The following is a 72,089-nucleotide window of genomic DNA, read 5'->3' as shown; positions in this document are numbered from 1 at the left end:
TGAAAATTTGGAAGGACAAAGCTCCAGGTGTAAGGAAGGCCAAATCACACTTGGAAATGCTTTTTTGGGTTGGTCAGTGCAGATGTGAAAGGTCAGTCTCCATGATCTCTAGGAACCTTGTGCTCTGTTTCTCTCTCCTGCCCCCATGAGCACTTCCCATGCAGCCTGCACACACAACAAACAAAAACTCCCTAATTATTAACCAGTTTGTGATTTTCAGTGCCACATATGCTCACCCATCTCTAGGATTCAGGATTTACTGTCTGCATTTCCTGCAAGTCTTGTCTTGAAGGCAGCCCCAGGGCTGCTGTCAGGAGGCAAGTTAATACAAACATTTTCCCCACAGGAGAGTTCATCTATTTGCTCTTCCCTCATTACTGTCAATTCTGTATTCCTTCATCCTGTGAACAGATCTGTTCAGGTCAAGATGATGAGAAGAATCTGGATTGCAAAGTCCAGTATGGTTGCTTATGTAGTTGCACCATGAAAGCCAATGACTCTACTTTGCAATCCTTTTCCAGAAGGTGCAGCTTCCTTGTCTGTCCTGGAACTGACAGGAACCTTGAGGAAAGTCAGATGATTTTGCCTCCAATAAGACAAAACAGGCTGAAGTCCAGCACAGTGCTACCTCCATGTGATTTAAACAAAAGTTTTGTGGGTTTTTTTCTTTGTCATCTTGTCTGGCATGTGTCCTGTGGGTCAGTTGTGACCTGGAGGATTATTTCTGCCTGTAGTGGAGTTTCTTTCAGGTACACAGAAGATATGAAATGGAGATCACACCAAGTTCATTCAGGTCTCTGGCACTGCAAGGCTGCATTATTGCAACACACTCAACGGAGCTCCAACTTTCAAGACTCTTTTGTCAAGAACGTAGTGAGGCAATCTGCCTTCTGAACAAATCACACCACTTGAGCACATTACACATGAAATACACATCTCACTGCTGATTCACTCCTGTGCATCATTCATCAGGAAAGTCCTTAGCAACAAACTCCAAGAAAGATTTTAGCCTCAGCTATACCAGTACTGATGCAGCTTTCTGTAATATGAGCTGTGCCCATAAGACAGACCCTGCCTCTGGAATTCACCCATACTTTGAAAAATATCTCCCCTCAGTCTTGGCTGAATTTAGAGCAGGATAATTAATGTCTTTCTATTCATTTACAGCTGAATGCAGATTTCTCCTTAACTTTTGAGCAGCCATTTGGGATCTGGAGGCAGCTGCTCCTGTGTCCTCCCCTGCCAAAGAATAAAAACTGGTCCTCTTAGCCACAACAAAACAAACCTCAGCTGTAGGGTGATAGGTGCCTTTCAAGTCCTCCTCACAAAATAACAGATAACACTTGAGACTTAACTTTGCCCTTGGGCTTGATCAACACTCAGTTCAGAGGAGGTGGGAAACACAGAGTGACCCCGATGGCATTTCACATCTTCCCCTTTTCCTCTCCTGTCCAAGCAGCAGCAGCAGCACCTGCACAGGCAGGAGCTGGTGCCTGGCCTGTGTGCCAAGAGGAGCTGCAGCTCCCTGCACTCTCTGGTTCACTGCTAATGCAACAGCCTTGGGTGTGCAGTATTGGTTGTGACAAGCTGGAAGAGTTCCATGAGTCAGATGATGAAGTTGTTCTTGCTACCAGCAGGTACAATTGTCTTTTCTGCTGAACTAGCAGCACACTTTCTTCTCCATTTGCTCTTCACTTTTCCCCCTCTTTGACTACTTTTTAAATATTTCACAGATGCACTCTGGTGGCTAAGCTCTCCTACACATTTCCAGCAGTTTTGCTGAGTGTGCATTTTCAGAGCCTCTGTGGGGGTAGGATCATGGTTAGAACCACTCATGCCAACATGCTTTGAATGCTCTCATGTTCCTGCAGCACAGTATTGACATGCACAGCAAACTCCATGCAGAGAAAATACTGGAAAGGTACAGTCTGAGGGCTGGAAAGCAGCACAGACCTTGGAAGAAAAAAGATTTTTTGTATTTCATCACCTAAGCAGCACATTTTAGCCATCCTGCCTCAGCAAAGCACATGGTGAGAGCACAGATGCTCCAAGTTCACACAGCACCAATGCAGAGGCACCTCCTGGCAATGTCTGGGGTCACACAAGGCCACACAGTTGTGCTCTTTCTCTATACCTGATTAACCGTGTAAGGAATGCTCACACTGCTCCTGACCATGAAAACACTGAATCCAGGGCTGTCCCTTGGGGTGGGAGGTGCTTCTGCTTGGAAGGAAGCAAAAGCAAGGTGATGGGAAATGTTCACCTAAGCAGAATTCAAGGCAGGAGTGGGAAGGATTTGGGAAAAATAAGTGAATGGTGGTGAAAAGAGAAGTTCTGGAAAGATACAGGTGGAAAGGTCCTTCATTGGGTCCCTGGGACTGGAAAGGGTTTTCTGGAGCTCTCTGTGGAGGTTTGAAGAAATGGACAAAAATGTATTTACTAGTGTATTGTGTAGGGGCATGACCATAATTTAGGAATGACCCTCTGGCTGTGTCATTCCTAAAACACTTTGGGCATGCAACTTGCCCTCAGTTTAACCTCTGTAAAGTAAAAAAAACTGTGCTCCATGTGGTAAAAGGATGCTAAAATGATTTCTGTCAAATTAAGTACCTTTTGGAGAGGGTTTTTTTCTTTTTTTCTTTTTTTTTTTTTTTTTTTTTTGTTTTGCTTGGTTGGTTTGGGCTTTCTCTTTCCAGCTATCTCATTTTCTCTTCTTTGAAATCCAGTGCCTCATTTTTCCAGCCCAGTTTGGCAGTGTCATCAGAAACGCAAGTACCTCACTCAGACAACTCAAGAGTACCCAAGGCAAACACAACTCTCAGGGTGATCTCCCATTCTCAGGAAGACACAGGCTCTCCTCCCTGGATTGCTACTCCTCTCCTCCAAAATTATTATTCCCTTTGCCTCAGCTGCTGCAGCCCTTCCTTTGGAGGTTATCTCAGGCCAGCCAAGCTTCCTCAAGGCTGGTTGAAATGGGAGCAACTGCAGAGCTTCCCAGCCCAAGTGGATCAGTCTCCAAGGACTGTCTGACCCTCACTCCAGCCCTGCGATCACTCTGTTGTGACTTCACCCATTCCTTTCTCCTGGAGAAACAAGTGAAGTCTCACAGACAATAAAACCCAGGAGCAGTGTTTGGACAATCAACGCCCTGCCCCCAAATATAACACTTAAAAATCATGGCAAGGAACACAAGGTGTGAACCTCTCCTTTAGCCTAAATCTAAAGACATGTGGTGTTGGTCACAGCACCCAGCAGTAAAATCACATTGTCATCCAAAGATTTCACCTCTGTGATGCTTTTTTTTTTTTGGTCAATTCCAATATAAAATTACTACTATGGTAACAAAGGAGAGACATTCAGATTTTCAAAATATAGACTAGGTCCCTATGAATTATTCACGCATAGAAGTCACTGCTCATCAAAATAGGGTTTTCACAGTCTGTATTTAAGCATTTCAGAAAGAAACTGGCCTTGCAGCCAAGATGTTATTGCCTGGATCAGCATTACATACATGGAGGGGGAAAAAAAAGTAGAAAGCTGTACCAAATGTAAAATGCTGATAGCTGTCAAGAAACCTTGTAAAGCACAACAAACAGCACACAATCACTTCAGCAATTTGAGGCTGTAGAGTGGGAAGGAAGGCCAAACTAGGAGCACCAAACATACACAAAACATAATTTAGGTTGCTAAATAAACCACTGAGAGAAATGTTTATAGGGCTAAAGGGATAATGTTAAGACTCATTATTTTGGCTGCAAGATTCCCAGGCTCATCAGTGCAGGGAAAGGGGAATTCCTAAAAGCCATTCTTCCATTCCATTTCTAACTTGGAATCTTTTGGGTTTCTCATTAGGAGCAGTGGGGAATGACTCACAGCTCACCACATCCCCACATTCCAGTGCTTGGACTGACGTGCTCTGTGTGCACAGAGCAAATCCACAACAGAGCACTAAGAATTCCATGGCCTGTGTGGTGATGGGGACAACAGGGATGTCCCTGCCTCCATCCCCCAGTACTCCACAGGATCCAAATTCCAGCACAAGGCAGAGCATGCTGCTGGCTCAATTTCCCAGTCCTCCCAGTCCTCATCAGTGTGATAAACCAGCTCTCCCAGTGCAGGGGATGGTGTCATGCTGAGCACACCTAGGTCATGCAGTGCACAGCCCCATTAGAGATCCCTGGACCAGCTCCAAATGAGTAAAAGCATCCACAGCAGCACATAACGATAGTAGGTCAGGTCCTAAAAGCAATAAAACCACATTAGCAGCATGTAAAACTATGCTAAGTAGCCTCTCTGGTTTTGCCCTGGAAAAAAAAAAATAGCCTCCTCCAGTAGCTCTTTGCTGCAACTATTTACAGGAGCACCCAGGATTCTTTTTTGGGTGCACAGCAAAAGCCCTCAGGCTTTGGGCTGCCCCTTGGGCACAGTGGGATGGGAAGGATGATATGGACCCTCAACAGCTCATGAAATCAGCCACAGTGAGATACTGCTGCTCTTGTGTGGAGTTTCCTCATGCTTGGGTTGTGACTGCCTGCAAGGTACATGGGGCAAGAGGATTTGGGCTGCTGGAAGAAGTGATGCCTCCCTGGGCTTAAGGGCACTCCTGTGTCTGAGAGCCCAGGAACCTGAGTGCTGCTGAACTGAAGAAGCAGCAAGAATGCAAGAGCAAGACTTAGAAAATCTCCAAACTATAAATACTCAACTTCCCCAAAAAAGTCGGTGAAGCACAGCTTCCCCACCAAGCCACATTTATGACTATTATTAATAATTATCACTGCTGTGATAAATAAGCACATAACAAAGGTAGATGGTCTCTGCAACAAGATTGTTACAAAGAGCCTAAATTATTTTGCATACAATCCATATTTCTTCCAAGGGACACAACCCTACAGCTGATACTGGGATGAAAGGGAACCCAGCAGAGATTGCACTTTTATTACATATTTATCCATCAAGCAACTGATTATAAAGTTTGCATTCCAAGTACAGCTATGCTCTAGGCTTAAGAAAAATCTTCTCATTTGAAAGTCATTTCCCTCCCTCGCATCTGGGACAATCAGTAGAAATAGAAAATATTAATAAATAAATATGCATCAGCCCAGAGTCCATGTTCAGTCACAACCAAGACTTGTGTGTCTTCCTAATGGACCCCAGCATCAGAAGGTCTGAAAGACTGGATTCTGATACTTCCAATAAATTAAAGAAAACCTCACTGCTCTGCAGGGATTCAACTGTGATTTGGGAAGTTATCCTTCCTCCTCACAGACCTTGGTGTTCAGCTCAGTGATCCAGGGCTGTAGCTCACCTCCCAGCCTGGGTTTTCTCACAGAGCAGAGGACTTCTCCCAAAGTCCTGAATGTTTCAGCCCAGCAAGAGTGTGCTCAGGACAGTGTCCCAGTGGTGCTGTTTGGCTGCAGTCTCCAGCTAAGGATGAAGTCAAAGAGCAGCACTTCACTGCTCAGCTGCAGAAGGACAGTGGCCGTAGGATGATAATTCTGGTTTTGACTCTGTGTCATTTTTCTAAGCCCCAGTTATGTGTGAGCTGCCAGCAGAAACACAGAAGACAGTGGCATGATATCACAACCATATTTTGTGGGGGGAAAAGAGGGTATTTTTAGTTGCCATCATATGACATGATGTGGGAACTTGTACCAGACTGTCATGTATCAATATCTGGAGGCTTATAACCCCCTTAGTCTGTCCCTTAATAAAAGGGATGCTGTGAGCTTTGGTGATGTGAAGCAGATCTGTTTTTTGGGGCTTTCTGCAGAGAAAGCTTTTCACCCTGAATGAGATACAGGAGAATTTCCCTTTTCCTGTTTCCCCAGTTCTCTCCAAATATCAGCTTCATCCTTCCAAACCAGTGTTGGCCATGTTGCGCAGAGCCTGTGCAGTTACTTTTCTTGGACCCTGAAAGAGCTCAAAAAAGTTTTTACCTCCTATCCTATGACAACCAAAATGCTGCATACACTCTAGAGTGCAAAATGCTTTCTTAAAAAAAGAAAAAAGAAAGGAAGTCAAGAATAACATGATAACGGGTAACACAGGTGCTTGTGTTAGAATAGAAAGAATCAGTGATGAAACTGCAGCTAGAGAAATTGCTGGCCTTTTTAAGGGCAAAAAGGAACTTTTCAAACCCATAAGGAACAAAACGTATCCTTTAAGTACCATCAGACACAACAGCACAGAAAGGGCAGGAATGTTCAATACCTATTTCTGTTCTCTACTGGGGAAAAATCCATGCAATGGAGCAATAATATGCTGAGATTGGCATTTCACATTTAAGAGCGATAAAGATGTACAAAAGGAGACCAAAATACCCTGGTTTCTTCAGCTAGACTTTCTAAATCAACAAGTTATGACAATTGAACCCAAGAGTTCCTACAGATTTGGCCACCGTGTACTCTGAATGTCACTGCTGCTTTCCAGAGTTCTGGGACACTGTGATGAAGCACCAGAAGAAAACCACAATTGTGGCAGTGTTTTATGTGGATAAACAGAAAGATGTGAGGGACTGAAAACTTTTTTGCTTTCTGGGGGAAAGAGCAGAGGAGCTGATGCAGGGTTTGGTTAATCAGGGCTCAGGGAACAGTGATAGAAACTGATGGGAACATTACCCCATTTTGGTTCTGATGTCCAAAGCACAAGGGTTGTGCTGATAAATTAGAAAGGTTTAGGGAAGTATCATTAAAGACAATTATGGGCTGGAAATCAGGCTCATAGTAAACGCTGCAAGGAGCTTGATCACACCAAAGGAAATGGAAAGGGATTAATTAATCACAGCACCAGCACCCTTGGACAAACACAGCTAAAACATTACAACTCCTCTCCCTATTACAGAGTACTTTGTCAGAATAATATAGGAGAAATCCAGTGGTCAAGAACTGGAACAAAAGAAATATTAATTAGGCATAATGTGCACACTTTAAATAAAATCATTTAACCATGCTTTACCAGAGACTAATAACCTACCAAAGACTGAAGGATGAAAAATTCATCCTGCTCAATTCCTCTTTTCTTGACAGTACATGCTGTAGCTGAAAAAATACTAATTATGAGGAGCCCTCTGCTATTCTAGAGACAGAGTAGATGATCACAGTTTTATTTCATGACTTTATAATCTCTAAACTATGGAGTTGAGCCTAAATTTTCCAGTCTTTTCTTTCTTATCCCACTACAAAAGGAACAGAAAGGCACAAGCCAAAATTATGTACTAGAGCTTCAAAACCCCACACAACACGGTGTGCACAGAGCTCTGTTGTAAACTGTGATGGGAGGGAGGAGGAAGCCATCCAGATAAAAATGAGCAGATGCAACAGCACAAAATAAACATTACTGCAAAAACCTAGACAGGCTCGGGGTCCCTTGGTAGAGGAAGATGTCTCAAAGCCCTGCTCCCTGTCTGCCGGCGGGCTGCATTACAGACAGGCGAGCGTCATCCCGCCACACCACCTAATTGGCACCCGGCCTTCCAGGGAGTGGGAGATAGGCAGCCTAAAAATAGGCTGTCCTCTGTTTTGGCTCTCCCCTCCCTCCATCCCCCCTCAAAGGCACAAGGCTGGCAGTCCAGGGAAAACCATCCAGAAAAGCGTCAGCCTCAGCAGAGCGAGCCGGGAGGTGCTTCTGGAGAGGGAGGGTGAGGATGGGGAGCTGTCAGGGTGATGCCAAGCCCAGCACAGGGGGCCTGGTCCCTGCCTGCCCTCCTGCTTCTGGGAAAGAGTGATTTCCAGCACCTCTAGCACTGGGGATGCAACCCAAGCCCCTGGTCCCCCTGGAGGTGTGGGGACAGCCACACAGACTGTCCCTGCCCTCCAGGATGGTGTCCCCAGCTGACTCACTGCAGGAGCAAAGCAGCTGAGCTTGGCTCTTGCGGCAGTTCCCACAGCAGTTCCTTCATCATTTCCTGCTCACAAACTCTCTTCAGCCACCACTTTACCCTGTGAAAGCCTTTTCTTCAACAATCTATGCAACTTTTGTTTCAAGAAACCAGCATTTGCAGGCAGCAAAGCCTCACAGGACAGTTTTTAACAGGAATTTCATTGACATCGGAGATCCTCACAATACTTTGATGAACCCTTGACCTTTAGTCTGACATTTACGTGCCTAAAACTCTGTATGAAGCCCAAATTAAGAGATCTTACACTCTGCTATTGATGTATTCTCTCATATGCAGCTTTACAAAGCTCCAGAACATCAGTAACATTTCAGAAAGCATTGGTTCTGCTTTTAACTGGATATGACAAGTCAAAATCAATTAGCCATTGATCTCAATACTGGTTTGGTTTTTTTGAAATCTATTTATAGCCTGCCATTCAGTAACCAAAGTGAAGAAACGCAATCAATGAAGCGAACTTGCTTTGCAGGAAAGCTTTTTCCTGGATTATAAGACATTTTGGGAAGTTTCTCAAGCTCCTAAAGAAAACAGAGTAAATAACATTGCTTATTGAATTCTGCAGAGTGCTCTAACAGCAAGACTGATGGGTGGCCTAATACATTGTGTAGTTGCTATAAGCAATGATCTCCCATGCTAATCACAACTTTCACATTCATTAAAGTTGTAGGAGCCTCCTAGAAGAAATCATGTACCAGGGAACCATTCAAACATTTGCAATGCTAACTGTGACTATAAAACTAGGTTTCAAACTGGCATTGTGAAGAAAATATTCAACATATTTGACATCCCTCAGACCCAAATGTGTGAGATGTTGCTTTTGAGTCCTGCCACATGGTCCTGCAAACCAGCATGCGTGTCCAGCTGGCACAATTTAAAATGAGCATTAAGTGATCATGCTCTGCATTTAGAGTAGGACTCTGGACCACTGAAGTGAGAGGAGAAAATTCCCTTGCATTCCTCCAGGTTGTTGCTCAGGTTGTTTCCTGCCTGAGCAGGACTTTGGGTTACTGTAGGGAAGGGGTAACACAACAGGTGCACAGGAGTTAAGGCAGGGTTGATCCCTGGCCACCCCCAGGGACCATCACACCATAAAAACAGAGCAGCTGGCACCAGCCCCACCTTGGAAAACAAACCTCTCAAGCCCAGGGCTGGTTGTTGGCAGCTGTGTGGCTGTGCAGTGCTGCTCAGCACAAAGCTGCTCTGGGCCCAGGGATGAGAAGCTGAAAATCAAGGTGTCCAAAGGGAGTGGATGGGATGAGGGACCTCCCTGAAAGGAGGGCATGTGTTTTGGGGCATGAGGGCTGCTGGAACTGATGGGGACAACACTGATAATCCCTCCAAAATATGTTTTAAACCACCTTCCTCCTGATCCTGGCGAACAAACAGCCCTCAAAAATAACCTCTCTAACAGAAATCAAGCTTCTTACTTGGACCACTGAATGCAAACCAAATCAAGGCATCAGCTTGCCACTCAAATACGCCATTTTCAGTGCTGTGATGCCAATTCCTGTGCTTTCCCTGCCTCCTTGTGACCTTTGAAATTCTAAAATAATGCTGCAAAAGTTCCCTCCTGCTCCTTTCCTCCTAGAGGCAGCTGGGCTGGCAAGGATACTGCAGAGAACTGGGCACAGCTCATTATGTGCCTCTGTACTGGCTCTGCCTGTGACATCCTCATGATGGTTCCAAGCCTCTGCACTGCCTCTGCCTGTGACATCCTCATGATGGTTCCAAGCCCCTGCACTAGATCTGCCTGTGACATCCTCATGATGGTTCCAAGCCCTGCACTGGGCCTGCCTGTGACATCCTCATGATGGTTCCAAGCCTCTACACTGGCTCTGCCTGTGACATCCTCATGATGGTTCCAAGCCTCTGCTCTGCATCTGCCTGTGACATCCTCATGATGGTTCCAAGCCCTGCACTGGATGGACTGCCTGTGACATCCTCATGATGGTTCCAAGCCTCTACACTGGATGGACTTGTGACATCCTCATGATGGTTCCCAGCTTTGCACCACCGTCCTTTATCCTTTGGGGTCAGACCACCCTGTTTCTGCCCATCAAGAAAAAAGGCAGCCAGCACACATCCATGCCACTCCCCAAGCAAGATCCTGAAGACTTTATCCAATTGTCAGCTCTGAAAGCCCACCCTGGACACCAGCACCCTATGCAAGACACAGGGAAAGAAGCACTTTGGTCTGCAGAGGGTGGGTTTGATTTAGCAGGGAAAGCAAAAGCTGCTGCAGAGCGAGGCGAGGAGGAGGGGCCCGAAGGTGGCTCTCAGCCACCTCCATGCTCCTTTGATCCCAGGGCCATGCTGGCTGCAGGCCAGTCCCTGCTGTGGGCTGTGTTAATCTGTGCTGGCCACGGGTGCCTCCCGGGAGGCTCGGTGGCAGCTGGAGATTACCGGGGTCAGGGACACCCTCCATTTTCCCTTCCTCACAGCGATGGGCAGGGCAAGGGCTGGGGGAGAAACAGCCACAGCCTCACTGCATGGGTGCACACAAGGCAGGGGATCCTCAGAGAGACCCCTGCTGCCTCTCATCCTGGTTTGCACCAGCTTCTTGCAATAGCTGGGCACACATGTCCCATCTGACACCACAACAGACAGGCCAGTTCTCAGCAAAATGGACCTGATGGAGCTGGAAATTGCACTTTCAATATTCTTGCTTTATTCCTGATTTTTAAAAATAAATATGTAATTTTTATTATACTTTTTATAATATAAAAGACAAATAAAAGTTGTCTTTTACATATCGTTATTAATCCCTATCTGATGCACATAAGTGGGCAGCAGTGCCGATACAGTGAAACATCCCCCCTGCACAGAGGAAGACTCAGCTGCAAAGTCATGGGGCAGGATTAAAGAAGGAGGGGACATCATCTTTGTCCCTCTGTCACCTCCTCCAGTCTTCCAACAGGAACAGGTTCTCTCACAGCTCAAGGCACCCTTGGTACCCAACCCCTGATACCCACACCTCCTCAGACACAAAGACCTACCCACAACATCCTGAAGCCAATGAAGGTCTTCAGCAGACTTGGATCCAGCACTGAACCCACATGATGGAGCCTTTTCAGATTATTTCAAAATGCACTGAGACCCCAGGGCTTTGTCTGCAAAGCCTTCCCTTTAAAACAATGCAATTACAACCTGCACCTGGCATTACCTGATCTCACTGACTGGGTGGTGGAGGTGAAGAGCCACTGGCCTAACAATGTGACACTAAACATGAAATAGAATATAATATGGAATAGCACAATAAAAATTCTGTAATGTACGTGGCTTGGTCACCACACAGGTACTTTTCTGACACATGATGCTCTTTTGAGCCTCTCTACTCTCAACACAGCAACATCCTTTAACAGCACTTGAAAAAGCCAAGCCTCCCTTAGTCCTGAACCTCTAAATCAAGTTGTCCAGTGGGTTCAAAAGCTACAGAATAAGACAGATGCACACTTGTAAACCAATGGACAAGGCAAGCAACAAAAGATGAGTTTCAATGGCTTGTGCAACTGATAACTAGTTATTAATTATCAGAATTTCCTGTGCAACAAAGGCATTATACTATTATTTCTTATACTTAACAAACCCAAGTACTAAAGGGATACAAAATGCATTACATCTGGCATAAAATAAAAATAGTTAAAATAGTTAATTAAAAACCACCTAGGAGACAGCTTCAGAAAATTCCATAGAGGGAATGATGTTTTGAAATGTAATGTCGGATCTGAAGAAGTTGAAAAGAGCTTTACCTTTGGCTTCATCAGGCTCTGGATCAGGCCCTTAAAATAGTTCTGGAAATGCTCCAGAAGACTTATTTCAGCTACATTTAAGCTCTGTGCTTTGCAGCTATTCAGTAATTTTCTCTGTTAGTGTTAAACTGTCCAGGGGACTTTTCTGCTCGTAAACAAATCCTCCATCTCCCTTCTGTCGCTTTTACATCGACACTGCATCACTGACTTCAATAAACAGTCTCCTGATTCACCCTGTTATGAGACACTGAGCAGAATTAGGCACCAGAGATGTGTCTAAAAGCCTTGGTTTCAGTTCTGAACATCACTTAGACTAATTAATAAAAGAAAACCACAGCCCAGAATATTTCAATGTTTTTGGATCACAGCCTCATATGCAGCCACTTGCCTTTTTCCCAGGAGTCTACAACCATCATTTTGGGGTGTCTTTTTAGTATTATTATTATTTTGAGGGTCTTTTATGCCATTCTCCATACCTGTGTAAGAAAAGGCAATGTGTGACCCAGTGCAGTGTTCCCAGGTTCTTTCTGGCCTGTCCTTAGAAGCAGCTAAAAAGTTTTACTGGGTCCTGACTATTGAGTACACAACACTCAGAGCAAGACCCGCCAGCCTAGCACTGCTCAGGTTTCACAAGACAGGGAAAAACCCAAGAAACTTTTAACAAAAAGAACAATTTTTTCCAGATGTAACAGCTCATGAGGAGCAGAACTGTGTTTCACAACTGCCAGAAAAAGCAAGTTGTTCACATAGGACATCTCTACACCTTGCAGGTGCTTGCTCAGGCACTGTGCAGACGCAACAAAACTTTTGGATGTTGTCAAGTTGAGCAAATTCATAGAAAAGCAAACTCAGTATAACTGAAGCAAAATTTCCACCAAGGGCAAGGGAACTCATGTACCCAGGGATTTTCCTAGGAAAGTTTCTACCCCAATTTCATCCTCCCGTGAAGGATCCAGAGACTCAGTTCAAAACTGCCTGAATCCAGCAGGAACAGGAACATGACGGACCTACAGGAAATTTGTTCTAGAAGCACTTAAGTACTTCTTTAGCTTAAGTACTACTGCAGAGGTATCATAAAATGATGGGGCAAGGGGATGAAGCACAGAAAGGATTTGTTTATTCTTTATCTTCCCTTATAATTATGATAATTCCTTTTTCTTAATTATTCCTTGTAGCTATGACGTATGGTTTCATAACAACTATTTACTTTTCTCCCTTTATCTAACAGCTGTCTGCTGAGAAAGATGGAAAAATAAACCAAACATGTTAAAACCAAGAGAAACTATTCATATGCCATGTATAATTGCAGGCTATATTTAAGTCTTTGTACATTATCTTTCAAATTATATTTAGTTTCAACAGGAGGGGGAAAAATCCCCCTTACTTTCTAAAATTAGCCACAGAATTTGTATATTGTTTTCAAATCCAACTGCTCTTCCTCAGAAACTTTTGCCAGGGAATAATTAATATCTGTAGACAGGGAATCTGCCTAGATCAGATGTATTTTGACATTGGCCCACTGACGGTCACCCAGAGCGGAAAACGGGGGAAGTCCTCGGGGAAAGGGCTGTGTAAATCTGGATTAGCTCTGCTGAAGTCGAACAAATCGATCTGGATTTACGCCGGCAGAGCCGAGGAGAGGACTCATCCCTCCGTTTGATGGACGAGGGGAGGGGAAGAGCTGCGAAAGCCTCGGCAAACCCGGGGAACTTGGGGCGATCTCCCAAGGGACCCAGAGCTCCCCACGGAGCGGCTGAATGGGAACTACACGCGCGCATCGAGCCGGACCAGACCTCCCGACGTGAGCCGCTGTTGAAAAGAGATAAAGAGGGGGGGGAAAGAATAAATTTAAGAAGTTGTTGAGATACTTGCAGTGCTTTGCAGACCCTCTCGCTGCAGACACGGCTGGCTTTTGCCCCTCCGGCAGCACGGGAGCTGCGGGGCACAGTGCGGTGCCGGAGCCTGGGGACCCGGCTGGGGAGCACCGGAGGCGATGCGCGGTGGCGGAGGCGGGGGACAGGGCTGGGGACCGGGCTGGGGACGCACCGGAGGCGATGTGCCGTGTCGGAGGCTGGGGACCGGGCTAGGCAATGCACCCGAGGCGATGTGCTCGGCCCCGGGGAGGGAGAGAGGGCGGCCGCGTCACGCCGCGCTGGCTGGACTAATATGGGGAGCAGCGACAGCCAGAAATGCGTCCGGAGGGAAAGGACAAGCCCTGTAACACGAGAGCGAAACGGGGCACAGGCACACATCCGAGGGGCTTTGGGAGGGTCCAGGGCTTCCAAGGGGATGGCACTGCCCGCTGCATCCGGGGTGAAAGGCACAGGAACAAGTTTGGTGCAGGGGGGTCCCTTCCCCGCAGCACTCAGCTCTATTAAACGCGGCATAATTACCCTGTTATAATCAGGCAGGTATTTTAAAGAGGCTTTAGTGTGATTTTATAATTGTGCATTATGTAACGTGCTAGCAGCGTGTCAGGCCTCAGACAACACTAAGTGCCTGTCTACAGGTCAGGCTGTAACACTTTAATGATGCTCCTTTCTCCTCTCCCCAAAAGCCTCCCACTAATATTGCTCTCCCTAAACCTCTGCCCACTTCTGGTGGCTGCACGACAGGTGAAAACAAAAACTTCTTGACAGAGTTGCTCCTCTTTATGAGCTTTACACCATGAGGAGGGGGCTTTTTTTTTTTTCCTTATCATCACTTTCTTTAAAGTTTGTTTCCCAGGACAGTGTCTGACCTTGCAGCAGGGACGCTCCTCGGAGGGCTGGAATGGGCTGGCAGTGGGGCACAGAATCTGAGCTGGCTCCTACAGGGGGGGAATTTTTTATCTGGAAATAACCAGAAATGATCCCTCTGTGCTGTTCTGTTTTTGTTTCCCAAGACCAAGGTTCTGTTAAACCTCAAGCAAAGCTTGTTAGACCCAACCTGCTGCAATATAGCCAGGAGCACTAGTGGCGTATTCAGTCTCTAACAAAACTGTCCATTTTAGGGGGTAAAAGTTACCATTTCATTATGATAAGGAAAAGAAACATAGAAAGATCACTTTAGAACAAATACAATCTTTAAGAAGGGATTTTGGCTCAAAAAGTTAGTCTCCAATCTATCTTCAGCTATTTGGTTCTTAAAAAAAATTGCCCATGAACAAGTTTTTCTATAACTTTGTATGACACAGATTATTTTGTTTACTCTAAAGACTTAAAATCAGCAGGGAAAAAACCTTCAGGCACAACTCCTACCTTCCAAGACCCCTTGAAAACCCTAAAACCTGGCTTAGTGTTCACAGTCAGCCTTCAAGTGACATGAATATTGAAAAAGACTCATTCCTTCCAACACACCTTAATTGTGCTCATGGTCTGCATTCAGTCACCAACTTTTATACACTTGCAAATAAAATCAGTTAAACTTTTTTAGATATTCAATACTAGAGTTGGATTAAAAACTAACAAAGTGAAAGTTGCAGATATCTTTCAAACAGTAACTTGGATACAGAGAAGTTTTAGTGCCTTAGGAATCCAGAAAGCTTTGAAAAGAATCTACAACCTGTTGGGAGGGCTCTCAGCATTGCAGTAAAAAGCAAAAGTTTAGCAAACTGGGAAAACTCAATTCAAGATGAGAGATGAAATAAATAATCCAATGGAGTATGGACTTATTTTTTTCCACAATATAAAAGTAAACTTCTAATTTATAATTAAATAAAAAGGGTAAAGAGAAAACTTGGAGCTTCGCAGAATTTTTAATTTTTTCTGCATGTTTTGGTACAACAGTATTATTTGATGTGTCAAATCTCTACATTCAAAAAGCTCTTGCAATATGATGATAAAAATGAAACTCAGACCATTCTTGTTATGTAGAACAGTGATTAACAAAGGCTTTGTTCAATACAAAGAGCAGTGAGGCATGTTTTTGCCATGAAAGATAAGGGATCTTTTGACAAAATTTTGCACTTTAATGACTCACAAGGTGACCTCCTGGTTGGAGGCCAAGCTACACCTCCTCAAAGGTGAGAGTGTGAGAAGAGAGGAAAATTTTTGTGGTTTTTTTGCCATCTTCCATGGGAATTTGCCTATGTGAACTGAGACTGATTAGAAACCAGAAAAGAAGGGGTACAAACAGTGGTCATGACAGCTGGTACTGCATGAATTTAACAAAATCACTCTGTCCTGAGCCAGCTGAGGGAGTGGGACAGGGGATAACTGTAATAAATGTGCTCTTATTCTTCTCCCAGGCTGAAATCTGGGATCTCACTCACTGCAAATGGACAGCCTGGAGCTAGTACCACCAGCTCCAGAATGACTGGGAAATAAATAAGGAAACACAATTCTAAGGGAAAGAAGATACATTTATAAAGGTGAGCAGATCACCTGCAGCTGCATTGAAAGGAAGACACCGGGTATGTAACAGAGCAGAAGGATCCTACACAACAAAGTTTCTGAACTACCTGGGTCTCTTCAGTGACACAAAAACTGCCAGAAGGAGAGAGGAGTTAGGGACATTCCACTTCTGGAAAAGTTTTCTTTTCCTCATTATTAGTAACTCTAATTACTTTGAAAGAAGAGCAATGAGATAAATCCTGTAGAGCCAGAAATGTGACCTGATTTCCTTCCTGATTTAGAAACTGTCACTTTGCAAGAGAAACCCAAAGAGACGGAGCCAGGTCAAAGTGGGCTCCTCAGTTTGGTCTGCAGAGTAAATAATAAACCAAGATCAATAGAAACATAACCAGAGTTTCCTTTTGGCAGGTGTTCATAAGGACAATCCTTTTTAAAGGATAAATAAACACATGTTTATCTGAACTGATTGCAATCATGCATGACACCATGGAAGAGAAATTCACTACAAGCAAACAGAAATATACCCAACAGACTTCATGTGTTTTGCTCCAAGTTAGATGGTGAAAGGAGGGAAAAGCAATGACAGAACTCCAGCTATAAATTACTTTATACCATGATTAAGGCCCTACCTCAAGACAATGTGTAAACACAAAGCAGAAATTCAAATGGACATTAAAGAGTGATACTGCTTCTGAGTTACCAAAGTTCTAATTAAGAGAACTGAGAAAATAGTTTTTGTCACCTTTTAACAATCAGAGCTATAATTTTCCAGAGTAAATCATCAGAAACAACTTATGAGGCAGCAATATTCAGGAAGAACTGAGCACCCACCCTCTGAAAACAGCAAGTCCCTTCTATGTTTTTCAAGTTGGGCTTTCAAAAACTAAGGCACTAAAGGTGATAAGAGATACCAACAAGTTCCTTCTGAAAAGCAGGACTAGGATTTCCAAATGACCACCAACATAGTTTAATATGCAACCCAAAATGTTCTTTACTCCCATACACCTTCAAGACACTAAACAGAAAAAGATAATGAGAAGTTAAACTAAGCCCTATCTAGCATCTTAAATAAGATATTTAAAGAAATTAAAAGTAGGTATAGTTCATTAATCTCCCAGTCAGGATGACATTTCCTATCAGTAAATTTTTAAACATAATTTTGACAACGTGTTTACATCAAGAACATAGCAACTACTCAACCTTTTCCTGTCACATGTAAAGGTCCTGGGAGGCAGTAGCTGGTGCCACAGGTGTTAGTCCATCACGGCGAGAACTGAGGCCACTTTCTGGTTCAAGCCAGGAATAAAATGCTCTCAACTCTGTTGCAGTTTTAAAGTCTGTACCCATGAGCTGTCATTCAGAGTCACAAAGTCTCGTGGTCTACATACCCCCTTCATGGTCAAGGTATTTAGGCTACATACCCAATGATGCAACTGAATACCTTTGTGACCTCTGACGAATGATTGAGGGCATGAAACAGGATCCGTTCTGCCACACTGTACAGAGCCCTGGCATGCTTTAAATCTGCAGGGCTCCTTGCAGCACAAACCACTTCTGTGTGAGAACTCTGCCTTTAGAAGCTGACCCTTCATGCTTGTAAAACCCTCAGAGCCTCAGACAGAAGAGCCAAGCTGCTCTATGGATGATTCAGAGTGAGCAGCAAGAGCTGAGAAAAACCCCATTACAACATCCAACTCCAGTCATGAGCAAGTTCAGTAAAATATTAATCTGTGATTATTTCTGGCAATACTGTGATCTACCCCCTACCAAAGTTACATAAACTCCACTACTCAAGGCTGAGAGCTTTTGGCACATTAATCTAAAAATACCACAACTTCCATTGCTTACATGTTGAAACATTTGCCCCAAAAAGACACAACATTTTTTATTAAGGACCCTCTGTCTCTAAAGCTCTCTGTCAACCACATTTACCACTTGAAAAGGCTACACCAGATTAAAAAAATATTAAAAAAACAGTGGACATCACTCCAAATCCAGCTGTACCATTCCCATCCCATTCTGACGCTGGGCTCCCCTCAACTTTTTTGGAACCGTGTCTCATCAAGGCAATGCACCCCAACCAGCAGAAGTAACACATCCAAAACCACCACTTTCTTGGTCCATTCAAATAAGAGGGTTTCACTCCTCACTGCCTCACAGCTCTGACCTTTCCAATTCTCTGCCACCACAAGCTTATGGGATCTGCCGGATCCATCTGCGTCTCCACCTGGTCTGCTTCCCCACGCCAAAAGCAGGGATCAAATATACGTGTCTGAAAACACATCCCTGCTTTTTCTTCATGCCACCCGGGGGAGAACCCTCTCGCCGGTTTAAGACAACAGGAAGCCTCCAAGACCACTTCTGCCAAGCCCCGAAATCCTGGGAAATTGCAGCAAAATGAACTTCAGCACCTTGGACAGGACACACAGACGGAAAATCGCCGAAATCGGCTCATTGGCCCCGAAAATGCTGTGCCTGGACATGACCCTCTAGGACACATCTGCGGGCCTGTTTATTTTTAGTATTGACAAATCCTCTTTGAATCACCGTGTTTATTCCACCATCCACCCCGTGTTTTGGGAAGAGCTGGTCTCCAGCCCGGCAGTGGGAGAAATCGGGGCCACCAACTCGGGATCCAAGGCTCGTCTGCAGGAGCAGCCACTGCCCTGGCTGTGACTGGAAAAGCTGGGCTCAAGCGCTCACAAGGCTCAGCTCACCCTTTGCATGGCAAAACGAGACCTGTTGCCATAGATGTGTCTGGCTCATGTGCTAATTCACTTTTTAGAAGCTCATCTCCACCTCCTCACCCAAATCTCCAAGAAAAATAAAACTGAAAGGTCTGATTTATTCCCATTGCAGCCACACTTCTGTTGCCTAAGTTTTGCTTTAATTTAGCTTTTGTTCTCTCTCACGGTGCTCCCAGTAAGTCACTGTTCCCCTCAGGGCTGCCTTGATAAAATCATGATCACCTTACTAGAGTGCAGCAGAGCTCTCCCCGATTTGCTTTTATTTACATGAGCCAAGTCAAGTTTTTAATTTGTGCCAGGTAAAACTCCAAATTTTTTAAGCCAGGGTGTTCTACAAACAGCTTTGAGGTGCTTGGTGCCATTAAGAAACACACTTTAAAATATGTCAGTTCTTACAACAAGTAACACTAGTAACACCCTTGCCATACAGAAGAACGATACATTTACCCTGCCACCACAGAAATGACCATTCCAGCTCATTTCTTCCCTTCAACACCTGCCACTAGACTTCCACTCCAACACATCTGACACCAGATAACATCAAGTGAACAATTGCAGAGTATTTTCTGCGTTCCTTGTTCTTCCCGGCACTTCTGGGTGCGGAAGCAAGATGGAAACTAAACCGAATCTCTGCCAGAATTACCTTTAAACAGCAATATGCACCTATAGCTATATGAGTCTATATCCTCTGCTTCCACAGCCCAAGCTTTGCTGCGCCAACTTCCCTCTGCTCCAGCCCCCGGTCCCTCTCCGTGCCCTGCTCGGACGGGACGGTCGCGGTGCCGGTGCCGCTCCTCCCGCCTCCAGGGAAACTTTAGGGAAGGGAAAACCCCGGCACTGCTCATTCCTCCTCCGCGACACGCTAGGAACCGGGCATCCTTTCCGCTTCTTTCTTTTTTATTATCGTTTTGTTACCAAGCAAACCAACAAGCGAACAGAATAAAAAGAGAGAAACTTACATTGGTTTATTTAATTTTTCCTGCTAAACCAAGAGTCCCAGAGCCACTTCATTGTATCCACAGAGTTTTAGTCCGCGAGCGGTCCCGTCCCGCGGGGAGGAAGGGCCCGGCTGCCGTGCGCGGAGCGCGCTGCCCGCCCGCCGCCGAGCGCGCATGGCTCGGAGCCGCCGCGCCGTCTGTGCGGCTGCCGCGGGAGCGGAACGGAGCCAGCGCAGCCCCGGCCGGGCGGGCGGGCGGCGGGGGGGAGTGGGGAGGGATGGAGGGAGGGATAGAGGGAAGGAAGGAGGGAGGGATGGAGGGACGGAGGCGCCGCCCGCCCCGCCGAGCGCGACCGGGGCGGGCCCGCAGCGCCCCCTGCCGCCGGTGGGGGCAGGGCGTGAGGGGAAATGGCGGGGAGGCCGCGGGAGCAGGCCGGGCAGCGGAGCAAGGCGGAGGGACCGGCAGGGATAAGCGGCGGGGAAGGAGGAATTATGACAAAACGAGGAGGAAGGAAGGATGAGAAGGGCTGAGAAGAAGGGGATGAAAAATGGTCCTGTGAAACGGGATGATGGACTGCTAGTGCCATAGGCTTGTTTAGTTTGTCAGCGGGAAGCGCGGTGAGGGAGTGATATTGACATAGACTCGTTTAGTTTGGAAAATACCTCCAAGAGCATCGAGTTCAACTCTTAAACCAGCATGGCCAAGTGTGCTACTAAGCCCTGTCTCCAAGTGTCACATCTGGTGCCATGGTCTAGGGAACGATGTGGGATGAACTTAACTGGGGAGAGGAAAGGTGGGGTGGGGAAGGACAGGGGGAAGCTGCAGTGGAAGCTGGGGTGCCATGGGGACCTTGGAGAGAGAAAGGGTTTAATCATTGCTGGGGGGATGGAGGAGAGGCACTGGCAGCAGAACACAGCAAGGGATCGCTCAGCACACACAGGCAGGAGTGAACACTGCCAAAGCTGGACACTGATCACCCCCAACCAAACCCCGAGCCTCCCAAAACCTAATAAATGTGCACATCAGGTGGGAGTGAGCACCTGCCTGACCCAGAGCCCCTGGCCCCAAGGAACAGCTCCCCAGATCATGGTTACAGCACAGCAGTTCTGGTGAGTGAGAGCAGCAGCTTTCACCCAAGATAAGCTGCCCAGCAGTGACTGGGAAGATCATGGATGGATGGATGTAGGTGAAGAGAGGAGTGGTAAGGATTTTCCAGCCAGATGAAGTATTCAGGGAAGTAAAAATGAAAGAAAATTCTGAAAAATTGAAAAAACCCCTCAAATTACTGAGGCAAAACTGGACAAATGGGAGGCTGGCATTGCTTTGCTGTCTCAGTGATGTGTTGGGAAGTGTCTGCTGCTCTCTGGAGAGAGTGTGGAGCTGTAACAAATACTCAGGTGACAGCAGCTCAGGGTGGGGAAAGGTGCTGGGGAAAGACCAGATAATTGAGGGGAAAAAACTGAGGGGCTGCAGTGGCTCTGGGAAGGCAGTTCTTCACTCAAGAAGAGTGGACAGCTGAGCAAGAGCAGGTGTCTGCTCAAGGGAATTGTTGACCAAGGGATTCAAAATGCACAGAGATTTTGGAAATGCAGGAAACGAAGAAGTGTACCATAGGGAAGAACTGGGTGAGGAAGAAGAGAGAAGGAGCTGAGAAGAGGGAGTGGAGGTCAGAGACTGGAAAAAGCTTACAAAGGGAGATGGAGGGGAATGAAGACCAAAAAAGGCAGAAAAGGGTGGACCTGGGGAACAGAGCCTGTGAAAGCTTAGAGCAGCACAGCAAGATTTGTGAGGCAGAAGACAAAGGAAAATAAATCCTCAAATGTTAAAATCCTCAACATGAGGCTGAAGGGTGGATGCTCAAAGGGAAGCAGGTTCTCATGAGGACCCAAAGAGATTATGGGGTGGGCATACCTTCAACCCCATAAAGGCAAGTGGTGAGTCCTTGGCATCTCAGCCACTGTTCCAATACATCTCTGCAGGACACCTCTAAATTGCAAGAGCAGCATCATCTTTTCAATGATATTTAGTGAATTTCCAACATCTTATTTAAATTCAACCAAAAATAGAATTCACACCAGAGTGAGAAAGCTGTGCAAGGATGGCTGCTGGGGTCACTCTGCTCAGCCCAGCACCAGAGCTCTGCTGGAAATCCTCCACACTGGGATGGTCACAGTATTGTCCCACCCTAACAGAGCTCTCTGCACCCAGAAACACTCCCAGTTCTTGGGCAGCAGAACCAGCATCCCTGGTGGGGGATATTCAGACCTTCAGAAACTCCAATCACAGAGCCATGACATCAAAAATGGCATTTCTTGCCCCAAGCAGCTAGAAAATATTATCATGAGTAGTTAGATTTATATAGAGAGATGACACATGAACCTCCTGCTGCTTCCTGTGAAGGAGGAGTAAATGTAATGCTTGGACTCAATGATCTTGGAGGTCTTTTCCAGCCTCAGTGATTCTGTGATTCACAGACTGCAGCACAGTGCTCTGTGCTGATGACACAACAGGTGTTGGTGTGTGTTTTGGGGCTGAATAAAATTCTCTCAATTTTGAGAGAATTTTAATTTTATATAATAATATATTTATATATATTTGTATTATATTTTATGCAGAACATTTTTATTTTATGTTAAATATATTTTATATATTTTTTTTACTATTATATATGAAAATATTTTTATATTCTCTTCCATCCCATTCTTACTCCACTCACAGTTTATGATTGTAAATCCTCTGTCCTCCCTTCTTCCTTCAGAGCTGCAGTAGCAGTGATCTCAAGGTGAAGAGCAAGCAACATCTCAGTGTCACAGATTTAGTAGCACAGCCAGGGAAAGGAGGGAAAAGCCACAAAATTTCACCTAATGTCCCATTTACTAGTCCTGAAAAATTTCTTGTCTTTCTTTTGCCGTCCATAAGAGAATTCTCTAAATTTTTAACTCTACTGCTTTTTCTTTACAGAGGGAGAAAACACTGTTAAAACCTCATTGAAGCACCAGGATGACCCATCTGTTTCATGTGTCTTTACAAATACAGAAATTACTCATAATACTAGAAAATCCTCAATCCTGTGATAATGAAATCAGCTCGGTCTGAACTCAGCTTATAGAAAAAACCAGCAATATTTACAAAGGGAATAAATCAGATTAATGAAAGGTAGGAAGAAGTACAAGAGAAGGAAAGCCACCTCTAAAGTTTCTTCCATGCCAGGAGGAGGACTGATATGGTTCCACCCATTTTTCTAGCCCCCCCCCCCAAAAAGAATCCTTTCCCCCACTTTTCAAGCATTTATGTGCTCTTTGGATTCCTCTTTTTAAATTGCTTCCCCTCAAAAGAGACATAAATGTAACCCAGGAGCCCACAATGAAAGCAGCATCTCCAAATCCCACAGCAAGTGGAGAACACCCTTGGCACAGGAGACCTCCTAGTGAAAACACTAATTATGAAGTAGCCACGCTAATTGGAGCCCCATAGACAAGCTGATCAGAGAGAAAAAAAGTGATTGAACCTGTGCTGCCTCGCCAAAATCTTCCTCTCTGCAAGAAGCAGGCAGGTAGTGTTGGCTTACTGAATGTCTGAAAAAGTTCAGGCAAGTCAGCTGAAACCTAATAAATGTGCATGTCAGGTGGGAGTAAGTACCAGCAGCAAAAAAAAAAAAAAAAAAAAAAAATACTATGGGAGATCAGTTGGTGTCATCTTTCTCATCACTTCTCCCCCCAAAAATACCTTTTTCCCCCACGAAGTGAGCCCTGCATTCTTAAAGGTGTTATAGAAAGCAGTGCTGTTTGCAAAAATCCTTTTGTTCTCCCAAAGATGCTCATAGAGCCTTTCTTTGAGCCCGCTGACATTTGTCACTGCCTTTTCAAGGAAAGAAAGGGTCTGGAAAAAAAAGGCAGTTCATGAAAGCCTGAGCTTGGGAAAAAGTTTTAGTTTAAACTGTAATCTGTATTTTTTTTTTTCCTTAAGCAAAAAAAAAAAAAAAAAAAAAAAAAAAAAAAGTTAAAAGTGCTTTTTTCTTGCAAAATTCAATTTGGAAATAAAAAAAAAAGAGAAGTGTTTTCCTTTTCAATTTGAAAGGTTTCTCCATGCCCTCCCACCTTGCTAGCACTCAGTGAAGTGCTTTTGCTTTCCACAGACCTCAACTTTTCATAAACCCTTTTACTACCTGGGATAAGTGCTGTGAGAAGCTCCTTTAGCCCGAGGTGCCATGAGGCTGTAGTGCATAAAATTCAGTTTAGCCAACACTTCCCTCTACTGGGAAAGAAAAATACTGTCGTTTGTTTTAATTCACTTTGAAGTAAAGGGAGACGGTATCAAGGAGGTTTTCTGCCCAAAGATGGGAGATTTGGGGGCATGTGGGATAAAAAAAGGACAATTACCAGTGCATTGTTTTTTTATTATGCAAACAAAAGAGGTTTGGAGACCCCTATTTGATTTCCCTTCAAGAAGGACACCCACAAATTCCCTTCACTGATGGTTTCCCAGCCCCACTGAGAGGGAATAAACAAACCAGCAGGGCTGGGTCAGCCAGCCCCACCATGTTAGGGAATAAACCCACTTTGCCAAACACCCTGCGTGCATCTCACACTGAGTCACAGCAGGGATGATGTTAAAACGTCATTGTGCAACACGCTCTGGGATCTGGGTTTATTTCTCCCTCTAATGAGAGCCCTGATTCCTCCACATCCCCCCTACTTCACTTCCAATAAGCAAAGAGACCCTGACACAAACCCAGCTGCTGTGTCAGGATACATCTGTATCAATCTTCAGCTTCTGCCTTTTAATTAAGTGTATCATCCTCATGGAGCAGCTCTCATCAAGCATCCACGGGGAAATCCTGTAACGCCTGGATAAATTGCTACATTTGTTCAATCAGACTCAAAGATATAACCCTAAAGTGAGCTTATCTAATTTAATGGGGGGGAAAAAAAAAAACTTACAGGCTGGCAGTGCCTCTGTCAACGACTGTGTCCAAGTGTAAAGAAAGCATTCAATGCTCTGATAGACATAACAGCTCACATCATTAAAGTAAAATTAATTTTCCTCTCCCTGAAATGGCTCACCTCTCAATCCCTCCAAAATTAGGCCACTTTATGTCTAACCAGAAGACAGCTGCATTTTAATTTATAGGGGAAAGAAGGTTATGTTGGGCTGGGCTGAATTATGACCCATTACCATGCTTTTGCCACCTGTGGCCAGCACAAATATTTGGTTATTAGGCAGTTCAGAAAGCAGAGGAACACAGCTTCAATGAGAGGGGAAAAGCATTTACATGGAATTTCCTGATTAGCTTGAGTTTCCAGAAGAGCTTTCTGTGCTTTTTGGAGGAAGAAAAGATATCCAAGTACGCCTTTTCCTACGTCAGATAAAGCCTCCTAAAAGGGGATGGTCACACTTTGAGCCTTTGCAAAATGTAAAGTCAAAATTTATTCCTTCCTTTTTGTGCCAAAAGCATGACTTCAAGACACAATCTTTTTACACCTTCCACCTCTCTAAGAGAACATCAGAACTAAAAACATCTCTGACAGAGTCAGAGTAAGCTGGCTGATTGATTGGTTTCTAACACCTACAACCTGTAGTTAGAAACAAGCCTTGAGAAGCATCTTGAGGCACAGCTAACAAGAAAATCCCCATAAGGACTGCAGGGAAATTCCAAGTGATAATTTTCTGTATTTAATACCCTGAATCCTCTTTTTTCACTGCAGTCCATCATGCCCTCCCTGCTCCATTTTAACACTAATTAAAGGCAAACTTCCTTCCACCACATTTACTTAATATTTTACATGAGTCATGAACCATTTCCTTTTTATTCTTTAATTTGAATCTCCTTATTAATTTCAATGCCTATTAGTTTGTATTCAGGCTCCACCATTTCAGCTTCTGGGAAGTGCTTAGGGTACAAAGACCTAAGCAATAATGACCACAATGTTCTTCAGCACAGAAACAGTCCTGGGGACTTCCTTGGGACTGCTCTAGGCTGTTAATGCTCACATAGGTCAGATCTTGGGCAAATTGTGGTCACAAGTGGTTAAATGACTCAGAATTTCTGAAGTAAACCTGACCAATCTGATGCAAATTAAACTGTGCTCTTCTCCTGTTCCTTTTCTTGTAGAGTTTCCTGTAAGGGCACTGAAGGACAAAGATGATGTAGAAACCTTTCTCCAGTGTTTCTCATCGATCCTTTCATCCTTAAGTTTTAAATCCAGGGTTTTTAGTCTACTCAGCTCTGACTATCCATTTTATTTGGTTGTTTTATTTTCAAAAGTGCCCACAGAGCATAAAGATATGACAATATTTTCTTCTGAAAAGAGGACAGCATGAGGATAGCCAGGGAAATGACCACACTGGGTTAATAGTTGGACTCCATGATCTTAGAGGGCTTTTCCAATATCAGTGGTTCTGTGATTCTACAACTGGATTATCATTATTATTTTTTCAGCATCTTCAAGCTGATCAGCCTAAGGAACTCCAGGTGGACATGAAGCCTGCCCTCGAGCTCTTTTGCTCTGAAACTCAGCTTCATACCACAAAGAATCATTTAGGTAGGAAAAGACCTGCAGGATCATCAAGCCCAGCAGGTATTAACTGCCAGGTAGTACTGCCAGGTCCACCACAAAAACCCTGTCCCTACATGACATATCCACATATTTTTCAAACCCTTCCAAATGATGGTGACCTTCACCACTTCTCTGGGCAATGTATCCCAACCTCTGAATGCCCCTTTTGTGAAGGAATTTCTCCAAATATCCAATCTAAACCTACCCTGATGCAAGTTGAGGCCATTTGCTCTTATGCTTGTTATCAGGGAGAGGAGGGGAAGGGAGCAAGCAAGCAAGCATCACACAGCCACTTGTTCACTCCCCTACCAGTGGCATCAGGGAGAGAATTGGAAGAACAGAAGTGAGAAAGTTCATGGGTTGAGATAAAGACAGTTTAAGGGAAAAATCAAGAGCCACACACACAAGCAGAGCAAAACAAGGAATTAATTCTATACTCCCCATGGGGAGGCAGGTGTTCAGTGATCCCCAGGAAAGCAGGGCTTCATCACACATAATTCACTTGGGAAGACAAAAACCATCCCATTCACTATTCCCCCCCTTATTCTTTATTCCCCCCTCTACTTTATACACTGAGCATGATGTCATATGGTCTGGAACCCCTTGGTCAGTTAGGGTCAACTGTCCTGGCTGTGTCACCTCCCAGTTTTCCCACTCCCCTCACCAGCAAGGCACTGTGAGAAGCAGAAAAGGCCTTGGGTCTGCGCAAGCCCTGCTCAGCAATAACAAAACCACCTCCATATTACAAAATCAGTTTCCAGCACAAATCCAAATAGTTCCATACTAGTTGCCATTAAGAAAATTTACCCCAGGCAAACACAGCACATTCCACTCCTTGTTCCATATCACTGGCATCATAGATGACAAAATATCCAACACAACTTACTTAAGCATGACTTCCCTTCCCATCCTTTAAAGCAATAAACAGATGAGGTATTAAATGACCAGAGCCCAAGAAAAGAGGTCGTGAACTTCCAACCCTTCACACAAAGGGCATGAAACCTGAATGCGTGTGAGAAGGGTGTGTAGGGAGCCAAGCAGAGCCCCCATCATCATACTGGAGCCCTCTGCTGTGAAGAGGCTTCAGTCCCAGCAGTAAAAGCCTCTGGTGGTGGGAATGTGGGCCAGAGAGTCTCATCAGTGGTCAGAGTAGTTTTCTTAACAAGGTCTGCAGCAAAAGGATCTTGGTGTTCATTTAGTCCATGACTTTGGGCTCCATCAGTCACAGTGGCCACTCGGGACTGGAGGAATGGTGTGTTGTGCTGAGTTACTGGGCACCAAACCCATCTCAGGCCAGGTCACTCTGCTCTTTCACTGCTTGTTTTCATGCTTTTCCTCCACTGGTCCATGTGGCTCCTGGTACAGTGATTCCTGTAATGTGCATAGTCCTCCATGGCTGCAGGGAACTGCCCCTCACCATCAACTTCACCACAGGTTTCAGGGGCATCTCTGCTTCCCCTCCTCCAGAGTGGTGTTCCACCCAGGGGAAACAGCTCCCCACAAACTTCTCCAACAGAGATCCTTCCCACAGGCTGCAGTTCTTCACAGGTGTGATGATCTCCACAGGATCACAGCCTCCTTCAGGCATTAACCTGCTCCAGCACGGGCTCATCCACAGTTCACAGCCCCTTTGGCTGGAGTTCACACTTGGAGTCCCAGTCTGTCGAGCTCAGCAGCAGTGATGCCCTGGCCATCTGCCAGCCCAGGCAGGGCTGTTATCATCACCAGGGCTCTTATCAATATGTGCCCAGGCACAGCAGAGTACCTTGACCAGCAATTGTAAAAAGGAGCCACTAATGAGGCTCTAATACACAGCCAGACAAGTGAGCCCCATGGCAAGCACAGGAGCCTGCCAATTAATAGCTAAATGGCAATAGCAGCTATTAAATCAATCTAGCACATTTCAATCAAATCTCTCATTGTCTCTAACCCTTCGAGCTGCACACTGAGCATGACAAGAAGTCTGTTGTCATTTAATCCCAGGCAGTCACTCCCCCACCTGCAGGATCAGGGAGAGAATCAGAAGAGAAAAAGTGAGAAAACTCATGGGTGGAGACAAAGACAGTTTAAAAGACAAAGCAAAAGCCACACACACAAACAGAGCAAAACAATGAATTCATTCAATGCTTCCACAGGTAGGCAGGCATTCAGCCATCTTCAGGAGAGCAGGGCCCAATGACACAGAGTGGTGACTTGGGAAGACAAATGCCACCACCCCAAACACCCCCCCATTTTATTTAGTGAGCATAACATCATGTAGAAAATCTCCTTGGTCTGTGGTGGTCAGATGTCCCAGCTGTGTCTCCTCCCAACTTGTCATGCACCCCAGGCCTCTCAGCAGTGTGGCAGTACAAGAAGCAGGGAAGGCTTTGGTGCTGTGCAGGTGTTGCTCAGCAATATCCAAAACATCTCTTGATTGCCAGCACTGTGTTCAGTACATCTAAAACTAAATCTAAAACTTAGTCCCATACTAGTTACTGTGAAGAGTAAAAATCAGCACAATTCACCAGCTATGTCTTCTGTCAGAGAGGTGAAGAGTCACACATTAACCATCACGTCTTTGGGCTTTCTGCTTCTCTCCTTGGTCTGTTTGCCAGCAGCCTGCAAAACCCTCACCCTCTCCTGCTGACTCCCAACTCCTTTTTTTAAATTTCCATCACATCCCACCACCAATTTCTTCCCCATCTCTATTTATGCAGAAAGTAGTTTTACACTAGGCTAATGAAGCAGACAGGCCCAGTTACCTCCTGAGAAAAATTACATTGAAGTCACAAGGTTCTCCAAACATCCAGAAAGTCAACCTGTTAAAAATGAAGGAGCCTCTCAAGTATTTGTTTTACCTCTTTGGAGAGGATTTTATACAAGCCTGTAACTACTCAAGGCTTTTCATATTTCATCTTTAATGCCACATCCTTCCTCTGACAAACAGAGCCCTTAAGAACCATATGCCCTTGACTGGAAATGTCCCATCAAAGTACATCAATGCCACACTGAGCCACCACAACTTGCTTTTCCAAGCTGATCCCTCTGAGTGCAGGGTCAGACCCTGACTTGGTGTTGAATATGCTCCTCAGCATCAAGCAAGGTCCATTTTTTTTCCTCCTCTGCAATATTTGAGTGCTTTCTCAGAGAGAGAGAGTTGATTTTATTTACTCTTTCATCTATATTCTAGCATTGATTTGGGAGTGGCTGCAAATGGGATAGGATTGGGGCTTCTGCCAGATTTCTGGGGGGAATTGCTCTACTCAGCACAAACACAGCCATCCACAGAAAACAACACAAAATCCTAACATTTGACTCTGGTCTCCAAAACAATTAGGAGACTGCAACAGCCCCCTATTTTCAGGGCATTGTGAAGTCCAACAGCAAGAGTGGAAGCCAGAAAAGGACTTTACTTTTAATTCTCACATACTGCTTTTCCTACCTAATTTTCGCTTCTTAGCCCTTTCTGTACTGATGTTCATATAGAAAAAATACAAAGGACAAACAGAAGCTAATTTCCACATTGTTTAAAGTTAAAGAAAAGTTGAAGAGCAAACATAGGTAAGACACAGGCAGGAACTTCTGAATGCAGTGACAATGGGTCCCATTTTCTTTTACACATAAGGTAACTATTTAACTCCTTTTCTAGTAAAAATGGAAACAGGTAAATCAATCCTGTCAGTCCCACCCCAAAAACATACAACAACTCCAACTGTGTCCTCTCACACCTCAAACAGAATACCAGAGAAAAAGAAAAGTGCAACAACAAAACCCATCCCATAAAACAGTCAAGCAAACAAATGCAGTCATTCCATTAGAAAAAAATGAGAATCAAGGATAAACTCTTCAAATCCACAGACATAGAAAGCCTGGCTTTCAACAATCATAGCAAAAACTTCTCTAAAAATAGAGAAATATACCTATAGCTGCACTGCTACCTTGTTAGATATGAATGCCACTAGTGGTTTAAAGCACAGGTACCAACTAACTCTAGTCCTTACTCCAACAAGAATCAACCAAACAAAACACACCAACCTTCTCTCCCCAAAAAAATAAAAAAACAAACCAAACAACCAGCCCAAAAACAAAACATGAAAAAAAAACCACAAAAACACCCCAAAAATCCCACTAACCCCCCCCAAAAAAAACCCAAACAAACAAAAACTCCCAAACAAAAAATAAAACAAAACACCACTCAAATGCACCCAACCTACCCCCTCCTCTCCTGCCTTATAAATAGTTTGTTTCCTGATTGTTTATCCCTTTCAGCTGTTGCCTGATGGATAAACATGTTAACCCTTTCCTTGGCACATCCAATTAAGCTCCCAGCTGTTGGTTCCTGTTCTTCAGCCCCACCCAAAGAGGTGAATATTGTCTGCATACCATCCTGGCCACAACAACCATGCCAAACTCAGCTGTGTTGTTGGTTTGTCAGATTAGGAAGATGTTGGCAAGAGCCAAAAAGTTGCTTGATTGTTGAGGAAAATGCCTGTGTGAGAGGTTTTAAGAGCTCCTTCCTTTTATTCACATGAAAATAATAAATACAGAGGTGATAGTGAGTAACATTTTCATTAAAGGTGCTAAATAAAATTTTATTGTAGCATTAAAGGTGTATCCAGAACAAGTGACTAAAGTCAAGATAATTTAAATGAAGAGGTAAGCTTTACCTGTGAAGCTGATTAACTGAGAAACAAATTACCAGGTGGAAAACATTCTCCATGATGTCCTCAGGTCAAGAGCTGGAACCCAGCAGAACAAATGATTTTCATCAAAGCCAAACCCACATTTAAGATATTTGTCAGCACTGACCTGCCTTTCCCGTTCCTTTCAGTGAAAACATGGAAAATACCTTCCCACTTTGTGGTGTTACTCTCCCAAAACATATATATATATTTAAAGTCTCAGTAATGGACCATGTCAATCAACTTGATGGGATACAAAAACACATATTGGAGTATTGGATCTTGCTGTTGTGGGGAAACTTGTGCTTTACAACCAACAGGGTACAAATGACAAATTTTCCATGTGCATCTTCCTGTGTGCAAGAGGCCTGGTCCATAGCCACGGGATCATGGCAAGCTTCCACAGGGAAAACTCACCACAAGAAATCTGCAAACTGCACCCTCTTATAGACTTTGGAGGGTGGGTGGTTGATGCAGACTGTTCAAAATAAACCTTGCTCAATACTCTGCTTTAACCCTCACATTTATTCCTTCCTCAGAAATATCACATTTCTCAAATTTCGTTTTGCAGGACTGAAGAAACCAGGATTCCAATTTTCTTTTTAAAGGCTCTCTAATTTCCTGTCTGTTGTACAAACCCTTTAAATCTTGTTTGGTTCATATGAGTCTTCCTTGAGTATCTCATACCAGCATGTGCAGAGGTGCAGCCTCACCAGAGCCTCCTCTTTGCCTCAGCACCACCTGCTCCCCACAGGCTGTGTCTGAGCTGACAGAGCTTCACTTCCATTTCTGTGTTTCAGGATTGCACCACGTTACACATCCCAGTCCTTCTGTTCCAGTAACTGACCCAGGTCTCCACAGGTGTGGAAACCAGGAATACTTTCCTGTCTGTTCTGGGGTGCCCTGACCCCCAGGGAAGCACTGACTTTGGCCCTCGTTCATGGAGAAAGTTTCTCAGACTTCAAGATAGACTGGAACTCACAAAAGTGTGAAATGGATTATAGAGAGCAGTGTAGGTGTGTCACTGGGTGAGAAATTGAGGTTTTGGGATTTTTAGGATGTTGTGGATGGAAGCAAGATGGAGGGCACAGGGTGTCATCCTGGGCTTCTTCTTCATCCTTCTTCTTCCTCCTTCTCCATGGGTTTGGGTGGCATTTTGTAATTGGGCAGAAAAGTCTGCACTGGGGGCTCTGTGGGATCAGTTATTGGGTTAAAAGGGAAATAATCCAGGTGTCAGCTCCTAATTGGATAGTTCAGTCTTAAAAGACCTTGGAACAAGAGATTGTTGGCCATTTTGTGTCTTCTAATGAAAAGCTGCTGAACTCCCAGCAGTGAGAGTGTTTTACTGATAGGAAATAATAAACACCTGAGTGTGAACATGAACTGCTGTGTCAAATGCCTTCAGTCCAGACCCAGAAAAACCAGCTACTGGTACCCCCACACACAGGGATCTGCTGTTCCTTCCCCTGAAAGCACATGTCCCCATTTGGCCCCCAGTAGAGCCCTTCATGCTCTGCTCCCTTACATTCTCTTAGGATGGCAGGGGATAAGATTTGCCACATTCTTATTTCTTATAAAATACATTTCAAACATTTTTAAATTCAATTTTCCACTTTCCTTCAAATCTTTGATTGTTTCCTCTCCAAAATGTGCCCCAGAGCCCTGCAATATACTTAGTTCAGATCAGCAAGTCTCTGCTTGAGGTGCTTGTTACCTCCTTTTCTAATGCAAGTATTACATTTACGTTGGATTTTGTGGATTTTTTCCTCTCCTGCAACCTTTCCTGATTTGACAGGTTCTCACAAAATCCTTAGAGAGAGATCTGCAGGTTTACGTGCCAGTTCTCAACAGGATTTTTGCAAAGAGGTTGTTCTGGACCCCAGCTCCATTGTTTTAATTCCCTTCTGTGTCCATCCATGGATTTACTCACATTTCCATTCAAACAATTCTTGTTTGCCAAGGAAAATATAATCCCATATTGACAATAGTCTTCACCAAAATTTAAGGAGATTATGTACTGATATTTATATATAAACTTTAAAGCTATCCAAACCTCATCCCTGACCCATTTTAAACCAAGATCACATCTTTACTTTTTCTTCTTTCTTATGTAGCCAATGATTTACTTATTACTGTTTCAGCTTTCTATCCATGATCTCATTCTCTTTTACACTGGAAATTCTCACTCATTTTGTTTTCTTACCTTTAAACTGCAGCTTTCTTTAAGCACAACCCTCCTCCCCCTCCCTCTAAGCTCTCTACTTCCTGCTAATACTTTTTCAGTATTAACAGTTGTTTATTTGTTCAGGTTTCACTCTCTATACTTCAGGCAGAGGCCCCACTTTTCTTTTTTTTTTTTTAACATTGAAAATGTCATTTTGATCGAAAACCACTAGGAGGAAGCATTCAACAAGTTTCCCTGTCCAGATGTAGATCCCAGTCTTAATTTTATTAAATTCAGATAGTTTTGAGCAGGAGCTAAGGGGCCTGCTGGATCACAGACCCCCTTGAAATTGCTGTGGCACATAACACCTTGAAAACACGTGTAACTATTTACCTTCCAGTCAAACTGGCTTCTCTGCTTCTGCTAAAATAAAGTTTTTGCTAAAATCATCAATCCTCTAAAGAACAGAAACCACCTCAAATTTACCAGTTAATTTTCCCCTGACTATTCAGTTTGTCTTTTAAACATTTTTCTCCTTTCCTCATATTGTCCCACCTGCTTTCTTTACTGAGAGTTACGATGCGTCCTCTCAGCTGTTATTTCTAGGCTGAAAACACTAAACTTCTCATATCACACATTATCATTCATCCTAGCATTGCTTCCCAGCACATGATCTAGTTTTAATTCACAACTGTTGAATTGCAAAGATCTCTGGTGAACAGAAGGAAAAAATGTTGTCTTTCTTTCAAGCACAGGTGGAGTTTCATGCAGCTCCATCAATCTGCCCAAGAGCTGAGAAACACTGAACTAAATTATTCCATTAATGATAGTCTTGATGATAAAGTCAGTTTAGCCTTTGCTACAGATCCTGAAGAAAATATTGCTGAGGAGCTTTTTATTCATTAGTTTCTTTTTTTTTCCCCTACCCCCCTAACACTTTTGACTGGTTTGCAATTATTCAAGGTTTTCCCATTACTTTAATTTCCTATGTGAAAAATATGTGTGTTTTAGGTGGTAAAATGAAGCCCACTACAGAGAGGTACAGATGTTCTTGAGTTCTCATGTCATTCATTCATATATTTATTGCTCCACATCACTATCAAAGGAACAAACTGATACATCATATTGTTGAGCTTGTGTTTCTTGTGGGTTGACAAAGGGAAAAGCTCTCAGGCCTCAATTTCTTTTTTTGTCTGTATTATTAATCTCTTTAAAAAGGCAATAATTTGGAGTAAAATTTTAAGTGATATATAGTTTATGGAAGATGTAACTGTTGAAGAGACCAAGCTGATAATGCAGCCTGGGTTAAATAATGACTAAAATCAAATGAAATATTGCTCTGAATGACCAAAAAAGGAAAGCAATTAATCTGGAAATAAGGCTGTATATCACACTGCCACGACAGAAAAGCACGATGTTTGTAAGGACTTCAGTAGAATCCAAAATTAAGAGGCTCAGAGGTGAACCAGCAGGATTTGGAAGTTTATTTATTTCTAAGAGCACATTTTCTAACTGCCATGCTTATATTCAGAATTTTATCTCCCAAATGGTTGGGGCCTCCTTGTGGCTTAGAAGATTTTCTTGTGGCCTTTCATTACATAAAGAGGGTTTATAAGAAAGATGGGGGGAGACTTTTTATCAGGGTTTTAGACTGGAAGAGGGTAGGTTCATCTTTGACATAAGATGTTTTTCTAACAGGATGGTGATTCCCTGGCACAGGGTGCCCAGAGCAGCAGTGGCTGCTCCATCCCTGGAAGTGTCCAAGGCCAGGTTGGACAGGGCTTGGAGCATCCTGGGATAGTGGAAGGTGTCCCTGCCCATGGCAGGGGGTGGGACAGGATGGTCTTTAGGTCCCTTCCAAGCCAACCCATTCTTTGATTCTGTGACTAAAGAACATGGCAAGGAAACTGTCTCCCCTAAAATAGTATCACCTTTACTCAGAGTTTCTGCAGAAGGTAAAATTCACTCTAGATGGTGTTTATCATTTCTTACACCAACAGACAATTCACTTAGGGTACCAAATGAACTTTGGCATCTGATCTCCTGCATTGGTGGAGCTCTGGCTCTGTTTCAGGGTGGCCTTTCCAGAGAGAAGGACGTCAATGATGCTTGTATTTATTGTGACCATCAATCAAATGCCCTTACAATAAAAAAATACTTCTTCCTGGTACACAAACTGGCAAAGATGAGTCACACCACATTTATGTATGGATGTGTTTAATACAGTCTCCTGGGAGGATGTGATACCAGGGCTGATTTCAGTGCACACCCAAATCCATGAGAATGATGCATGTGGCTCATAACTGCTCCTCAATGCATCCTGCACATCTTGGGAATCCAAAGATTCCCAAAATCCATGAGAATGATGCATGTGGCTCATTACTGCTCCTCAATGCATCCTGCACATCTTGGGAAGCTCACACTGAACAGGCTGGAGCTGGGAAACACCATCCCACCAGTGCCATGGAGTCAGCTCCTCAGCTGGGGTTGTTTATATAATGTGAAAGTGGTTAAAAATAATTTTAGCCAAATAAATACATTTATTTTCATTAATTCTTTCATAGTTGTTAGATTTATTTTTTATTTGAAGGACTACAGCCCCTGGGGCCGAAAGGCACAGAGCTGTTGACTTTTTTGGTGCACTGTGCATCTACATTAAAATCTGAGGGAGTATTAGTCAAAACTAATTAAAGGTGCTACCATTTCAGGAATGGCTAGGGAGAAGTTAAGGGAATGCCACAGATGAAACTAAAAGGTACTATAAATATTATTTATTTGCATCAGTCTTCAGACAATATTACCTGAAAACAAACTCTCGTTATTAGAAGTAATTTACCATCCGTAGTAGAAGAGAATTTCTGCCCAAAAAGCTCACAATCTGAAGAGTTGGAAAGGACAGAAGAAGAAAGCAACACAAGACATAAGAGAGAAGGGGCATTCAAGAGAGAAGAAAACTTGCTGCAAGTTGCAAACAAGTGCATAGCAGGTCCCACTCAATCACTGGGTTCTTTTCTGGCTGAAATCAGTGTGGAGGGAAAAGCTCACCTGAGCCTTGCCAGAACCTGCCAAACCCAACAGTGATCACAGAGCTTCAACCCTGCAACTAAGAAAAATAAAAAGCATCCTAAAGATGTTAGTGTACATAAGAAATTAACATGTCTGGGGTAATTTGTGACTACACCTAGTACGTGACAAAGGGAAACACAACAGTCCTTAGACAGCAAAGTGCATCAGCTGGATCTCCAAAGTAAATGCACAAAGGACAAAAGAGTAAGTAGTGTTTGGGCATGTGTTTTTCTGAGAAGTATAAGGACATGAAGATAAAGGACTTCATAAGGAAAATGTGGTGAGATGAGAAACCACGAGAGCCCATCTGCACACGTAGTTCCATGAGAAGTGAAATTTTAGAATTTGTGATTACATCCTTAGGTTTGTTAACCCCAGACCCAAGTACGTCAACCCAGATTTCCTAATTGCCTATATTACCCATAATTTGGTTTATTCTAGCCTTTGCAGGAGAAAGAAAGCTGGTTCTCCCATCAGGGAAACACAGGCAGGAGGGAGAAAGGCTCCTACCTCCAAAGGGACACATCCATGGCCATGGATGATGTTCATCACCACAACCAAGGACACCTCTGATGGGTCCCATGTGGAGCTCACCAGCCTTGGTTTCTGGTGTCCAAGGGAGTGGCTGAAGTGATATTACCAATTTCCATTCAATGTTATTTGTGTTTCTCTTCTCTGCCACATTGTCAAGAATGGCATGATTTTGTGTGAACACAAAACTCAGCTGTTAGGAGAAGTGTGAGGAAAGTATTCAATAAACACAAATTTTTATGGGGTGATTGATGGTACAGCTGCCTTCACCTCACTGCCAGAGGAAACTGGGTTAAAAAAAATAATCCTCACAGGCACAACATAAAGAAGGTTTTTCTCTGCTCAATATGACTTCTGTAATACTAAGAGTTGTATTTATTATTTCATTTAACTTCAGTAGCACAACTATAATAACATACATGCCATGGTTTATTCTGTAAATCGATCATATGGGAAGAAGTCCACTACACTGTGGAATACCTGTGGATCATGCAGGATCTGTGTTTGTGGCACATCTGTCCCCAAACATAAAAAAAAAAGATTTAAAAAATCATCAGCAATTTACTATTTATGATGATAGTAGCAATTAGGAATGGAATAAATTTTAGCTCCTTTCCATTCCTCAATTTATACTCATATTGACATTCATTTTCTGTTCTCCAATAGATCCATTGGTGCTTGGACTTTTCTCTGCTTCCTGTACAGGGGAAATACCAGCTGAGGTTGCCTGTCACTGCCGTGAACATATCACAGCACCCAGGTACTGTGGGACCTGCTTTGCAGTGAGATGCCATTGATCAAACAGACCCAAAACCTTTCTCTGAATAGGAAAATATTGAAGAAAACTGAACACAGCAGAACCAAAGGCCACGATTCTCAGCTGCCACAATTAACTGATCACCATCAGCAGACCTGGTTTCATAGGGAGGCCGCCTCTGCTGACATGTATTTACAATATCATCTTCTGTGAAAATTTAAAAATATTCTTAACAGCTTTGCCACCAATTAACTACTTAATGTCTGGAGATTGTTGATTGCCCATTATTTCTGCATTCTCAACCACGAGATTGCCACTACTCTCTCTTGCGATGCTGTCATACGACGGAGGGATGGACACTGAGGACGAGGTTTCAGACCTGTTAGGACTCCTACCATAATTTGCACGCATCATAGATGCAATGAGTCCTTCTTTTTCTGGAGCAGACTCTCCCAGAGTGTCAGAGCTGCCAGTTCTGTGCTGGTACAGGTAGGAAGCCTGTTTGAGGGAGCGCTGGAGCAGGTGGCTCCTGTAGGCACGCTGGATCACCGTGGCCGACTCTTCCTCTTGCCTGAGGCTGAGCGTAGTGGATATTGGCTCATAGGATTGTTTTGATGGATTGGCAGCCATGAATTTCTCCTCCATTTGTACTTTCAGAGTATCCAGGTCCCCAGAATCTCCCAACACCCTCTTGGTGAAAGCAAACAAGATATCCAAGCAGTGTATCTTGTCCCCACTGACCACAGGCAGGTCCATTGCTGTGAGTTCAACTTTGTTTGGTTTTGGAACACACAAGGGCTTGGGTAGAGCATCTGCAAAGTCTGAAAGTGCAGAGAAAGTTATGAACTGAGTTGCCTCAGGATCAAATTTCTCCCAGATTTCATAAAAGATATCAAAGTCATCTTCCCCTAAAGGCTCTGCACTTTCCTCAGTGGCAGCATTGAAGTTCTCCAGAATAACGGCTATGTACATGTTTACAACAATGAGAAAAGATATAATGATGTAACTTACAAAATAAATAATACCTATGGCAGGTTTACCACATTCACCCACTGTACCATTTATGTTTGGATCACAGAATGGTGGCCCAGTGTTTAAAATAGGACTGAGAAGACCATCCCAGCCAGCTGACGTGGTGATTTGGAAGAGACAGAGCATGCTGTTAGCAAAGGTTTGGAAGTTGAACATGTCATCAATGCCACCTTCCATCTTCACATAGGCAAAGTTAGCCATGCCAAAAATGGCATAAATGAACATGACCAGAAACAGCAAGAGGCCAATGTTGAACAGAGCAGGAAGGGACATCATTAAGGCAAAGAGCAGAGTTCGAATTCCTTTGGCTCCCCGGATGAGTCTCAGGATCCGGCCAATCCGGGCCAAACGAATGACCCTGAAGAGTGTGGGTGGTAAGAAATGTTCAAGGGCTTGTCCAATGCTGGAAAGCAGTAAGGCTGAAAAGGAGAGGATAGCAACTCATTAGAATATCATATTTTTCCTTAACTAGTAAAGAGGCTGGAATGATAATATATTCACAGCTCAAAAATATCTGATGTGTGTTTGCTAAGCCCTACCAGAATAACTTTTTGGAGAAGCTGAATTGAAATAATAGTTGTTGAAATCAGCAATTATGAACTAGGTTCTTCAGCCATCAGAGGACAGTCCCTGTTGCACAGAAGATAACAAGGAACTTCTGGTGCACAACTATAAGTATCTGTATCAGTTGACACTTGATGACTGAAGGTTTTCTTTGACTCTGGTTGCATGACTATTTCAGCATATTCAAGTGACCTTCTACATTTGTCTTCAAATACTGACACTACAAAGCTAAACTAAGAAAACAAGATATAATGCATTGTCATTTAGATGATATAGGCATGATATGTAGAAGCCAACAGAGTGATGAACATAGAAGATGTGCATACCTCTCTACAGTGGCTTTTGGTTCATTCAGGGACAGAGCTACACACGGATGTGATTTTTTTTCTTTGTTTGAATGAAATAAATGACACCTAGTAGCACTAGAAGTGGCTTGTCTTTTCTAAGTGCAGCTGTTTTGGATAAATTTTTCTGTATTTACAGTCAAGAATCCTAATTTCTCAAGGAAGAGCCATAGTCTTACTGAAATCTTACTTACCCTAGACAGAAGTCATAGTAAAGAAGTGAAATATCCTTGCCCTAAATGCTTGTTGCTTGCCCTGGGAATAGTTAAATTGGCAGGAAGCTCAAATTTGCAACAGAGCTCTTTACCCCATTCTTCCATTGCAATCCCTTCAAGTAAAAACTAATACATTTTTCTATTTGATCTTTTCTATTGTGTTACAAAGTGAGAACCCTTATTGTCAGTCAGCAATGCCTGAATTCTACAGGCTATAATCCAATTCCAGTATTCCTATTTTTCTATATATTTCAGTCATCTGTCAAGAACACAGATGACAAAACCCAATAATTGATCTGACTGAATATTTCTTAGTTTGTACTAAATCTGTGACAATGGAAATTATCATGTAATGTGATATTGCTATGATGAGTGATTCATTCTGTATTTCAGATAAGGAAAAAAAACCTGAAGAACCATTATAAATATAGACACATTTTTTTCTAAATAATTGTTTTGAATCTCATTTAGTATTATTTAATATAATATTGAAGGGGCTTGCCTATTTTTTCCTTAAGACCTTATAGTATTAGGACTTACATTTCAATGACTATTTGCAGTTTATAAATTTTAACTATTTTTTTTCTTTCTAAAAAGAACAACAATTGATATAGTAAAGAATTTTAAAGACAATTTTACTTACCAAGAAGTGACATAATAACAACAACTAAATCAAATATGTTCCAGGCATTTGAGAAATAGTACTGCCTCAGAGCCAGCAATTTCAGCACACATTCTGCAGTAAAGATGGTAACAAAGAGTATATTGATTTTGCTGAGGACGTTTGTCTTCGTTTCACTTTGCTCATAGGTTTCCACCATCATTGTGACCATATTGAGGCAGATGAGACCCATGATGACAACATCAAACATCTGGGATGTTACAATGTTGAAAAGGAAACCTTGGTATCTGTTCTAGAAGGGAAAAAGAATACTTCTGACATCAGTTATGAAAATAAGGAGCACCCATCCACATGTTTCCAACATTTCCAATTTTTATATCACAAAGTCTCTCAGCTGCAATAAAGTCGGAGAAATTGGAGAAAGGCAGAGTACAAAAATGACATTAAAAATCCCTTCCCATCCTGAATTTTATCAGTTCCAAAGAGAATATAAAACCCAATAATATTTAGGCAGAGAACTTAATAATATTTAACCTGTAAAATAATAGAGTCAATTTTTGGAGTGGAACTGGCTTTATAGCACTGTGTGAGTGCTATAAAGCCAGTGTAAAGACAATAAGAATATTTTATCTGCAATATATAAATATATACACTTCCCAGTGAATTAAACTGCATTTTTGCAATGCATTTTTCCAGTGAAGAATTCAGTTTACCAAGGGTCTTGGAATGGGTTTTTGAGGTTTCTTGGATCCCAACTTTTTCATTGCATTGTAGTATTTTTTCTGTTCTTCTGTCATAAAGATATCTTCCCCACCTAAGTATACAAAGAAATGTCACTGTTATTTGGTGAAGAGCAAAATTACTGCACTTAAAATGTCTAAAATTCTGGAAACTGGCATTCCTTCCTTTCTTACACCTTGCTGTTACTGGCTCTTATTTCATTTCATGTAACTGTGTCCATAAAATCAGTGACACAAACCAGCCATTCACAGAGTAGAAGTCTTGGTGTGAAACTCAGCTCACCCAAAAGGCATGCAAACAAAAAACATGGACAGGATCAAATCTTTCCCTGGGCTTTTGTGCTGGGCTTGCTGAATATCCAAATCACTCATCAGAGCACCTGTAGCAGACCACTTTGTAAATAACGAGTCTCCTGTCATCCTGAATTCCCCAAAAAGAGTGAAATTTTAAGAGGCTTTGAAATGTCTGGGGAAGATCTAGGTGTTCAGGTTACAGGGAAAAAGAAAGGAGAAAGTTATTTCTTGTAATTTAATTATTAATGCTCTGGTAAATGCCAATAGAAGTTTTAGGTTCCATGGATAGGACCTTGTTCTCTATACACTTATCTTTTTCTTTTGCTGGTTGAAGTTGTCAATGATTACACCAACAAAGAGGTTCAGGGTGAAAAAAGACCCAAAGATGATGAAGTTCACAAAGTAGAGATACATATAGAGATTGTGCTCCATGTCTGGCTGATCATCTTTCTGCAAGAATGAGAAGAGACTTGAGAAACAACAAAACAGCAGCATGGGCCCATTGAGAATAATTTTCCTGTTGAAGCTCCTCTCAAAAATTGATTCCATGAGGAACTAAGATTTACAGCCTTACTGCTAATTGTGACAAAAGTGGTATAATTTAAAAATACTAACAGTGCATAACACAAAATTTTGTTTGAATATTCTTGACATGATTTCCACAGGCATTGCAGAAGCATCAGTTCAGTTCCTTCCAATAAGAACAGGAGCTGTAAATTTTCAGTACATGAAAAATCAAACAAACTATTTAGAAGTCAAATTCCAAGCTCTTGCCAATAAAATTATTGGCTTAGATATGTTGTTGCTCTTTTTTATCTTGTGAGCAAAAAACTTCTGTGGATGGCTATTATTAATAAAAACAAAATTGGGAGAAGAAAAAATAACTTTTCAAATCGAAGAACAAGGAATAAAAACCTCAAAACACACACACAAAAACTTATCAAAATATGAAAATACTATTATTAGTATTATTAGTAAAGTACTATTATTAGTATTTTCCTATTTTGATATATAATTTCTATATCCATATATAATACTGCTAATATTATAATATGAAAATACTTTAAAAATTCTTTCATTCCTTTGAGGTCCTGATGAAATTAAGGCATCCTCTACATTTCAATTTCTTTCCTTCCTAAGTCATACCACTTTGGATCTAGAGCTGAAACACTTTCCCTGTTGCAACAGAGGAGCTTTAGGATACGATGAGTCATTTGCAGATTAAATGTTTACATCATCTGACAAAAAATAATTACTGGTAGTATTTAGCACTGACAAACAGCAGATGTGGAAGTGCAAAATGAATACTGCATTTGCAGAAAGGAGCAGCATTCTCAAAAAATACGGTTTAAATGAAATGACTTACCTCTCGTGAATCTACTGCTGCATACATGATATCCATCCAACCCTTAAATGTTGCCTGGAATGAGAGATCATGGAAAATGTGTTGAACTTTGACCATGAAAGTCTTCACATAATTTGCTATATCCAAATGACAATGACTGCAGCAAGAGCCTTTCCTGTGTTCACAGGCACAATGCACCCAGCTCTGGCCGCTGCTGTTGTGGCATTCTCAGCCTCTTTAGGATATGAAAGCTCTCAAGGGGGAGACAGAACACTTTATCCTAGGATTCTGACAGAGCAAACCTTCAGCAGCATGGCACTAAAGGCCATGCAACCCTCATGCCTGAATAAATCCACATTCTGACAGGAAAGGTCACTATTTGCCCCAGAATTCCTTCTGAGATGGACTCCAGCTCTCAGGATCATGAAAGTGCTGGAGGCTGCAACAGCACTTGCCCACCAGATGTTCCTTTATCATCTGGAAAATCAGGGCAGGGTCTCATCTGTCCCCCTTTTCCCATTTGTGTGCATGAACAGCCAGCTACAAGGGGGGAGCAAGCTGCAGGATATTTCACTCCCTGCATCACCCTCAGAGATGAGTTAGGAATTGCCAAAAGGTCAAGCCCATCTGACAAGGGCTGGCTACTGAGGACAAGCAGCACTTACCACCTGAAGAAGAGCCAGATAGCCAGAGCCAACATTATCAAAATTGACTTTAACATTGACCCAGAATATTTTCCCAGTGTTGTTATACATCTCACAGTCTGTTTTGTTCTTAATGTTGTTATCTAATACGGAATTTTCATCTGTCATATTGACACATTTCCCAAACTTCCCAGCAAAGAGGTTCACTCCCATGATGCTGAAGATGAGCCAGAAGATGAGGCAGACGAGCAGAACATTCATGATGGAGGGGATGGCTCCCAAGAGGGCATTGACCACAACCTTGGATGAAAAGGGAGAGGAAATATATGCTTCAGAAAAAAGGATGAGCCCAGGTATCTGTAAGCAGTCACTCAGTCATCTCTGCAAACAGAAACATGATGTATTCTATGTAAATAGTCACAGTAGTCACAGCTGGCAGGGGGACCTTGAACAATATCTTTAGTATCTATTAGGCTTTCAAAGCAATAGTTGATACTTCTTAGCCTGCTGTGAGATCTTACCACTACTAAAATGCAAGCCCACCCTGGGGTTTTTTTTTTTTTTTGTTTTTTAAATTTCCCTTATTTTTGGAATAGGACATAGTCAATTTGTCTCTTTGTTCTAGACTTTATTAACATAAAACTTCTGAAGTATTCATCCATGAGCACTTGTGTAGAGGACTATTTTTAAGACTGTAAAAAGTAGTTCCTAAAAGGACCAGTAATAATTCTCCACTAGTAATTTGCTTCATTTATTTTCAGTAGATTATGGTTGTGTTTGGGGTCTATAACCATAGGCCAGGTACATTTCCTGTGCTGGGTGCTGTAAAACCACAGAAAAGTGTCCATTCAGATTTTAAATACAGGCTGAGACATAACAGGTTGCTTTGAAAAAACTGGGTAAGTGAATGGTAGGAACATTTCTTTGAGTTTCACAGTGAAGGCAGTGAACTCATCTGTGAGGTAGCAAAGAAAGATTTGATGGACCAGCAGAAAAATTCAAAGGCTCTGTGAAGGTTTTTTGGAGACTGTGCCACACACATTCTTCATAGCAAGACAAAGTATGACATTACCTGTTTCAATATCAAAATTTACTCCACACATGGAAAGTTTGATACATTCTGCTAATTAATATAATGACATTTCTCTCTGTCTTCACAGTGCCAAGATTCCAACCACAGAGTTTTCAGTCACATTTCCAGAATAAAAAAATAATAAATAAATGTGATCTTTTGATGGGAAAAGAAAATCTAATGTTCTACAGACAAACACTTTTGTTTTCTGAAAGAACTCTATTTGAAACAATAATTTGAGCAAAGTACTTTTTAATAGGCTCCAGTTTTTGTAAATCAATCCAGTAAAATCTTTCAAAATTGAAGTGACTCTTTCCTTGACTTAGCTTGCTATCAGATTTCAAAAATTATAATTGTGCTCACAGTTCTTATTCTCTGTTTTTGCCTATCTCAGTAAGACAGGAACACAAGAATGTCTGAGCAGCAATGGAACAAAGTTCCACCTAGGCCAGTTTGAATTTCAGCAGCACTTGGATCACTCACTCCAGGAAAGTCTATAAGGAATGCCCAAGTACAGAAGAGCTCAACCAAGGGTCTCTTTAAAAATTTATTATATAGTTCCTAAGCTGAGCTCAGGGTGAAGATGTGAACTTCACAAGACACAGTGATGAGTCACAAACCTGTTATGTGCTCATCAGTTCTGGCAAGCTTTGGTTTGCAATCAGTCTTACCCTCATTCCCTCAAACCGTGACAGTGCTCTCAGGGGTCTCAGAGCTCGCAGAGTCCTGAGAGATTTCATGGGCCCAAAGGTACTGCCAAAGAGGTTTATCAGAGAGACCTGAGTGGGAAGACAAAGGAAATGCATTAACAACATCCTGTCATCTGTTTCCTTTATTTCTGTTAAAAAAAACCCAACTAACAAACAAAACCATGTTTTCTGTGCCTGGAGCACAATATCCTGACACCATTGCTACAGGGGTTAAGGTCTGAAATTTACATCCAGAAAATAATCAGGGATTCTGCTGCTAATGCTATGTAGGAACAGCAAGGGCAGAACTCACATCTACAATGAGGAAGTCCAGCCAGCACCAGGCATTGGTGAAATACTTCTTGAAGCCATAAGCCACCCACTTCAGGAGCATCTCCAGAATGAAGATGAAAGTGAACATTTTGTCAAGAAATCCCAATATCGCTTGAATTCTTTCTCTCTTATGTATATGGATGTCTTCAAAAGCCTGAAATCATAATAGATATAGATAAATGGCAAAAATCAGAAATTAACCTTGGACATTTAAGTTAAGCAACACTGAATCCCCTTCATCATTCAATTTGCTTTAATACAGATCTGAACACCATTTGTTACTCAAATCTATGCCAGCTGATAAAAGTGTTACTCTCCCTGTGCCTTCTCTTTCTTTTTCTCTATATAAAACAGCCCTGTGGATGCATCCTTCCTGCACAATGAAATCCTGGGAGGGCAGGATAAAAATATATACATATTTTTAGAAATTTATCTAATAAAGTTTATATGTTGAAGAGAACTAAGCTTTTTTTTCCCCAGGTATTAAGAGTCACTTGTTTGTTTTAATGGTATAAAATGTCCTTAATATTTCACAATTGTGACATAACTTCCTGAGTAAAATCCAGTATACACCCAGAAGAGAAACAGCTTTTGAGATTCATGTATTCTTAGCTTAGCTCACACTCTCTTATAATTTTTAATAATATCAATAATGGATTTGCAATAATTAAAATGATGAATAAATGACTGCTATTTGAAGACTCTTTCCTCTTTATGAGTTCAAAGATACTCAGTTTGTTTTTTGGTAAAAGCAACTTCTCTGGGTGCAAATTAAAGCAAAAAAAATCCTTCATGAATACATGAAACTGTGCTACACCAACCAGGGCTCCACTGCTCAGAAGAATCATGAACACGATAAAGGACTCAAACCAAGAATGTTCTACAATCTGGTAGCAGGTTTTTCTCAGATTCCACCAGGTTTCTCCTCCAAACTTTGCAGCACAACCCAGGCAACAGTGGAAGTACCGAGCACAACCTGAAAGTGAGAGACAGCAATGAGTGCATGGAAGGAAGGCCGGTGGATGTGAAGACATGGCCAGGAAACTTCTGGGGATAGGACAAAGTCAATGGTCACAGTTACTGCATCCTTGTTGGTTTTCCCTGTTTTACCAAGAGAAAAAAGAATTGGGATACATCTAGTTAATTTGCCTTGTAGCTCCTATACAGTAGGTAGAGCCCCTTTGGACAACTTTTCATTGCTTCAATATTGTATTTGCAGGGAATGCCCCAACAAAGGCAGGAATTATACATCTGACTCCATGTTCTTAGAAGGTTAATTGATTACTATATGACACCATATTACATTAAAGAATGCTATACTATACTATACTAAAGAATACAGAAAGGATACTTACAGAAGGCTAAAAAGATAATAATGAAAACTCCTGACTCTCTCCAGAGTCCTGACACAGTTTGGCCCCAATTGGCCATTGAGTGAAAACAACTCCCAGCAGAATGCAATGGAACAATCCCCTGTGGGCGAACAATCTCCAAACACATTCCACATGAGCACAACACAGGAGAAGCAAATGAGATAAGAATTGTTTTCCTTTTCTCTGAGGCTTCTCAGCTTGCCAGGAGAAAAATCCTGGGCGAAGGAATATTTTCAGAGACCGTGAATGTGACATTTCAAGACATTTCTGAGACACTGGACAGGCTTTCACTGACATGCTGTTGGAGCACACAAAACTTCAAGGCCGTAGGAAGAAGTCTTGATGTTACAAAAGTCCTTCTCAGTTTCTGCACACTTTTTGGAAACCAGAGATGAGATGCTGTAACCCCAGCACAGAAAGCCACCAAATTTGTCAGGATTAATGTGAGAGCCAGCATTGTTATATATTAGCAGAGGAAGAAATCATAAAAGCACTGAACATCTCCTAGAACAACTTGCCAAGCTAGATATTGTCTGATGATTTGAAAAGAATATTGGATGATATTTAAGGTCCTTCCCAACCCAAGTCATTCTATGATTCTCTAATCATCACCCTATAGAAATTCAATTCATCTTAGCAGCTTATTTTGCTTATTTCACTCCTTTGTTTGAGATTGTTCATGAAATGTTATTCAAGGAATACTTTTACTGCTGCAAAGTATTAATAAATCTGATGTGCCAGATGACCACTGCCACATGAGACCTGATCCCACACACTTCTCTTATGTCAAACCCCCAGAGTGACTTGGTTGTGTTGAACTGAGGGAAATTCATCTCACCTCACAATCCTATTTTTCAGAATGGGGTCTGTGCCATTGCCCATGTCCCTCTTGGAAGCAACAAGCTTTTAGAGGAAAGGGTTTTATTTTTCAGGTGTCTCAGTCTCTGTGTTGACTAGATAGGGACAACTATTTAGCTTTTTTTTCAGATAACTAAAATTAACTGAAAATAATCTGACCCTGCTGGCTCAGCATCACCAGAGAAACAAGTTGATTTCTTACTCTTCTCACTTCCCAATAGTGAAACCATGAGAGTCTTACCTTCTGGAAAACATTGTTCTGGAGTTTTTAAGTCTTCAGAAAGTTCTGGAATCTGTTTTAAAAGATCTTCAGAATTTGCCAGATCCACTGTGCTGACTTCAGAAGAGCTGACACTGTCCAACTACCAAGCACAGCAATATCAGTTACTGATTCTTTCTAATTCGGGTCCAAATGAATAAATTAATCTGTGAACAACTAAAACTCAAAATTAAAGCTTTGGTATGTACTAATATTACAAGTATTGTTGGTAATGGAAAAAACTTTTTGATTTTAAAAGACATAAGCTTAGAAGTACCAACAGATGCATTCAAATAGAGGCCCAAGCTCTATAATTACAATATCTATCTACATGAACCAGATGTAACTGCCTAAACAGCTGGGAAACTGAAGAGCTTTTAAATTGCATATTAATTAATGTAGTTCTCAAAACAGGAGAAATTACCTGGGTTAAAGCCATGAAATCATGGAAAGATGCATTCACACAGGAGACCCAGAAAAATAAATCAGTTATTATGCCAGGAACTGAGCACCCATGATAATATTTAGGAAGCAGAAATTGGAATCACACCCTGTATTCTTCAGTTACAAAGCTTTTTGCTACCCATTAAAGCAAAGACAATATTATGAGTCAGCAATTTGTTAGCCATTGCTTAGTTTATGCTTTTGTTCTTTCATATTTCCATAATGCTGGTTTTTACTTCTTTGAATGTATTCTGCATTCAAAATTATTTTAATATCACTGTAAACTCGTAAAAATGATCTTTAATGACAGAGAGAGAAACTAATTTCAAGCATTATGTTTCTTGAATCCAAGAAACTTAGGACACAGGCAGACTTGATGGAATTTTCCACATGGAAACTTATCTCTCTTTAATTCTTCTTTTTTTTTAATCCTCCTTTTTTGTAGAGTCAGAATTTAATGAAAGGAAGGTATCAGAGACTATTTTATAAAAATAAATATCTGAACAGAAATATGCTTTTGTTTGACCAGTATTGGAAAAGTAACATCACTGAAAAATAAAAAATGTTACCTCTTTTTCTTCTGGTGATGAGAGTTCACTCTTCCTGTCCTTTCCTAGGTAAAGCACACTGAATTCTTCAGAGGAAAATCCAGATCCTTTACTCGAGCTGCCTGAATTTTTTGCTCTGTCTCCCCTTTGCCTCAGGTGATTTTCATCCTGAAATTAATCTGTGGATTAGAGGGGTTTTCTTTTGCCTTTTTAGGGAGTGTACAAGTCAGAGGGGAAAAACCAATAAGCTATAAATTTCATTAAAAGTGGGAATCTCCAGACAAGGTTATAAGAAAGGATCATTTTGAGTCTCTGATTTTACCTAAGGACAGAACGTTTCCCCAGCAGAGCAAATGAAGGCATTTTAGTGGTCTATTTAAAACCTAAATGAGAATTCTTACATAGAAATTAAGAGGGAAATTTAATATAGGAAATTGTGATACCAGAATGACAACTATGATTGAAACAGAACTGAAAAATTAATAGACCACAAAGAAATAGGGTAAATATATGATGTAGTATCAGAAATATGTCTTTAGTAGAGGCACTCCATACTTAATCCCATCCACTTCTAATAATTATTACATATTACAGACAGGGAGGAAAAACACCAAGTAAGGATTAGAGCAATCAAGTCATATTCTGAATCCATGATAATGTTCTCTATGCAGAACACAGTATTTTTGCTCTTTTGTGCAAATAATAGCAAAAACAGTTGACATCATGCATAAATATTTACATTAAAAATACAAGTTCACCAAGGACTGCCACAGTTACCTGTGTTCACCACAGCATGTCAGCTAGAATTCCTGCAAAAATTTTCTTCTAAAACCATGAAGGAATGTTGATTTTAAAAGGCTCCAAGTGATGATTTACCCTTGCTGTAAATATTTTTACTTTTGGCTCTAGTTCAGAACTTTGTAATTCTCTGGAAATAGATCAACATCTCCCACCCTGTTCTGCTAGAGACTCTTCTCCTGCACATCCCTCCCTTCACCTCTCTCCACAATTCTACTGTTCCAACACAAATGAAGACATCCATTACCTGTTTGCTGCAGTCTGTGTCAGTAAATGTGCTCAGTTTATCATCATCTTCAAAGCCCTCACTTGTATTCTCTGCCTCAGCAATAGGGACACAAACAAATACGTTGGGGTCTCTAACAAAATCTTCAAGACCTGGGCACTTGTCCCTGTTTTTCTCAATCCATTCATTATTGTAATTCTGTTTATAACTCTTTGGCCCTTCACTCTTGAACCCAAGTGAGTTCTGTGCAGTCAGTTTGATTTTCTTCTTGTGCACTTTCTTTATGTGCCTGAGCTTCCTGCAGCAGGCATCCCACGTCACGCTCTTGACAAAGTGGAATCCCCTGCGGATCCGAGCGAAGGCAATCCGAAGGTTGTTCATCTCTCCATCATCCTCTGTTGTCTGGAGACTGTCAGCACTGAAGGAACTCAGCAGCAGTGCAATGAAAAGGTTGAGAACCTGAAAGCAATTGACATAATAAAAAAAAAAATAAACTAAAGTCCGGAGACAAGCATTAGAAAATCTGAATTCTAACTTTGAAGAACACAGACGCTACCAAAGTTGTCTCTCCCGAGTAAACCAAAACAAAGTGATAAGGAAATGGCAGCAACTGATCACATTGTGATTGATGAAATCAACTTCTCTGTCAGAAATTTCAATGCTCCCATTCCTCTTTTCTCAAAAAATGTAATTTAAACTACAACAGAAAACAGATCTGTGTGCCAAATGCATTATTTCTTGAAAGTAACTTTTCAAAGGTTAAAGCAGTAACATTGACTCATGTCCTCTCATTTTAATAATTATCTCTTCATTCTTCAAATTAGAACTAAATCAGGCCTCTGTGGAGCTACTTCCAAAATTCTGTGAGATCAGATTCAGGCCCAGGAATTTCCACACATCTCCCACATTATCACAAAAATCAAAACCAAGAGAAGCTTGACTGTTTCATTTTTAAGTACCTTCAAATAAAGGAATTTTTAAACCTCAATTTGTTGGGGTTTTTGTTTGTTTGTTTGTTTTTTCTTTTGTTGTTGTTGTTGTTTGTTTCTAAGGGAATGGGAGAATTTAATTTTTTCACTAGTATTTTGGTTACTAATGGGATCTGTGTATCTTAATTTTTGTCATGGCAGAACTGGGCAGATAACACCCCTGAGCCATCCAAGGACCACAGGCAGTGAAGAATATCAGCTCTCCAGAGATCAATTCATCCCATCTGTCTTAGGTATTGGCTTCAGGCTGGAATAAATCTCAGTCCAGGATACCTCTCTGCTTCCTTGGACCATGAGAAAGCCTGGACAAAAAGTGATGGCTAAACACTTCATTGCTTGACAGTTAACATGAAATTGTGATATAAATCTCCCTCACAGCATTTCATCACTGACATCAGTCCTTTCAGTGTGGAACAGACAGGACATTAAATACATATTTAGGATTCAGGCACAGAGCATAGATTTCCCACAAAGGTCTGCCTAGAGTTAAATATGTTCAGAATTCTTTTTACAATTAAGAGCAGCTTGGCTTATGAATGAAGGACATAGGGAACAAAGTTACTTAAAGAAGATATTTATGATTTGGGCATCAAGAAAGGACAGCTCAGGACCAAGGAAGGTAGGCTGTCCCTTGTGTCCCAGCATAGTGTGTTGAGGCTCTGTAGGTTATGCTATTGCAAGATCTAGCTCTTGGATATAAATGTACTTTGAGATGCCTAAAAATAATCCTGATTTCTGTGGTAGCACTAAAGTTTCTGCCATTTGCTGATAAAGAATGCAGTACTTGCATGAGGTCTTAATAAAATAAATAAAATTGATTTAGAGAGGGACTTAAGCACTTGGCCTAATTAATTCAAGCAGGTGAGCCATAAGCCTCACTGAATATTTACATCCAAATCCCAAGATGTGGAGGAACTTACTGCCTGTGGTGTATTTACTGCAAAGGTGTTTCTCATCACATTGCCACATGGAAAGGTCAAGTGGTGCTGTGAGCAAAGCTCACAAAATGGGAAAATACAGACAATGGCCCAAAAGTGAAAGGAAAAAGAGGATTTCACAGACTATAACATACATAGGTAAATTTTCCTCCTGTTTTTAGGGGAGCTACCTTTTGTTGTCAGAACAGCCCTTAGCTGGAGTCCACCACAGACAGAATAAAGAGAAGAACACATGGCAAAACTTACCACTAAATTTCCTATCACCATGACCAGCAGAAAGACAAAAAGGCACAGTGATGGTTCAGCAACCACCATGCAGTCCCACATGGTCTCAATCCATTCTCCACACAGAATTCGGAAAATGACGAGGAATGAATGGAAAAAGTCCTTCATGTGCCAGCGTGGCTTGCAGTCTTTGCTTATTTTAGCGCAGTTGAACACATAACTTCTCCCAAAAAGTTGCACCCCTACTATAGCAAAAATGAAAATGATGATTGCCAGGACGAGGGTCAGATTACTCAGTGCTCCCAGGGAGTTACAAATTATTTTAATTAGAGTGTTTAAAGTTGGCCAGGACTTTGCCAGTTTGAAGACCCTCAGCTGCATAGCAACATAAAACATAGTGTTAGACATTGGTAGAGATAACTCATCTTTGCACCATGCAAAACCTACAACAACAAAATTACTGATATTCTGAACTATTCCAGCAATGCAGCATTTGTGGCACATTAATACTTTTTAAAAGTATTTATAGATATTTTTTTCTCTTGGCTGGGCAACACTGCAAACATAAACTAATCACCCTTTAAAGGACCAAACTAACTTGAGACCCTGATAAGTGCAGGTGTCCATGCAATTCTCTTGATGTAGATTATGGTGCCTAATTTACATGTAAAACAAAAGACAAAAAGCTCAGGAACTGCTGCTGTAGCACTATGAAAAGAGTCTATATTTTGATAAAGCAATTTAAATCAGTCTGCGGTATATGAAGTAGATACCTTAACATAATTTCACATCTCTCTTTAAATATTGTTTATTTCTGTTTGTACCCCGACACTTTTTTCCTAATTTCCTGTGCTAGTTTTTAATTATTTGTGTCAGTTTTATAACATGTCCATTCTGGAATATTTTTTCCTTTGAATATTTCTCAGTGAATTCAAAAGAAATACACTTCTAAAACTCTGACTCTAACATCATAAACTAAGGAGTTTGAGTGTGTTTTTTAAAGCCAAGACGAGGAAGTAAAAATAATTGGGGAAGAAAAATATAATTTCTTGCCTCCTAGCTGCAGAAGTATTCTCTATTAAATTCACAAGATAAAGTTTCATACAACTGAGCATGCGTGAAGAATTACCAGTCTGAAGGATCGTAAAACTGACAGGGTTCCTCCTTTTTTCCTTTCTTTCTTGCTTTTGTTTTTAGGGAAACTCAGTTCAATTAAACTCAGTGTGACAATGACACTGTCAAAAATATTCCAGGGCTGCTGAAAATAGTAATAGGGATCTAGAGCGATGATTTTTAAGATCATTTCTGCAGTGAAGATTCCTGTAAATACCTGTGACAAGGAAATGGCAGCATCAGCCTGAAAGTAGCCATGAATTATCTCATCTCTAGGTCATTTTCCCTCAAATAACATTCATGGTTAATAAAAATGTTTATGAAGTCCTAATGCACTTTTAATCAAAATGGGAGGATTTTTTTTTCTGCCTTCTCAGGAGCATGACAAAGTGTATAAAAAAATCTGGGAATTGTCTGTATTAGAAACAAAGTTTATAAATGCAGCATTTGCAAATTTTGAATTTTTACTTTCACTTTTTATGTTTTGAGTGAAAACACACATCAGCCAATTAATTAATTCTATAAAAACCCACATAGCTGAGAACTTGCTTACCAAGTTTCCTATTTTAAGCATGAATTTAAAAGTAGGTGACATATTATTGTGTTCCAGTGCCATGAACAAAGTGTTCATCACAATGCAAACCGTGATGGTGAGATCAAAAAAAGGATCCTTTATGAAAGCAGCCACTTTTTCCTTGATTCTCAACCAAAGTGGGCAACAGTCCCAAATTAGATACTTTAAAGCAAAGTTCTTCAGGCGTGGTGGGCATTTCTGCTGAGCTTCTTCATGTTCTAAATGAAAAAGAAAATCTGTCATTAGTTATCACTGAGCATGATGGTGAAATAACAACTTCAAGCATTCAAAAGAGCAGAGACGGAAAAGGAAATCTCTCATCTCTCACAGAGCCTCCCTGCACTTTTTATCATTCATGTGGTTCTCACATCAGCTGAAAAACATGAAAATAAAAATTCAGAGAAAATGCCAAAATCTTTTGTGAGCACTTCCTTCAAAAGCCTTTGGAAAGGGTTTTATTTGTTTCAGACTGGTACCACAATCATCTGGCAATGCAGATATTTGTTATGCAGGGCCTTCACCACAGCTTCTCATGCTCTTGCAGGACAACAGAGCAGCTACAGCACTTCCCACCTCGTCCTCACATGGGTGTCTGGGACAACACCTGTGAAACACCCAAAAACCTTCTGTCTCCCTTGACCCTCAAGGCAGTTTAAAGAATTGATGGTAGACATGGGAATTCTTACTCTGGCAAATCCAAATTGCCTGAAATGTGGCCTTTGGCCTTTCCTATGGGAAAGGTCACACCCACCATTTCCCAGCTGATGCAAATTGAACACATCTCCATTTTCCTCAAGTAGAACTTGGGACAGAAGCTGTTTTGTCTTTGTCATTTTCATCTTTTTAATCAAATCTAAATCTCATAGCTTTTCTTTCTTCTCCATTAATATTAATTAGCCCTTCAAAATACTTTTGACCCAGCTTAAGTCCTGTGCAGACTCACTGACTGACTGGAACTAGCTTTAAATACAAGCACAGTAGGAATTACTCATCTGGTTTTCAGGGACCTGGAAGCTTTTCAGAAATAGATGAGCTGGGTCTGACTCATATCCTTTTCCTAATTGGCCCTGTCCTTATTTCTTCCCTCTGTTTAATTTTCATTTCTTCTCCCCAGGCTCAATACCTACATCTGTACCCTACACCAGTTATTCCAGAGTGATCTCTTTGCCTCAGTCCTCACTCCAGGTCTAGCTGTTGTCTTCCTCTAGAGCTACAAGTCCTGTTCCACCCCAGTTCACAGCTGAAACTGTGCTACAAAACCCAGAACTCTGATGAGTTACACTGCAAGGTAAAGTTCAACTGGATGTGTTCAACTGTGATTCTCCCCGGAAAAAATATTTTAAAAAATTAAGAAAAGGGACCTTCCTGCCACAGCTACCTCCCTGTTCAATCCCATGCTTGTGGTCCAAGAACTGGTGGTACAGCTCCTCAAAAGGGCCAAAAGAAAACAGAAGTTCCTCATCCTGAATAACTTGAACTGAAAATTTTCAGCAAGATCTGTAACAAAACTATCAGTCATCAAAATAGCTGTCACTGATTAACTCCCACCAAAAATTCCCTTGGGAAGGTAAATTAAAGGAATAAAATTGTGAGGCTGAGTATTCAATATCGAAGAATTGTCACAACTAATTTTACTTGCATAATCTTATTAATTGTTGAATTCTGCATGCCTGTGAATCCTCTGAATTTTGCCACTGACACAAGAGAAATCAGGTGAAGAAAAGTGTCCCAGTCCTGCAGGTCAGACGATCAGAAATATTTTCCACCTACTCTCACCCCAACCCCCTTCACTCTCTGTCCTACAAAATGAGCTTTTACAACAGGCAAAGACTGTGTTCCAGTACAGAGAGATTGTGTAACACCTTTTTTTCTATAAGAAGTACAAATTAACAATGAAATTTCTAACTACACGTCCACAAATCTCTGCTAACCTTTAAGAAATATGCTTTGTTCTTTCATGGCAGCATTACTTTAGGGTTGAAATAAACTTAATGAGGAACCACTTACCCTCCAAGACACTGGTAATTATGCTGACTACACTTGCTGCCCTTTGTCTCTGAAGAGCCTCATTAAAGTACTCGGCTGACAGATGAGGAGGTAAATGCATCATGCTGCTCTCATCATGCACAGCTGGCTGCTCAGAGAAATAAACACGATTAGGAACATAGCACGGGAGTGAAATGAGCCAGGATGTGATGATGGGTAACTGTGAGAGTTAATAGGGACAATGACAGGCAGCCAAATAAATGTACATTTTTACAAGATGTAATAGATGGTGAGATTGAAGGTCCTACTCTCTTCTGGAGCTGCAGTGAATGGATCCTGCAAGCATGGGGCAAGCACAGCCTTGGAAATGAGTGTATGAGGGGAAACAGGCCCAGGAATTATTCAAGAGACTAATGGAATAGGAGAGAGGTGAAGGATAAATAGGGGAAATTTGGGAACTTACAGGCAAAGATGCTGCACGATGCTAAAGGGGCTATGACCAAAAAAAAAAATTAAAAATCACGGGAATTATTAAAAATTACACCCCTGAACAACATTTGGGATGAAAAGGGTGACTTGCAATTTCAGCACTAGGAATCTTTCAAACTACGTTAGTACAATTAATGAATAGCGGAAACATAAGGTTTACAACAGGAAGGGCAAAATCTAATTTTCAGGAAGCATCAGACTATTAAAAACCCAACAACTGAAAAATTCCCACACCAGCTTGAGTTCACACCACTGCTTGCCAATAAGGCAAAACTCTTAAAACAACAACAACAACAACAACAACAACAACAAAGATTGATAAAGCACCATATAAAGCATATATTGAAAATATTCTATTTTTCCTCACCAGATCCCCCTTTCCCGAGTCTTCTATGACCGGTGGAAGCAGGGCTCCTTCAGAGGGCACAGGATCTTGGCTGTGCACCCTGCTGCTCCCCAAACCCACCCCAGGGTGGTCCTCCAGGCCGCCCCCCTTGCTGCAGTTCGGGGTGGCGGGGTGGGAGCTGTGGCCCCGCTGGCTCTGCAGGCTGGGGCGCCTTCCCATCCGCGCCCCCGACAGGGACCAGCAGCGGGGCTTGTGTCCCCTGGCGCCCGCCGTGTCCTCGTCACCCGGATCCGCTCCCGAGTCCCCCTCCACGGCGGGGCTTTGGAAGTTGAAGATGCTCCCATGGCTCAGCCGGCGCTTGGCCTGGCTGGAGCTGGGGCCGTACACCAGGCCCAGGAGAGACTGGAAGCCCAGGAAAAGCAAAACAGAGAGAGCAGCGTAACATCACAGAGAAAATCTGGGGAAGCTGTAAATTGTTAGAGCTTTGTAACGTTTACTGTCAACCAGTGCAAGTCCAAAACTCTTATTTGATTTAGATTTTCTGGCAAGGATTACATTTAGATTCTTAATGGCAGATAATACAACTTTGGCCCAGGAGAGACTGGAAGCCCAGGAAAAGCAAAACAGAGGTAGCAGCATAACAGAGAAAATCTGTTATGGGGAAGCTGTAAATTATTGGAGCTTTGTAACATTTACTGTCAGCCACTGCTAGTACAAAACTCTTGTTTGATTTAGATTTTTGGGAAGGATTGAGTTTAGATTCTCAACAGCAGATAATAAAATTTTATAAGCTGTACCAGATATTTTTGAGATAATACTTACATTTTATACTTACATTTTAAGTATGAAATTTTGCACAGAGAATGACAATATAAAAGCTAAGTCCTGGTAGTCATTCACTTCTTTTTATTTCTCTTTGCTATAGAAACTTTATTTAACTATTTGAACTTTGCTTTCATGCTCCATCTATAATACTTCCTTTTCAAATTAATTTTTTTATCTAATTCTTCTTTATCGCAACATTTGTTTATTTAAAGACTTAAGAGTGATCTGTGTTTGTAATTGGGTTTTGTTTATGCTTTCAAGCCATTAGTTTTAAATTAAAATTAGAAAAGCTGTAAGGATCTCAGATTCAGATAATAGATTACCAACTTTCGTTGACTGTCTGGGAGCTGTGACTTTGGAAGTTCTTCTCCTTCTTCATTTTCTTCTCTCCCCAATGACTTATTTCTCTTTTTCCTATTGCTCCTTTCTTTTATTTCTTTGGGTGACAGAGAAGAGGCTTCAAAGGAGCTAAGTGACAGGATATCAATCCCTTTTATACCCAGTGCCTGAAATTTAAAAAACCAAACATGGATGATATTTTTGCTAGGTGCTTTGAGTAAAAGCAGAAAAAAACCACTTCTGTGCTCTATATTATTATTTCCTGATAACAATTTGTGTTTCACAAAAGTCATTAAAAATCTTCAAATATGTGATAATGCTAAAAGAAAGAGGAGAGAATTTCCCCAACATATGGAGCACTGAACAATTTGCTATTTGCAGTGTGTTATATGACTACAAGTACTGGGCCTTTCCAGAGGCAAAATAATCACATTATAGCTCCTACTCCTCCATATGGCAAATTTGCTTACAATAAAAATTCTCAGTTTGAAAATAATGCAGTAGAATATATCCTTTCCCCAAAAGAAATGTTCAAACTGTAATAAAAGTCTTTCTTTTCATTGGGGATCCTTGGGACTATATTCACAGTGTGGATGATTTTCCTTCCAATGCTGAATTTAGGGTGATATTTTTAAAACACATGAGTATCTTGTTCCAGAAGCTTCTGTGCTGTTTAAGTTACCAAGAGACTTTTCATTCAACTACAATAGGCTTTGGCTCAGATGTTAATGCAGCAGAATTACTGTATGTTTCTTTGCTCAGCAGCCCAAATGACAAAATAGAAAAAACAGGAATTTTTAAAAAGCTAACTTTTCTTTTGGAAGCTGCTGGTTGATGGAATTTTATACTTTTCCGATTTAAAAATACTGCTTTTCTTAAACCAACATCAACATTTAATGCATTTTGTCCAGAATAACAGTCATCGTTTCAGAGGAAACATACACAGCTGAACAAGGAGTTGTTCTGCAGCTCCAGGAATCACTAATTTCAGTAAGTTATCACTTACTCCTGTTTCCAAAATGGGTGGGCTTTATATACAGCTGTACACAGGGAGTGATGCTTTTTCTTATGCCTGGATGGGGCTCTGAGCAACCTGGTCTAGTGGAAGGTGTCCCTGCCCATGGCAGGGGCTTGGAGTGAGAGGATCTTTAAGGTCCCTTCCACAGAATTCACAGAATCACTGGGTTGGAAGAGACCTTCAAGACCATCGAGTCCAACCCAGCCCCAACACCTCAACTCAACCCTGGCACCCAGTGCCACATCCAGGCTTTGTTAAACACACCCAGGGATGGAGACTCCACCACCTCCCTGGGCAGGCCATTCCAGAACTTTATCACCCTTTCTGTAAAAAACTTTTTCCTAATATCCAACCTATATTTCCCTTGATGCAGCTTGAGACTGTGTCCTCCAAACCCAAATCTGCCCTTCCAACCTAAACCTGACCAAAAACAGAACAATGAGACAAACACTTGCAAGTGAGTAATTTTCATACCTCTTGCTCCTTCTGCAGCAATTCCATAGCTTCCCGAAATTTCCTTTCCTTTGCCTCGGTTTCAGCAATGGTGGCCTTGTTCTGGTCCTCATATGCCATTGTTACTACAGCCAGAATCAAGTTGACTAGATAAAATGAGCCCAGAAAGATGACCATCATGAAGAAGACTACATACACCTTCCCAGAAGCTCTGAGGGTCTGCAAGCAACACACCCCAGAGATAAACATTACCACAAAAAGTACCAGGTAGGCTTTCAGTGTGTCTCTGAAATTCTTCAAAAGCACTGAGCTTCCTAGACACAATGTTTCAGGAAGCTTAAATAGAATTATAAATTTCTTTGCTGTTCTTCCCTGTCTTTCTCCCTCCACCAACACCCTCAGATTGTAAATCCCATGAAGACAATGGAGGAGGCATTTTTACATTTTGGAAGAACAATACAGAACCCTTTCAGGGCTTTTTTCCAAGAGCAGGGCAAAAGAGCTGGGAAGCACTTCAGCATCCCTTTTCCAGGAGTCACAGGCAGAAGGAAGGCCCATGAGCCTACCAGGGTCACACCCTGGAAGAGCACACCATAGGCTCTGGACATTCCCCACAAGTTAGGGTGAGAAGAAAGGAATGATGGGAACAGTTATGCAGATTAAGTTATTCCATATAAGGTGATGTTATGATCCCTGCTTTCTGATTGGTTAGTCTATATAAGGTATGGTTTATATAAGTGCTCTATATAAGGTATGGTTTCTGTTTCTCTTTGTTCTTTGGTTCCCTGCCCTCTATATAAGTTTGTGTTTTGCCTCATTTCACGGTCTTCTAGAGCAGCCCTACAGTGTACAGATTCTATTTTTGTTGTGCGTTGATTGTTAGTGCCCCTTTTATTTTCCTTTATTAAACTTTGATTTTTGAGCACTCCTGTTGTACCTGCCCCTACTTTAGTTACTGCTATGCTTCCAGCCAACCCAGTCCTGGGGCTGTGCCCGCCGTCAGCAGTGAGGGTTCATCCAGCAACACCCTCATAGAGGAATCACTGATTGTACATCCCATTGAGACAATCAAGGAGGCATTTTTATATTTTTGAAGACAGTACAGAACCCTTTTAGGGCTTTTTTCCAAGAGCAGGGCGAAAGGGCTGGGAAGCACTTCAGCATCCCTTTTCCAGGAGTCACAGGCAGAAGGGAAGACATGGGCTCGATGACCTGCAGCTATTGCTTTTATTTGAGGTTTCTTGTCCTCTCTGCACATTTTCTGCTTCAACTAATGAAGATAAGTTCTGAGCCCTGCACAAAACTGGTACCTGTTGGTACAGACGCTCCCAGTAGTCCTGCGTCATCAGGCGGAATAAGGAGAGAAAAGCCCAGCCAAATGTATCAAAACTGGTGAAACCATAATCAGGATTTGGCCCAATTTTACAGCATTTATAGCCAGGAGGACAGTCCCTAGAATTAGCAAAAAAAAAAAAAAAAAAAAAAAAAAAAAAAAAGTGGAGCTCTTATAAATGTGCAGATTTCAAGGAAAACTTCAGCTTTATGTAGGAGTTCTGATTACGTTTCAGCTCTGCAGTTCGTTAGAGTGCAAAACAATTTTCTACTGCAGGTAGAATTGGCTGAAAGGAGGGATGGAAAAAGCAGCACCCACAATCCAGAAACAAAGGAAGAAGACAGGCTGGAGTAGCCTACCATCCCAGGACAGCCCCCTCATCACCAATCTTCATCCCCTGCCCCTCACTGCAAAGCAGCCACATCTCCCTCCTTGCCCAAACCTGCCCTCCAAAATTCTTGGGTTTTTTTTCCAGGTTAATGCTCATGAGCCTTCACAGAGAGGAATGTCTGTCCCATGCTATACCCCAGATCTTTCACATTTTTAGCTCTCTCCATGAGAGAGCTAAAAATGTGAAAGATATGGGGTATAGCATTTAGCTCTCTCTGTACATTCATGGGAAAAAGGAAAACAACACTTCAGGAAAGTCTAAAAGACTAATTAGATCTGAATAAGCCAACTGCAAGTTCATACTTCATTCCTTACAAGACTTAAATTATTTGACTGTTTGCTATACTTTATTTTCTGTGTTTCTGTTTCTGCATTCAAGGAAAGCTTGGAATTTCTGCTTTTGTCTCACATGACTGAGCAAATACAGGAGCACTGAGGCAGAGAAAACTTCCAAGGAAGAAATAATCTTAAGTCACTCACCCACCACCAGGACCACACAGCAAAATATCCACAGTACCACTTTTCCTAGCAAAGTCATCTATTAAAAAAAAGGGAAAAAAAATTAAACCCAGAGCACTTTCTAGCCTGAATCCTCTATCATTTAATTTTATAGTGATGAGTAACCAGTGACCTGTAAGAGCGAGTGCACAGGTTTCCCATGCTCACATTAAGTGCACCAGATTGCAGGATGCCCTGGCCTCATTTACAAACATGAATGTGTGTATGCACAAATTTCAGACTGAAGGCAGTCTTTTAATGCAGAATTTTTACAGACATTATCACTTTGGCTACATCTGTATAAAGGAAATGAACAACTGGAAAACATAGGCTCAAATGCAGCCACAGAATCCAGGAGTGGTTCAGGTTGTAAGGGACTGTAAAACTCATCTCATTCCACCCCCTGCCATGGCAGGGACACCTTCCACTATCCCAGGCTGCTCCAAGCCCTGTCCAACCTGGTCTGGGACACTTGCAGGGATCCAGGGGCAGCCACAGCTTCTCTGGGCACCCTGTGCCAGGGCCTCACCTCTCTCTTAATAAAGATTTTCTCCCTAACATCTAATAGAAATTTTAAACCAACCCAATATTTGCTAAAATATTTTCCAATACTTTGCTAAAATATTTTCCAGTGTTTTTAAATGTTGGCACAAACTGGCAGAGTTCTGGTCTGTAGCAATTACCCCTCTCCAAGAATGTGTGCAAACACTGCTGGGAGTAGAACAGACCAGTTCTGTTTCCAGTGAGCAATAAAAAAGTCCAGTTGTGAGGGAGAAGAAAGAGTATTTGGTTGTGTGAATATCCACCACTGCAGAGCCAAAAGGCAGCTCCTAGCCCTGCTTAGCAGAGAAATGCAGATTTATCCATTAGGATGCTGGAGCTGTGCCCTTTCTGAACTCTTCCCCTCTTTCTCTTAGCATTAGTTACTCTGCTATCAACAGAATGAAAGTAAAAGCTTTAGCTAATAGCTAATTATCTCCATTAAGGTGTGGATTTATTATCCCAGATGTAAGGGAGGTCTCACAACTCCCTGGTGCTTCTCAAACCTTTCCTGTGCTCATCAGATAAGTCAGCATGATTCAGAGCCACCAGGAACCTTTGATATCAGCTCTGCCATACCATGTAAATACCCCATAAAGGAATTAATCCCTATCTGGGCTACTTTCCACTGGAAGTTTGCTCAGCTCTAATCCCAAAAAAAAAAAAAAAAAGTTTTATAAGAAGATTCAGTGATATAATTTCAGAGAATCATAATAAAATATATTTCTCCGTGTGGGAGATGGGAACTTCCTATAAAATCAGGAAAAAAGCAGTCCATAAAATATATAAAAATAGTTTTCTATAAAACTGAGTTTATAGGGCTGTACATCCTAAATCCTATAGGAAAGTCATTAAACCTGACTGGGCTCTCCTGTTCCTTTTGGCATAGGGTTTGAGCAACACAAAGGTTGTGAAACCACACAGATTTTATATTTCTTGAGCTGTGTTTCCTCCATACCATTGCCTTTATACAGCTTCAATGTTCTGCATATACTAAAGTATAGATATTTTTGCTTCTTGTTCTTCAGCACAGAAAATCAGCATTTTTAGCCCAACTTTGTCACATCCATGGTCTCTGCTATGGTGTTCTAGTCACTGATTGATTCCTTTTCAAGTTTGCCTTCAATTAGGAATTTTACAGCATTCTGTACATGTAAATTACTTGGTTTTTATATCCGATCTTTTGGTAGAAACAAGAAAAAAAAAGGTTTTCCTCAAAAATCTTTTCTACACTTTCTTCCCCTGGAATGAGAAGTTACTGAAAAAATCCTGTCTGAACAAATCTCCCACACAGAGTGTGGACAAACAGCAATTCTGGGTGATTTTTCATGTATTTCCAGAATTTTCATGGGAAAATTCTTCTCTCCCTGTACAACTGCTGCTGTGTCTGAACTCAGTGGGAGAGATTTTCTTCAGTGATGAAGCTTTCTTCATATTTCTGGCACAAACATTGATTATTTTGAGTCTGTTTTTTTCACATATATTGACTCTTCTCCTTTTACACAAGGCTTTGCTTTGCTGTTCTGAACTGCATCTTACAGGTGTTCCTCTGAGAATGCTTTGGTGCATTTTCAGATCTCTGCTCCATGGTTCTATCACCAGCCTCAGCCAAGGTGTAAACACAAAACATATGTATTGTAGATATCTTGTATAAGACATAAAATAAGATATATTTGATGTCAAGAAGGAAGTAATTTGACTTTTCAACAAACTCCTCAGTTTTAGAGCTGAGGAGCTGTTCCCACTGAGCAGGAAAATGAAGATGCATGGGCTCTTCAGAGCCTGTAGTAAAAGGTGAACTTTGGGGAATTACAACAGAGAATGAGCTAATGCATGCTTCAGTTATTGTCATAGCATTCAGGGAAACAGATCTGGATGTTACTGGAAAATTTGGGAGTGCTTTTTCTTATAATGAAGGGAAGGAGTACATTCCTGGATGCCTGGTCTGTCAATCAGAAGGCCATTATCAGGTAGTTACTCATCAAAATATCAATCAAAACATCCTAATTCACAGCAGTGGTTATACATGTGTGCATAGGTGTCTATAGCATCCTCTAAAGAAGAATTAGGGAGAAAACATTACCTGAATCATTAACAAACTTTTCATAACTTTCCCATGTTTTATTACAACATTCTGTAGTGTTCCTGATACACTTTTGCCTGAGATTGCCCTTAAAAAGCTGGAGGCCTATGAGGGCAAAAACACTCAGGCAGAAAACAGTCAGAATCATCACATCAGCAAGCTTCTTAACAGACTGGATAAGTGCCCCTACAATGATCTTGAGCCCTATAAAGACAATACAAAAAGGAAAAACAGGATGAAAAACTGAGATTCAAATAACATACTTGAGTCAAAACAATGTAAATTCAAATATCATACCTGATTAGAGTTAAAACAATGTATAAAAGCCAAAGCATAAGAATTACAGGACAGTATGTGGCAAATATATTTGAAATACAAGTATATTTCAGGTGAGAGTGGCTAATATGACAGAAATATTATTTTCCTCCTTTCTTTGACCCTACAATTTTAAGATATTCCTTTAATCTCTGAAAAATATTCATGCAAAGGTGATGAACCAGAGATCATCTAGTTTTCTTTATCCATGAAAAATAATATGCATAATTCAAATTATACTTCCAACACTGGTAATTTGTGAAGACAATATCCAATCTGAACCTCCCCTGGCATGGACTGATAATGTAAAATCATTAGGGGTAAAGACCCTTCAATATGCAGAATTATTTCTGTGGAACCATAGCACACACATCAGCTAAAAACCCATTCTGTAAAACTGACATTGTAAACTCTGAACAGTATCTTCAAAAGCATAATGAAAATAAACTATATTCAACATTCTTTCCAACACTTGATTCATTCTGACTGGGACAGATGAACTGAGACACTTTTTGTGTGCACAAATTCATCTGTGTCTGCAGCTTGTGAAAGATACAGGGGGTAAAAAAAGGCAAAAGCAAATGTTTTTGAATGAAGCAAAGAGGAGCTGTTAGTAGAAGAAAGTACTCAGCAAGTAAGATTTCTTACCTGGGACTACTGAAATGGTTTTTAAAGCCCTGAGAACCCTGAAAGTCCGGAGGACTGACACACTCCCCAGGTCACTGAATGCTCCCACATACCTGTAAAGAGCAGATGTGAAATACCAAGGGCTTGAACAGAGTTAACAGGCAGTTATTTACAGGGGTCATTCTTGCATGTCAATCTTTCCAAGCAGATTTTAAGCATGAAAAAGCTACATATCAAGGATTTGTCTGAAGACTTATAAAGTGGAAATGCATTTCTTCATTATTAGGGTTTCCCTCTGAGGTGGCTCCTGGATTGTGCACAGCTGCTTTTCTGTGAGCATCTTTAAGCATCATTCCTTTAAAATACAAAGGTACCACTAATTATTATGAATTTACAAATGCTGGCTGAGCTGTTTTAATCTCCCTCCTGTGGATGCATTTAACCAGTATATAGAAGCTTGCTAATTACCAGAAAATCAGGCTTTAACTATGATTTTAGGAGATGGAGGTGTAATTTAATCCACTATCCTGGTGTCTATACCCATCACCCTAACTGCAAAATTACGCTTTCATTCATAGGGTCAGCAAGTCTGTATTTATACCCAGCTCTTACATTTCACCAGTCTCAACACATCCATTCACAGATACCCACCTCTGGGAATATCTTGCTCTGCACAGCTCTGTTCTCTTCTTGAAACACTACAACATTATTGTAATACAGGGAGTGCTAAACGAGGGGAAATGTCAATGTTCTAGATAGTTTCAGGTGCAATTAGGAGCCATGGGCTGGTTTTTAAACCACAGGCAGCCTTTTGCACCACAGCAATGACAATTTCTAGCACAGACAGAGCAGGCAGGTAATCCATATTTAATTTTATTTGTTCCCACTTACGCCATGACAATAACGGTGAAATCCAACCAGTTCCAGGGATCCCGAAGGAAAGTGAATTCATTTAGACAGAATCCTGTTGCCAATATTTTTATCAATGATTCAAAAGTATAAATGCCAGTGAAAGTAAATCTAAGGAGGGGAGAAAAGAGCCAAAGGGAAAAAGCAGTGTTAGCACTCAACAGTAGAGGCACAGTCAGACTATTTAATGTCTGGGCCAGCAAAATGAGACAATGCTGGGGAGAACAAACAGATTGCTGCTGGATTTCAGTGTATTCCATCATTATCTGGTTCACATGGAGCTGGAGGCAGTAGCTGACTGCAACCTGGACATGGCATTGGTGTGCAACCCATGACACACTTTTTGGCATTCGACAATTTTTTCCAAATTCTTTCATGTGAGACCCCATAATTTCAGAAATACCAGACTCCCAGTTACTAGGTAAAATAAAGATCAACATTTCTATCTTCCTCCAGTTTCAAGTGGCCAAGTGAACATGTGATGTGTTATTTCCTTTGGGCACACAGCAACCATTTCTGTGTAGAATATGTGAAACACTTAGATAAATACAAGAGTAGAGGGTTTTCAATTTAAGATGGCAATTATTCTTATTAATGGAAAATTATCAGTAAAAGCTCTTCTGGACTTAACTGAGTGCACTTATAATTTCAAGGAGGCAGCAATATCCCTACAGAATTCAAAAGGCTTTCATTTGGTAGTCAGCAAATGCACTAAGAAATCATATGGATGTAATGCTTCCCTTTTAATTTGGAAAGAAGCATTCTGAAATTATTCTTGAAATGCATTTGAATGGTAGCTGGTGTCAACAGCAGATACAACTCTGATCCAACCTTTGACTCTCTCATAGGTAAAGAAGCACCTCAGCATCTTCTGGTGTTTTAATACCATGCAGAGTCTTGTTCCTGCTTGCATGACAGTTTGGCATTCTAAGCTGTTTCAGTGTCATTGAACATGAGCTAGTAAAAAATACTTTTAAACCTGATTTTAATACTAAGTATTTAGGAATCTTTTCCTTCATGGTAGGTGTTAGAATTATCAGTATTCACTTTCTAGCGTTTTTGCCAAAGTGAAAAAGTGACAGCTGAAATAGTCTCTAAGAAAACTCCAACATCAACAAACCCATGACATTATACATTTCAAGACTGACTGCAAAACATGGATTTATTGTTATTTATTAACATTGCAGGTGTTGGCAGCACCGAAGATAAAAGCTTTCCATTCTAACAGCACTCTGTAGGCCAAGTGCTTCTGACAGGACGTTTTATTAGAGCAAAACTCAGCATTTCAATATAATTAGCCAGAATTTTGAAACGCAGCAACTCCCATGTGCTCAATCAGCATCAGTAACAACAGGAAATACATCTTGATAGAGAACAAATAATTACTGAGTAACTTCAGAGAGTGGGAAGACTGGAGCAGCAGAACAGACATGAAGCCAGTTCAACAGTGGAACTTAATCTGTGCCTACTCTCTCCTATAACATCAAAATTATTGTATGTATTGGGCTTAAAGACAAAACTACTGCCTCAAATAAAATCTAAATTTAAAAACCCCCTTAAGACAAGCAACTTTCCTTTTAAATCTCCCACAAACTATCTCGAGTGAAAGTGTCAGGTCTCAATAACTCAATGCAGCTACATAAATAAAAAATATACATACCCACAGATACTTACTCAACATATGTGTTCCATGAAGGTGATGAAGACTTAGATGACTCAGTCAGAGCCATGAATACACAATTAGTTATAATGGTGCACATGATAAACCAGGTGAACAATGTAAGTCATGGGAGTAAAGGCAAAGAATATGACATGGATTCAGAAATGTAACTAAATATTGCATCAGTCACTGGCTGATGTTATCTGGATTTTTGTTTAAAGCACTTGTAAGAACAGCATGCACAGATATTCAGTGATTTTGAGCCATGCTAGATGACAACACACTACTGCTGTTATTCAGGGACTTCTGTATTGATTACAGAACTGCTGCTCTAAGCATTTCCAGCCTGGAGAAAGGACCCTCAACCACTTTAGGATTGGGTGGAAGGATGCAATTTTAGTTTCAGGTTTTGGCATACAAGTTAAACACTTGCCCAAATCACACAGGTGGAGCCCAAACCTACCTCTGACCTGGCAAAGCTCTTATCTTCCAAAGGACAGCACGAAATCTGACAAGGTGATTGCAGGAGTCTCAAACAACTCTAGATCATAGAATCACAGGATATGCTGAGTCTGAAGGAACCACATCAGGATCAGCAAGGCCAAGTTCTGGCACTTTCTTGGACATCTCAAACGTCACATCATGTGCTTGAGAGCATTGCTTCAGGCTGGTGCTGTGATAGCTCTCTTGGGGAGCCTGTTCAGTGCCTACCCACCCCTGGGTGGAGAACCTTTTCCTGTTATCCAACCTAAACCTCCTCTGGCTTGGCTACAGCTGTTTCCTCAAGTCCTATCACTGGTCACCAAAGCAAAGACATCAGGGCCTGCCCCTCCACTGCCCCTCACAAGGAAGCTGAAGACCAGAAATGAGTCTCCCCTCAATCTCCTTTTCTCCAGCCTGAACAGACCAAGTGCCCTCAGCCACTCCCCATGTGGCTTCTCCTCCAGACCATTCATCTTCACTGCCCTCCTTTGGATGCTCTCTAATAGATCAATGGGGTTTTTAGATTGTGATGTCCATGTTGAGCCAGCTCTAGGGGCTCCCCAGGTGCTGTCTGGGACCTGCTGGCCCAGAGAACAGCAGCTTGGGCAGCTACCTCAGCTTTGGTGGACACCAAAGCTCAACACATGACTCTGGAGCTGGATCTCATGCCTTGTTGTACCACACATGTGGGCAATCCGTAGGGTAAAGAACTATGGGAAAGACATCCTTCTTTGCCATTGTCCATCCTCTCCATCCTCACCAAAAAGAAAAATTCCTGGCTTTAGCTCTAGCTATGGTTCAGCTGTCAGAAGGAGCTGAGCTACTCCTGGAAATGCCAATGTCAGCCAGCTTCTGTCCAGAGAAGGCTACGGATGAGAGGCATTGCTGTTCCAGGGATGTCTGCACACTCTTGTGATGACAGCCTCGAGCCACTGGTTAGCTCACACCACAGAGCCAGGAGATGGCTGGAAATCTGAAATCCCCACAGGGACATCACAGACTCCACTCTGGGTCTGATTCAGTCTGAAGCCACAGCTCAGGTGTCCTTCCCCAATTCCAAAGTGGAGCAACACACTTGTGATTCCCACCCCTAAATTTGATATATGAGTTGGGATCTTATATTACTTTTATACATATATATATATATATATATAGATATATATATATATATATATATATATATATACATACACATATCTTATATGTATATATATATATATATATATTATCATATATTTTATACATATATATACATATCTTATATACTTTTATATATACCCTGCAATCGAATTCCTGAAATATTTACCTTCATATACCACATGTACACTTTTTGAATCTCATTTCCCAAAGAAAGTAAGTTTACATGGTTTTTTTTTCTATGTGTTTTCCTGTGTGTACATGCCTATCTCAACCTTTCTCAGAAAACTGGCCAGTGGTTGATCAGCTTTGGCACATGAGTTGAATTTAATTCCCACATTTGGGTAAGCAGAACATGAAAAAGAGGATGGAGATCTTATCAATCTTCTCAGTGGTAAAGGCTTCAGAATGAGATACTTGTTTATGACACATCAAGAAATCAATATCAGAGCTCAAAACACAAATCTGTAGAAAATCAGGCTTAATAAGCTAAATACTCACAAAACTTATTGCTAAATATCACGAAAGCACTAAAAACACTAATAACATCTAAGGTGATTCATAATCAAAATCTGTCTGTAGTGAAGAACCAGAGTAACTCAATGCTGTAAAATACAAAAGGACAGGATTGTGTAGGGTTTTATAATCAAAAAGAGCGAATAAAGCTGATAAAAGGATATGAATGTACTAAAATTTTAATTGCTCTTCTTCGTATTGGGTGGAAGGGACTGAAGATCCACAGGGCACGTGTAGCAGTAAATCTGTAGATTGTTTTCTGCTTGTTTAGCACTATGAAAATCTTTTAAAAATAAACAAACAAGAATTTGTCAGGAAGTTGAACACAGAACTTATTTTTGTGCCACATCCTCTTGTGTCAGTCATAAGCAAGAGCTTGAATCTCACTTTAGCCTGGTTAACTGCAAAGGCTGAATAAATTTGCTATCCTTTCATCAGAAACTTTAACTCTCAGGCTGCAAATTATTCCTTAGCACAAATTTCTTTTTTCAGCCTTGTGATTTGCAAAGAGCCATGCACAGAATTAATCTTGCTTATGATTATTCTCTTAAAATAGAATGAACCCCTCACTGACTCAAGATATGCAAGAGGTGCAAGGAAGAACTGCAGCTTTTTTCTTTATTTGCTGTTGGTGACAATGATCCTCTAGCTCCTAGACTGTAGAAATTAGTTCTATGTCTAACCTCCTCTCAAGCAAAAAGCGTAATTCCCAATGGATTAGTTTTCATTTCTCTGTTTGTTATTGAAAATCATATTATTCAATATGTCACAACTGGAATATGGAGCTTGAATCAGGAGGTTGTAAGGATTCGTCAACAATTGTTTTAAAATTATCTTTATGCTTAAGTATAATTTATTGTATATGTAAGTGGAACAAAAGCATTGAGATGGAGGGAAACACATTGTTCAAAACTATGGAATTTACAAAAATGTACAAAATTATGTACAAAATGTACAAAATTACTATAACTCCTAATTATTATAATTTCTTTCTAGCTTCCCCTTTTCGTCCTTTATCCAGTTTATTTTTTCTGCTCCTATTCTGATTCAGATCTTAATTGATTTCATAGTATTTCACTCTTAAAATTTAAAGTTAAGCTTTTCTTAAAAAAGATTACAGCACATCACTCAGCTATGCCAGCTGCGTGCATTGTTTAACCTAGAAAGGGAAGAGAATTTGTGTAAAGTGATGTAAGCAAAACTCTTTGACAGATTGCCCACAGAAACTTTTGGCAATACAATAAATTATATAAATTAAATTAAATTATATTAATTTAATTAATTAAAAATAAAATCCAAGTATTTTGGTGGCTCTAACCTTATGATCTTTGTAGTAGGGGTCGAGATCCTCCAGTGGTTCCCCAATGAGCTCTGGAGGAGGATTTCCATAGAGAGCTGGCAACTTCTGGAAAGCTTTTAGGTCAAGCTGAGGACGTGCCTTCTCCTCGGGTTTCTGCTCTGTGGTATTTTTTGGACAATTCTTTTTGGCAGCAATTCTCTTTTTGATTGCTGCCAAGGATTCCTGGGTGAACCTGCGGAAGTTGTTGGTGCCAGGCAGCAGGAATTCAGCCATTTTTCATGCTTCTCTTCCTTTAGTCTGTCATTAATTCTGTCCAAACAATAGAAACAAGTAGAAAGGAAGTCAAGTAACTCCAAAACAGGCAAGTTATGGAAATGAAACAACTGTTTGCCCATGCATGGCTGAGAACATCAACTTTCTAAGCCATCAGCTTCTACAAAAATAAAAAAAAAAAAAACAATTAAAAAAGGAAGAAAATATATTATAAACACCTTTTTCAGTGAGATGTCTGCTCAGTGTTTTTTTGAATTTTATGCACAGACAGGATGTGAGCAAACCTCCATAAACATAAGAGTGTGTTTGGAGCACTTCAAACAAGATAGACATTATCCTAAATGCTCTTGAGCTGCTCAGAAAAAAAAAAACCCTTCTCTTCTGGTTCAGCCCAATATTTGGAAATGGGACAGTAAAACCCATCCAACTGCAACATCAAACGTGTGGAAGTTGTCAGCAAAGGAGGATCAAGTATTGAATTAACTAGTGCAGATGGGAATACTCAGATGGAAAGTCCATCCTGGTGGAGACAGCACAGGAATGAGCAGCATCCAAGAGAATTTAATCTGTTACCCACAGAGCATGGAGCACAGAAATGCTTGATCCGACAAAGTTTGTATTTTATGCCTTCCTCTCAGAACAAAAATATTGAGAATAAGCTAGGAAAACACTTTGCATTTTTGATTCAGAAATCTGGCCAGGTTTTGAATAGAATCCATGAGTGCATGCTCTGCAAGGAGATTTCTCAAAAAAATTTTCTTTGATTATGACCTCTTGGAGGACATTGTTAATTCAGTAAGGGGTCAGGGAACTCCTGAGCCAGTGCAGCCCCACCTGCACCCTGTGCAATGATCCCACCTGGCTGAGGCACAGAAGATCACCTTAGAGACACATAGCCAGGATTTTTCATTCAGAAGCTGCCACCATCC

At 41.4% G+C, this 72,089-nt stretch overlaps 1 protein-coding gene across 1 annotated transcript; it reads right to left on the bottom strand.

The window, feature by feature from the left end:
* Positions 1-37,368: 37,368 nt before the first annotated feature.
* On the bottom strand, positions 37,369-71,160 carry LOC103813058 (sodium channel protein type 5 subunit alpha-like). The gene is made up of 27 exons (XM_030234337.2): positions 70,906-71,160; positions 69,752-69,870; positions 67,466-67,570; positions 65,774-65,902; positions 64,904-64,995; positions 63,941-64,144; positions 61,300-61,357; positions 60,407-60,548; positions 59,118-59,315; positions 57,610-57,792; positions 56,483-56,863; positions 55,648-55,777; positions 53,620-53,858; positions 53,083-53,283; positions 51,975-52,328; positions 49,823-50,260; positions 48,799-48,945; positions 47,768-47,888; positions 46,117-46,271; positions 45,276-45,449; positions 44,945-45,052; positions 43,223-43,501; positions 42,579-42,632; positions 41,521-41,662; positions 40,892-40,992; positions 40,200-40,470; positions 37,369-38,852 (listed from the first exon to the last, which is right to left on the bottom strand). Exons 1-27 carry the CDS (start codon positions 71,158-71,160, stop codon positions 37,654-37,656), a joined length of 5,979 nt encoding a protein of 1,992 aa, XP_030090197.2. The 3' UTR covers positions 37,369-37,653.
* Positions 71,161-72,089: the final 929 nt, after the last annotated feature.

This window comes from Serinus canaria, chromosome 2 (assembly GCF_022539315.1).
Source record: "Serinus canaria isolate serCan28SL12 chromosome 2, serCan2020, whole genome shotgun sequence".
In the NCBI taxonomy this organism is placed as follows: Eukaryota; Metazoa; Chordata; class Aves; order Passeriformes; family Fringillidae; genus Serinus; species Serinus canaria.
The sequence above is the reverse complement of the archived record's forward strand: the minus strand, read 5'-3'. Positions and strand labels throughout refer to the sequence as shown.

Coding starts and splice junctions, on each gene's coding strand:
- LOC103813058 (XM_030234337.2), bottom strand. CDS start 71,160: ATGGCTGAATTCCTGCTGCCTGGCACCAACAACTTCCGCAGGTTCACC. Junction 59,316..60,406: donor GGGAGCGTCTGTACCAACAG/GTACCAGTTTTG, acceptor TGTTGCTTGCAG/ACCCTCAGAGCTTCTGGGAA. Junction 50,261..51,974: donor TGGTGATAGGAAATTTAGTG/GTAAGTTTTGCC, acceptor AATTGCTTTCAG/GTTCTCAACCTTTTCATTGC.